Raw genomic sequence first — 72089 nt, 5'->3', positions numbered from 1 at the left:
ACAAAGAAGGCTAGAAGGCATTCCCATCATCTTCAAAGTTATAAGGCAAGTTCACTCTCATTGAATCAAGGATCCTCTCCTTCTCCTTGAAGAAGATCATCCAAGGAAGCAGCAAAACATCTTCTTCAACCATCATCAAAGTGATCAAGTTGAATATTTCCTCTTCACTTGTCAAGTAAGTATATTTCATTCTTTAATCAAATTTGGTAAAATGACTCAATACCAAATACAAGACAAATACTTTCGATCCAAGCACGTGTTCCGTCTGGACCAATAGGAAAAGGGGCTACGATTAATTTGCATTTTTTTCGTTTTATCAAAGTTGTTGTCGTGTGACTAAGAAATGGGTTAACCCCACAAACATAAACTCCATCGCCCAGTGATGGAAGGTCGGCATATCTCTAAGCGGGCAACCAACCTGATACCTTGATGAATTGGCGTCTTAATTTTGTATCAAGTGTTTGCAAGGAGATCTATAAGCTGGTTGGATCATAAAAATTCCTTGCATGGAAAAAGGAGGATAGACATAGTCCTCAAAGAAAGTGAAGTCATTGAACACATCAATAAAAATGTCTCCTATGAATACATGGAAAGAGATTCTTATGAAAGGTCCCCTTATATATAGCAGCATTGGAGACATCAAAGAGATGTATATGAGATCGTAATACTATTCTTTGAATATGTGATAAAGAAGGTCACATGACTTAGATCTGATCTACACAAAATTTAAGGTATTAAAGAATGAAGGGATATCTTCATAAGATCTCAATTGTGAGCTCTGGGAGAGATGATAAGAAGATAATAATCATTGTTCTAAATGCACTAATTGATGAACAAGGTAACAAATGTCCATGGGGATAAAAAAGTAACCTCATTCGACAAATTTTAGTTTCTATGCAAGATAGAGGAAGAAAAGTTGAGGGAAAAAGTGTTGAATGTTAGAGGACTCAAACATTTGCAGGAAGGAAAGGGAAGTTTGGAAAATTTGGTCCTCAGAAAAGAAAGAAGAGCATAGCTAAGATTCAATGCTATGGATGTAAAAAATTATGGACATTACAGGAAAGATTGTCCTAAAGGGACAATATCAAAAGAGGAAGAAAAGAAGTCAAAGAGAAGAAGTACAAGAAAACAGGAAGTAAGAGATCTCTACTATTCTGAGATAGTCTCCCTCACAAAAGGTCTTAACATAGATTTTAAATCTTATGTTATAGGATATGGCTATAATAAATAATAAGATGCATCGTGGCATCACGGAATAATTAGAAACAAGATCTCGTGACATCACCATAAGGAATCATGAAGGACAAATGGAACAAAATCCATGGTAGTCAAATATGAAGGATATAACTCTTGGGAACCTCATTGAAAACTTAAGGAAAGGGAAAATTCATCCAAGATAAGGCACATCATACATAAAGTAAAAAGGGAAACATCTGATGGATAGGGATATATAAGATCCTTAGGATTCTTTGATGGAATCCTCATCGGAGGGTTCACCAATCAAGAGAAGAAGCAAGTGTTTCATCAGGGACTCCAACTTGTGGATTTCATGGGATGATGATATGATGACATAAGAGATGTAGTAGATAAAGGGGTTGAAGATATTTTTAATCAAGGAAGCTTCTAAAAGAATCCTAGATGACCTGAAGGAAAATGAGGTATGTATGCTTATAGTTAATATTATAATGTCATGTCATATGGTTGCAAGTAACATGGATCACTACTTCTATATTGAGAAGCATGATCAAAGGAAAAGTATCTCCTCCTCTGAAAGGATGCACGGAGGCATAGGTCACACTAGATGAAATCAGCATAATATGTCATCATATGAAGTATGAGGTGGTTGAATACAATTAAGGAACTTTGATTGGAATCTCCTAGGAATGGAATATGTGAAGAAAGGAAGGAAGATATTGTGGGATATGCAACCATGATAAAGGCAATCAACATCCAAAATACCAAGAAGACTTGACTAGTAAATCTCTCGGAAAGATATGAAGACGCTGATGGAAGTCTGAAAAAGATGGAGACCCTTGACAATGGATATCTTTGGGAGATGTGTCAACATGTATGTGGGATGTTGATACCTACAGGAAGATGTCATGGTGAAAGACCATCACAAAGGTAATTTTGATTTAAGTGTTCATTTCTTATTTTTGAACAAATATCTAGATGGGCTTATGCAAGACTGCCAAAGGGAAGAACTGCGGATGACTTCCAAGAGGACCATATAGAAGGATGTAAGATCCTTCTGTAAAATATGGCATGAAGAAAAGAAGCATGACATGAAGCAATGTCAGATGAATACTGATGGATCACTTCAAGATGAAAGGAATGATGACATGATTGACTCGTACATGAAAGTGATGGATGGTCTATGTCCTATGTAGAAACCACAAAATATGAAGACTCTTGGACAAAGAAATTCATGACATCGAAGGAAGGAGCTCTTCAAGAAGCTGGTCGAGGAGCTGTTGTAGGTCCCTAATTAAGAGGGATCCTGGAAGCAAGTTTCTTACTTGGGAGAAACTTGAAAATTCCTAAGCCAAGAGGGAGCCTAGGTACATTCCTTGTGGAGGAATGATTACATTCCATTATTGGAATTGATATGCCCTCCCTAATTGAGAGGGAGTGATAGACACATAATTCTAGTATTCACTTGGGAAGACAAAATGGGGGATTGGGTAATCATCTAGCATCTGATACTCTTTGAGAATGAGATAGGGCATCAAAGATAAGAGTAGTTGCGGACCGATATTCTTTTAGGACTAGTTATCCAATATAAGAATAGTACAAAGAAGGTCATACTCTGTGAACACTTGGGTGGAGTATGTACCTTGAGAGACAATGATTATGGTGTCTATGAATCATTGGTCTCACCAGCATTATGCTTTGATCATGGGGATAGAGTTGTTATTCAAGGCCTTGCTATGTGACAATGTTGGTTACCAATCCAATTCTTCTTATGAGAAATTATTCAGATTGAGAATGACCGAGTACCATTATGAATACCTCCCTAGTTAAGAGGGAGTGTTGAAAAGTGTTACTAGGTTCGGTCTTCATAATGGCATGTAATTGTGACTTTTGTAAATGATGTAATGAAGGAAATAAAATTATTATTGTAAGCCTTGCTTCATGGGTTTCATAAGCAAGTGATTTTATTTTAGATGGTTCCCATTGAGAGCCTTAGGATTTGTCATTAAGGTCAAAGAATTAATGTCATGCATGAAGAGCTCTTCTTAAGCATGTGTAAGATGTAGATGAGTCAATTAAGTGTCTAGAAAGCCCTCCACAGACAAGCACAATCCTCTTATCTTGATGTCGGCCTACAAAATGAAGTAATAACTCATGTCGGCTCACCCAAAGTAACACACCCATTTGGATGCTAAAGTCGGCTCACCCAAAGTGACACACCCATTTGGATACTAAAGTCAGCTCACCCAAATTGACACACCCATTTGGATGCTAAAGTCGGCTCATTATATGGACGAATGACTATATATGCAAGGGTAGCATCATTGCAGAAAGCACAAAACAGACTTCACATATCTCTGATATTTTTGATGATGGAAGATAGCCAACAATTTGGTGATATCTCTGATTTTTTTCATATGGGCAAGGCATATATAAATTCAGATCTTTGACATAGTTAGAGAGTTCATATTCCTTTGATATTTTCGGAGAGTAATCACAATCAACAATTTGGATATTTTCGGATGGAGAAAATAGTGAAGGGCTCAGAACTCTAGTATAATCATCAAGAAATTTGGATCTTTTTTTTGGTGGGTGATTACAGTCAAGTAAATTCGGATGTCATTGCAGCAAGAGGAATTCAGATCCTTCTAAATTCTAGTAATCAAGAATAGAGATTACAAGGAAAAATAGGTGTCATGGAAGAGCTACAATTTAGTGAGGCAATAGATCGATGCTCTCGATATGAAGACAACAAGAAGATCTCGGTGGTTAAAAGCATATCGAAGAGGAGAAGAAGAAGAGAAGACAATGTCTTGGTCTTGGAGTGGCTAATAGATCAAGGGTCTTGGTCTTGGTATTCATCAATTGGAATTTGTATAAGAAGAATTTGTGCAGGTTTTCCTCTCAAAGAGTGAGAGGTTTTGGCCCTGGCTCATAACCTACATGTTGTGTCTCTTGTCTATTTATGTCATGCATTGCTTACTGTTTGATGAATAAGAACACTAAATAACCTAAGAACAAGAAGATCCTAATATAAAGAAGTAAATAACATACACAAACAGTCACTAATGGAAGAGAAATCACCTAATGCTAATGCCCTATATTTCGCAACATCCCTTGTTAATTTTAGGGCTAGACTATTCCCTATTGTAGATATTTGCATTTTTAAACTTTTCAACAATTTTCACATTACATTCACCCCATATCAACATAAATTATATAGAGAGAACATTAACATCAACAATGCAATTGAATAGTAAGGAAAATTATAATAAAAGAATACACAATATAGACACTTGGATTTAGGTTAGAGACTAGGGAAAAACCCCACAAGGGGGAAAACCAAAAAATCATGTTTTTCTTCTTCTTAAGATATTCATCAAATGTTCAGCTAAGATACAATGTACAATTATAATGAGACATAATTCATCCGTCATCAATCACATTAGACCACCTAGATCATACTAGATGCCCATAAGATAGACATACATTCACAAGCACTCCTTTGATAGGTCTCCTAGTGATGAATAGATGAAACCATAAGGATTTCCTTCATATCCTTGTCACAAGTATTATTGTCAATGCCATCATAAGGATATTGCCATACAATATTGTTATACTGTCATATAGGATAGAAGATGACCTTTGAACATAGTCCTTAAACTGATTATTCTTCAGCTTGACTTACAACTCATACTTCTGCCATTTTTCTCCTCAAATAGCATAGAACTAGGACTCTCTCTTGTTCAACCAATAAAATTCCATACACATTGTTCTTGGGCTACTCCAAGCATGGCTCAAAATTGGACATATCATACTACTTTACCTTGGCAAACCTTACGTAGAGAAACACTCATACATACCTCTTAAAATGTCTTCAATTAGCCTTGTTAGATCCGTCTTATGCACATGCTTTCCTGATAATTTTGACCCTATGTTAGGACATCTAAACTGCCATAGATCAACAACAATTATCTCCATGTGAACCTTATCTCTTGCATTATTAGCCAAGCAACTTTGGCATGTTGTTACAACTCTCCCTTTTATGGCCATTGTCTAGCATCCAAGCAACGGCTCAACATTCCTTCAGAGCCACAGGTCTTAGTGTGGCCTTATACACAAAGACTTTTTTCACAAATAAGCCCAACACTACTCCTTGAAAACCTGGCCAGCACATAACCAAGTCACGTCCATACCAAAGGTCTAATTAGGCCTCCTTTAGATCTTGGTCTTCCCATAGAGATTCTTGTGCATTCCTTGAGACCATGTGGCCTTACCCAGGAGTCCAACTGGGACTTGTTAGGAACTCCTTCTAGGGATCGATGTTTTACTAAGAATCCAAACATCTGTAGCCAAGATGACAGAGAGATGCAACAAAACAAAGCCCATAAATCACCTCTTAAACTTAGTTAGCTACTACTTCAATTTGTCTAGACCAAAAACCAAGAAGAGATCTAATACTTGACTTCTCCTCCAACTTGTTTAGGGCTTTATGTGACTATAAATACCTTAGAAATATTTTTCCATTAATGAGATGCTCTTGAGGTGTTTTACTGAGCTCCAAGGGCCTCAAATTTATACAAGATGTTGGGAGAGCCAAGGGGTTTCTTAATGCCAATGTAACCCTTCATTTAGTGAGTCTGACTTGAAGAAGACCTCATTAATTTTCTCTTAATAATATTTAAAAATGTTTATAACATGCCTTTTATTTCTTGCTCAAATAAATTTGTCACATTAAATAATATTGAGAGTGTCAAACACATCAACAATATTATTTCTTTTATCCAATTTGAATTCTTCCTTGGGGAAAGATGGTTTCTTCTTGGGGTAGTTGAGCTTCTTTTGGGGTAATTGGATTTCTCTTGGGGAAATTCATCCCAAAACTGTCCCAAATTTCAACATCCTTCCCTTTTTGTTCACTACTTCTAAGGGTACAAGGTCGGGTTGGCCCCTTTCACCTCTTATTTTCCTAATTATTGCTGACATTTTCTATCACCTCATGAAAAAAGCTCAGAATAGGAGGATTTTTGAGAAGTTAATATCTCAGACTTTGTATTTATATCTCATTTGATGTTTTTTGATGACTCGTTGACTTGTTCCTTCGATTTCCGCAGGAACTCACATCCTTGAAGACTTCTATTGACTTATTTTGTAAAATTTTAGGAATGGTTATAAATGGGTTGAAATCTTGCATTATGTTTAATGAATGGCCCCTGGAGTCTATGATGCAAGCTCATAAAATATTTCCCTTGCCTATCAAAGCATTGGAGGATGGCATAAATATTTAGGATTTCATTTGAAACCATTTAAATATGACAAAAACGACTTGTCTCGGCTTTCTAGGGACGTTAAGGATGAATATTGGAATTGTCGAATCAATGTCTATCTAGGGGAGGTTGATTTGTCTTGGTCAATGCAATATTGGAAATCATACATGTATATTGGATCTCTATAGTACTCTAAAAGGAATTCTCAATCAAATTCAAAGAACATGCTTAAGATTCCTCTGCCCTGGCGTTGGTGATCGTAAGGCCATCGTGTTGGTAAAGGGGTCTTGCAAACTAGCTTCAAAAGAGCTCGAAGGTTAGGGACTTAAGGAGATTCACCTCTTTGCAAAGGCTTTAGCAAGAAGAAACTTATGGCGCCTAATGAGGGGGACTTCCCTATGGTTTAAAGTCGTGTAGAGTGAATATTTCCCTAGCATGTCAATCTCATATTGGTTTAGATTGACCAATAAGCCTAGTGTAGGATCTATTGTTTGGAAATATTTGGTTAGGACTTTCCCTCCAGTGGGACATAGGATGGCTTGGCAGATTTGGAACTGTAGAGCCATCAGAATTGGTCACGGTCCTTAGATTAGAGCTGGGAATAATTATAGGCTATCAATTCCCTTTGTTTAGGAATTGAGTCAACAAAATATTGTGGTGTTCGTTGATGTTGTTACTCAAATCCTTCAAGCCAAGTGTAAGGAAGAATAAAAAACTAGGGAGTTTGAGCTTAATGATGATTTGGCATAATAAGGGGATAGATTTGTGGGCATTTTATTGGAGGCGCAGATCTGTCTAGATGACTCTTTGTGTTGGAAAAAAAAATCCATGTAACGAATAATTTATAGCAAAATTGGGATATAACACATGGCAGGAAGAACACTTCACTCGATCCATATTTTGGTGTTGGAAGGTGTTATGGAGGATTAAATCTCCATTAAAATCAAAATTATGTTTATGGTTGGCATTCAAAGGAAAACTCTTGACCTGAGACAAATTGTTAAGAAGGGGTTGTGTTAAAATTGGCACCTAGGGTCAAATTCCACCTTGGGACAACCCATATGATGAAGATGATTATTGCATTGGATTCCTCTTTTCGAGAGGTCCAAGTTTGATATAAAGATCATTTCATTCAGACAAGCACAAGTGGAATTTTGAATTTATTCTCTCTCATATCCACAAATTGTTAAGGTCGACCTCAACTTAATGTAGGCTCAAGAAGCCCAATAGATGTGTCATTTCACCCTCATCGAATTGTATAGGTAGGAGTGACCTCTCTCCTCATTTGGACATCGCTCACTTCATCATTCTTCTCTCTCCAAAACATATTGGTTCGTACAACTTGTGAATCTTCTCTCTCTCTCTCATGTGCGGCTATCAGGACAGTTTTCTAGGCTAAAGTAGGATGAAAATTTAAGGATTGTTGACCAGCGTTGACCACTGTTGTTTTGACCAAGTTTGACTGTGTTTTCCAGCACATAAATCAAGGTGTTTGGGACTATTTGACCAACATTGACTTCAGGTTGACTTATGGTTTGACTGCATAAAATCACAATAGATTTTCTCTCTCATTTAACTAGGTTTGACTGAGCTATTTTAGGTTGCGTTTGACCTCCTCTTCAGGCCGAGTTTGACCAAGGAAGACCGAGTTGCTTTGGTGAAGTTTTGTTGTTGTTTTGACTAATGTTGAATTTCTAGTTAGGGATGAAATTGACTGCAATTGACTACATAATTTTACAGGGTTGATTTGACTGTGTATTGGGCAAGTGAATTTTATATTTGTACTCTCTCTCTGCTGAACTATTAAATAGTAATAAGAAGATTTGATCAAAGGGTTTTCCCCACATTGGGGTTTTTCCTTGGCATTCGGAAAATCTGGTGTCCTCTTGTCTTGGCTTGTCTTCTGCATATGTTTTTATGGTCTATCTGCATTTACTGTCAACATGATTAAGTTAATGTGATTGCTACTGAAAATAATTGGAATTGTCATTGGGCTGCTAAAGGAGCATTGAAGTAAATTGCGCTAAGCATAGAACATACCATTGTTATCTAAAATTAACATGGCATCAGAGCTCAAGTGAAGACAAAGCCCAAGAAAGAGTGATGAAAAGCAATCACTAAGGGAAGTTGTTGGACAAGAACTTGGTACTAGTCTCAATGACAACTACATCTTACTTCAAATCTGAGGACAAGCTTAAGGACAAATCTGACTATCATGCATGGAAGATGTCTCTGGATTTGTCTTTGGAAGAAAATGATGATATGGACTACGTCAAAGGAAGAGTGGAGGAGCCTCCTTCAAGTGCACTCACTGCTGCAAAAGCAAAATACAAGAAGGGTGAGGTTAAAGCTAAGAAAATTATTGTTGATTCTATTCACAAGCCTTTGGTTGCCTATATTTCTGTTTTGGAAACATTTAAGAAGATGTATGACAAGTTAATTGGGATGTTCAAAGTAAATAATGCAAATCAATTTCTCTTTCTCAAGAACAAGTTGAAAGACATCAAGAAGGATAGAGGAGAATCCATTCAATCCTATTTCATGAGGATTACCAAAACCAAGAATGATCTCCTACCTATTGGAGAACTTGTTGGTGATAGGGAGTTCACTCTTATTGCACTTGGAGGCCTTACAAGAGAATGGGATGTGTTCAATACTACCATCCTCAACAATGACAAGATTCCTGGATTTGATGAATTATTGGCTAAATGCGCTCAAGAATAAAGTAGGATAATGGAAAGAGACAAGCCCTCAAATGGAAACAATCCTACCACCTTCTCCACTCATACAAAAAGGAAGAACAATGTTGGTCCAAGAAGACAAGGTCAAGGGTTCAAGCTGGGATTCAAAGAAGGAAGAAAAGTGAGATGTTTCAATTGTAACAGGTTTGGCCACTTTGCTAGGGAGTGTCCTCACAAGAAAGATACTCCAAGAGATGATGAAAACAATAACAACAACTACAAAGGCAATAACATGTTCAAAAACAAAGAAAAGAGGAATTCTCTCATTGAAATGGTCATCCTGCCAAGAAGTCGAGAAACTCCAGGGATGAAGAAGTTAATGTTGTAGAAAAGCAAAAAGAATTTTATCTTATTTTTGCCCTCACCACCGCCTCTCCTCTGGATACAATGGATCATTAGTTGATTGATAATGGTGCCTCAAAGAACTTCACTAGGTACAAGGAGGCCCTCTCAAACTTGAACGAAAAGAAGACTAATATGGAGATTATACTTGGGGATAATGTCACTTATCTCGTAAAAGGAATTGAGACTGTTACTCTTCACTTAAATTAAGGTCAAACCCTTCATTTACAAGAAGTGTTGTATGTACCTGATCTGAAAAACAACCTGGTCTCTATTTCTGCCATGGAAGATAAAGGTTTCAAGGTGACATTTGTCGATGGGAAGGTTCGTGTTTGGCAAAAGAACATGAAAGATGCATTTACACTTGGATTTAGGGTTGAAGGTCTCTATCAGGTTGGAGGAAGTCCGTTGGGAGCTATGACTAATGATATTTTTCTTTAGTCCGAATTATGGCACCGAAGATTTTCTCACCTTCATTATAAAGCCTTACCTAATGTAAGGAAGATGGTCACAAGTATGCCCAAATTCAACTTAGATCATGAAGGTGTGTGTCAGGGTTGTGCAGCTGGAAAACATACAAGGGGACAATTCCTCTCGAGTCAAATTCAAACTACAGATATTCTTCAATTGGTCCATTTTGATCTATCAAGTATGTTGCCTGTAACATCTTTGGGTGGATATTTGTACTATGTAATTTTTGTGGACGACTTCTCTTGCAAAACTTGGATCTATTTCTTGAAGAAGAAGGATGAAGTGTTCAAATGGTTCTACTCTTTGAAAGCCTTGGTCGAGAATCAAACCGAGAAGAAGATCAAAATATTGAAGACCGATAATGGAACCAAATATGAATCAAATGAATTCAATGACTATTGTAGAGAAGTTGGCATTAAGAGGGAGACCACTACTATACATACTCTTGAGCAAAATGGAGTTGCCGAAAGGAAGAATTGAACAATCATAGAAGCCACCCGTGCCATGCTTCATGACCAAGGCTTACTGAAGTTCTTATGGGGAGATGCTCCCAACATCGATATGTATGTTCAAAATAGATGCATGCATCAAGCATTGGACTTCATGACACCCAAAGAAGTTTTCATCAGTAAGAAACCTGATGTTTCTCATTTTAAAATTTTCTGGTTGTCCCATATATTTTCATGTGTTGAAAGAGAAAATAAACAAACTAGATGCATCTGGGAAGAAATGAATGTTAGTGGGCTACAGTGAAACTTCAAAGGCATATAGAATTTATGTGTCTGGTCAAAGAGAAGTGGAAATAAGTCATGATGTCACTTTTGATGAATATTATGCCCTTGGGAAAGCCTGAGATCTTCCTATCCCTAGGAAGGACAATGATGATGATGCAGGAAAGCAGGATGGACCTTTGACTGATGACTTGATGCTCGATGTTGAAAGTCCGATGGATCCCATTGATCCACCTCTTAGTGAGCCCTCTACTTCAAGAAAATACCATTGTGGCTCAAAGATACTCTTGAAGATGCAGAGAGACATATTGCACCAAGGGAGACATTTCGTGAAAGCAAGAAGTCGAACATGTACCAAGGGTACTTAGCTACCATGAGTACCATTGTACAATATGAGCCATATGCATTCGAAGAAGCCATGGAACACCAAGTCTATAAGGATGTGATGAACGAGGAATATGAATCGATCACGAAGAATGATGTTTGGGATGTGGTTCCCAGACCCAAGGAAAAATCAGTGGTCACTTCAAAATGGCTTTACAAAATCAAACATGGAACTGATGGGAGTGCTGAAAAGTTCAAGGTCAGGTTTGTTGCTCGAGGCTTCTCTCAAAAGGAAGGAGTTGACTATGATGAGATATTTGCACCAGTTGCCCAATATACCACCATTTGTTCGATCATAGCCCTTGTTGCTTCGCAAGGATGGAGCCTACACCAAATGGATGTCAAAATTGCTTTCTTGCATGGCTTGCTTAAAGAGGAAGTCTATGTAGAAAAACTCGAGGGGTTCGAAGTTCAAGATCATATGACACATGTATGCAGGTTGAAGAAATCCCTCTATGGGTTGAAGAAACCCCCTGCAGCTTGGTATGAGAGGATTGATCGCTATCTTATGAAGTTGGGATTTACAAGGAGCGATGTTGACCCGAACCTATACTTCAAGGTTGAGAAGGACATGCCTCTCATTCCGGTCCTTTATGTGGATGATCTCTTTCTAACAGGTAATGAACCTCTCATTCATCAATGCAAGGAGGAGTCGGCTTCCGAATTCGAGATGAAGGACCTAGGACTGATGCACTATTTCCTAGAACTAGAGGTCTGGCAAAACCCATGTAAGATTTTCCTTTCTCAAGGAAAATACATTGTGAAGCTACATGAGAGATATGGAATGGTGGATTGCAAGTTTGTATCTACTTTGATGGAACTCAACTTTAAGAAGCTAAGTGGAAGTGTTGTTGGGCCCCGATTAACGAACCCTTTTGAGTGTCGTCAACTTGTGGGGGCCCTAATGTTCTTGGTAAACTATCGTCCTGACATATGCTTCACTGTAAATAGATTGAGTCAATTTATGGTCGAGGCTCATCACATGCATTGGATTGTTGCTAAGAATCTCTTGATATATCTTCAGGGTACAATCCACTATGGACTGAGATACACTACTGGGAATTTGAGGCTACATGGATACACAGATGTTGACTGGGCAGGTAGTGTGGTGGATCGTAAGAGCATGTCTGGGTGTTGCTTCTCTTTGGGGTTTGCTTTTATATCTTGGATGAGTGCGAAACAAAAATCGGTTGCTTTAAGAATCGCTAAGGCGGAATACAGTGCTGCGAGTATGGCCTATTGTGAAGCTGTTTGGTTGAGGAAGCTCTTTAGCGAGCTATTTGAGCACATGCTAGATACCACTGTGATATTTTGTGATAACTAGAGTGGGATTCACCTTTCAGAGAATCCCGTGTTCCACGACCGCTCCAAGCACATTGATATCAAGTACCACTTTATCCGAGATATGGTACAATGGGGAGCAATAAGGCTCTAGCACATCAGGACGAATGCGCAGGTCGCAAACATTCTCATGAATCCTTTGGGGAAGGTCAAATTCTGAACCTTCTGAGAGAGACTTGGAGTTGTGAAAAGACCCTCCTATGAGGGTCTTGCATGAGTTTGACACTGAGCTCTAGGGGCTTGGGGTACTTCTTGGAGCTATGAGCGACCATAGGGTGAGTGGTTCACCTTCTCCTATGATACCCCATGATGGTTGACATGTGTGTAAAGTGAGTGGTTCACCTTCCCCTATGATTACGGACACATGTATGTAGGGTGAGTGGTTCACCTTCCCCTATGATTGACATATGCATAGGATGAGCGGTTCACCTTCTCCTATGGCATATGAGCAGGATGAGTGGTTCACCTTATCTTACCGATGCCCAACACACATCCTATCCATGGAGCCTGAGACTCATGGGAAGTACCTCTCATATGGTCAATGAGTTGGGAAAAGTGGTTAGGGACCATAGCACTACCGATGGACGCATCGTGCACTGTCGGACTTCCTATGACTAGGATGCATGGTGTTTAACAACTTGATCTAGAATCAAGCACTGACTTTTGTCAGTGGAGTGTGGTAAGGTCTTGTGACTCACTCTTGATCACTTTTTCTTCATTATTACTTCATGGTTCAGCAGAGCATAGTAGTGATGACAAAGATGGTACATGATGACAGGATGGCATGATGATGACAGATGGATTGATAGGTGAAATTCTCCCTAGTTGTGAAGGAGTATTAAAATTGGCAACTAGAGCCAAATTCCACCTTGTGACAATTCATATGATGAAGATGATTATTGCATTGGATTCCTCTTTTCGAGAGGTCCAAGTTTGATATAGAGATCATCTCATTCAGACAAAGCATAAGTGGAATTTTGAATTTATTCTCTCTCATGCACAAACTGTTAAGGTCGGCCTCAGCAGGCTCAAGAAGCCTAATAGATGTGTCATTTCATCCTCATTGAATTGTATAAATAGGAGTGACCTCTCTCCTCATTTGGACATCACACACTTCATCATTATTCTCTCTCCAACACAAATTGGTTCGAAAAACTTGTGAATCTTCTCTCTCTCTCTCATGTGCGACTAAAAGCACAGTTTTCTAGGCTAAAACAAGACAAAAATCTCTCTCTCTCACGTGCGACTAAAAGAACAATTTTCTGGGCTAAAACAAGACGCAAATTTCAGGACTATTGACCAACGTTGACCATTGCTGTTTTGACCAAGTTTGATTGCATTTTCTGGGGCAAAATTTAGCTCTTGAGGTTGCATTTATTGGCACAAAAATCGAGGTGTTTGTGACTGTTTGACCAATGTTGACTTTGGGTTGACCTCTGTTTTGACTGCTGAAAATCACAGTAGATTTTCTCTCTCCTTTGACTAGGTTTGACCAAGTTGTTTTGGGTTGTGTTTGACCTCCTCTTCGGGCCGAGTTTGACCAAGGAAGACCAAGCTGCTTTGGTGAAGTTTTGCTGTTGTTCTGACCAGCGTTGACTTTCTAGTTAGCGCTGAAATTGACTGCAGTTCATTGCAAAGGGCTGATTTGACTCTGTATTGGGCAAGTGAATTTGATAATTGTACTCTCTCTCTCTCTATTGAACTATTGAATAATAATAAAAAAATTTGATCAAGGGTTTTCCCCACATTGGGGTTTTTCCCTTACATCCACCAAATATGGTGTCCTTTTGCTTTGGCTTGTCTTCTATATGTGTTTTAATGTTCTATCTATATTTACTGTCAATATGATTAAGTTAATGTGATTGCTACTGAAAATAATTGGAATTGTCATTGGATTGTTAAAAGAACATTGAAGTAAATTGCGCTAAACATAAAACATACCATTGGTGCTAAACATAAAACATACCATTGTTATCTAAAATTAACAGATTGACATTGTTATCTAAAATTAACAGGTTTGCATGCCCCGATCAATATACTTTGAGCAAACAACAGGCAGAGTAATTGCGCTAAACATAAAACATACCATTGGTGCTAAACATAAAACATAAAATTGTTATCTAAAATTAACAGATTGACATTGTTATCTAAAATTAACAGGTTTGCATGCCCCGATCAATATACTTTGAGCAAACAACAGGCAGAGTACCATGGACACCTTTTTATAGGTTATGAGCATTCCAAGCAGATCTGCAGAACTCTGTGGTCCGATCTGAAACTAATGTGTAGTTGGGAGGACCCCTCAGTAATTGATATCTGTAGATTATTGTGGCAGGATAAATCTGTAGCGGCTTCTGCTAGTATGCCTTGCTTGCTAATAGCACATGTTTGGAGGGCAAGGAACCAAAGTATCTCCTAAGTGAAATTTGTTCCTTCGAATCTGTGTGCAACCAAGATTTTGTCATTGGCATAGGAGTTCAACTCAAAACCTAAACTGCCTTGCCCCAGGAACCCGATCATTCCACTTTTAGATTTTGGTTATACATGGTTTTTTTTTATGAGCCCAACCAAGGAACCCGATAATGCCGCTTTTATGTTTTTGTTATCAATGGGGTTTTTGACAGGCCCAACCAAGGCCACCTGCCCAGGTGTGGGGTGGGAATGGTTCTTTACTTTAGTCATAATCACCGGATCAAATGCAAATATGCGCAGGTAGAGGATCGAATAACAGGGCAGAGTTTGTAGCGATGTGGGTGATTGTTGCATTTGGCAAAAGAGAAAGGAGAAAGGTGTATCATGACTGCAAGTGTGGGTTAATCAAAGCTGGCTATAGATTGGGCAAATCAGAAGGCAGAGGTAAAATTTTTGGGCTTGGAATCGTTATTAGTTGACGTATGTGAAGTCGCAACCTCTTTTGAGTACATTGTATTCTGTCACAATCTCCGTTAGAGGCTGATAATCTGTCCAAAAAAGCTTTTGAACTGTTGGTTGGCTCAGTCAATTATCATGTCATAATGCATACGGAGGCTGATAATCTGTCCAAAGAAGAACCTTCTTTTGGACTGTCGATTGGCTCAGTCAATTATCATGTCATACTGGATCGGGAGGAGGTTGAGGAACCCACCTCTCCTTATAACCAGGAAGCTTTTTCCTTTTTATCAATTGGTTAGCCTGATATGTCTGTTTCTGTTTTTCCTTGGAGGTATTTTTTGTTGTTGAATGGAGTCCTTTTTCAGGCAAAATGGAATCTCTTTGAGGAAAGCAATCTCGGGCAAAGTCAGTTCAGACTGCTTATTTATATATTTTTGGTTAGTCAGATATGTCTGTTTCTCTTTGGAGGTATTTTTGTTGAATGGAGTCCTTTTTCATGCAAAATGGAATCTCTTTGAGGAGAGCAATCTAGGGCAAAGTCAGTACCGACTGCTTATGTACATATTTTTGGTCAGTCAGATATGTCTGTTTCTCTTTGGAGGTATTTTTGTTGAATGGAGTAATGGAATCTCTTTGGGGAGAGCAATCTCGGGCAAAGTCAGTTCAGACTGCCTATGTATATATTTTTTTCTATAAATATATATGATTTGATTCTTTTGTGAACACGCGCACAGTGTAATTAATAAATAAAATAGGGCTTTTCCGGTCATCATTTCGATCAAATTAAATCACAAACTGACTGGAAATTGTATTGCTGGATTCAGGCAAAAAATTAGAAATAGACTATGCCTCTTTCTCTATTTAAATTTAAAACAAGAATCACACATTACATTAAACGCATCTACATTTGTGTAAGAGACAAAAATCAACACATTCAAATCTCAGACCTAATCGTGGTGATGATAATGGATGATAACAGACATGCATCAGCAAACACCATTTGTCTTGTCCACAGCATGCTTCTTCCAGACCTTGAAAACATTTGAGGCATGGAGAAATTCATCAAACACTGATACATGTTGCAAGTCCTCCTTGGTTATGTCATTTCCGTCCTTCTGCATAAATTTCCCACCGCCATTTTCTTGGGTTACTTCTTCTTTGATAGGATGCGAAGTAGAAGAGTCAAGATGCTCCACAACCTGTTTAATATTGTTCACCAGCCTTTCAGCAAGTGTCCTGGTGAAATCCTCTCTAATCACTGCTCGAAGCAACGACACATTCTGAGCATCTGGTGCCATTGTGTAGGCAGGAAGTATCCACCCATGTTTTTGCATCTGGTCTGCCACTTGGTATTCATCATATTTGCTTTTATCTTTCAGTGAGAATGCAACAAGAGGAACACCTATATCCTTGGACAAGATATTGAACTTGCCTGTGTCCTTCAGTTTCAAAGCAAGAAACTCTGCATTTGCTCGACAATTGTTGATGATTTCTTTATATCCCTGTACAGCAATAATCAGATGGATCAAATTTCAATGATTATAAACTCATATTGTAAGGCTTGCCATATCAACTAATGTTCAACCCTGTACAGCAACAATCAGATCGATCAAATTTCAAGGCTTATAAACTCATACTGTAAGGCTTGCCATATCAACAAATGTTCGGAGAATTTAAGCAGGTCACCTGAAATCCAAGACGAATTAATTGGTAATACTGTGCAATTATATGACTGGCCCCTGCATTAAACAGGAACAAAATATAAGACAAACTTAGAAGTGAAACGAAATATAACAAAAAATTATGATGCAAATATAAGATATATTGTTAACAAAAAATAATGGGGCGTTCATAGGATTATGATTTATGCCAGTAAAAGGAAAAAACAATAAAAGTCCAGATCCCAAAACAGTTTGTTTTGAGAGATGCTTAAACCCACAATTTCACTTCTAGAAAAGAGAACATACTGGGTTTCATGAAATTGAATCAAATAAATTCCATATTTACATTTTCAAAACAGTGTGCTTTGAGAGACATGCTTAAACCCACAATTACTCCACACAATTTCACTTCTAGGGCTTTGTCCAGTAGTGAAGAGAACCTACTGAGATTCATGAAATTGAAATAAATCCGACATCTACTTTTTCAAAGTCATATAAAGGATTAACTGCCACAAACACAAAGGTTCAATAATATGTGGAAATTGGATACAACCTGTACCAGGCCATCGTATGTCTGCAGAATGGATGGTAAAGTAGATTTTTGTTTGGAAAAGGGGGCTGGTGAAGCCCAGAGCTTAGACAATACTCAATACTTGTTGAGAACCCGATTCCCAACGTGGTTGCAGAGGCTTGAACCAGCCACTTAGAAATGTGGAGTATGTAAATGATTCAAGAATAAAGTTCCAGAGCAATTTGGTCACCTATCGGATTTCCATGAAGTCATTTTTCCATGTCTATCAAGACAGTACTTATGTTCCAAAGATCAATTCCATCCTAGATAAGCCACAAGATTAATATTGGAGGTCAGGGACTAAAACAAGGTCACCGATTGGAATTGCATGAAGTCATTGTTACATCTGTCAAGAAGTAGTTATGTTCCAAAGATCAATTCCATACCAGCAAAACCACAAGATTAGTAATGGAGGTCAAGGGCGCCATTCTTTCGAGGTCTTAAAACAATAAGAGAAATTGCACATGCACCCACACCATGATTGCCTGCACTATTTCCACCATCTGACTTGTTAGAGATGCTGCCTCAGTAGTAAAAAAGGCTGTCGATTTAGTATTCTGATTGTTGTGAAATATTAATTTTTCTCAAACACTTAGTTGCATGTTTCTCCTTGCTTTCAACTAGATACACTACCTACATATAAAATTGAACAGGGAACGAATCATTATAATTCTGACCATTTCAGAGATAGGAAAAAATGCATAGATCAATAAGCCAATCGACAGCAGCATTGATTCATCCTCCGACAAGTCTTGGGTTCCTTGCAGATATCCTTGAGATTAGAACTAACAACTCAAAATGTGTGGTGATCTTGCCTAACTATATAACATAGAACAGCAACAATTTCAATTGAAGAAGAAAAACTCCAAAGTAAGTTGTTTCTAGAATGCAATAACAACACAGCCCTGAACAGGAGTTTGGCCCAACTGATCTTTTAGTGTAATTGAAAGAACTTGCCTTACTTCTTGAAGTTAAGGTCCATTAAGGAGGTAGTGATACCTATTTTGAATTTCTTTATTACTTCTATTTGTATGTTACTTGTCTCTGGTAAAAAAGTAGACCACCCTTGTTGGTTCCAAATGTGTTGGCCAAAAATTTCTCTTATGTGATTTCTACGGAAAGACTTTGCTTAATTCATTATGGATCACAAAAGCGTGAATACCAAAAAAGAATACCTCTTGAAAAGTTCAGAGTGAAAGTAGGTTGATCAGCTCCAAGATAATTAATGTGAAACACAAGCTCCTCTGGCAAATCCTGCTTGCTGCGCCATATTTGCCAACCAATTCCAGCATATACAAGACCATATTTATGGCCACTCACGTTGATACTTCTCACCAATGGCAATCTAAAATCCCATACCAATTCAGGGTAAATGAAAGGTGCGACAAATCCTCCACTTGCTGCATCAACATGAATGGCAGTGTCCCATCTATCCATTATAAAGCAGGGCATTAGTAATCTATGATACCATAGAATAGTGGAGACCTTGGTGATACTGTTCTCCAGTGTCACAGTCTTAGTTTGTCAATCAATTCAATACATTTAATTCCTATAAATCCTGCAGCATATTCTAATTTGAATCATCAATGGCGCACCTAAGAATATTCAACGTTGTGTTGCATGCTTACCCTGTTTCACGATTCTTCGAGAGTAGAAGATCGTTCAACAGTTTGACATCTTCAAATTCGCCATTGTATGTAGAGCCTAATATAGCACATACACATATGGTATTTTCATCAACCATTTCCACTGCTTTGTGAGGGTCCATCACATAGTAGTCCTCTCTCAATTTCACAGCTTTGAGGTCTACTTCGAAATAGCGGCCAAATTTCTCCCAACAGACCTGAAAAGCAAAGTTTTTGTCAAATTCAGAACTTTCATTTCTGCTTCAAGAAATAAAGGAAGCAAACTACTTCTAAGGAGGCCTAATACAGAAAATCCACTAGGTAAGTGCATTGTATCTTATGATCAGTGTTTGAAATAAGAACTGAAATAGGAACAAAAATAAAACAAGTTTAGATCTGTAGATCCCTCAACAAAAATATGCCCAAACCCGGTAGCTTCAGTGCCAAATAAAGCAAAACTCAAAAAAAAATTAAAAATGATTGCATTGGAACATATAAACGAGCTAAAACATGACTTGGAAAACAAGAAATACGAATAAAAATAGTAGAAGAAAAAATTACAAAACCAGTTTGATGTGTGCATAAACTATTCCACTTCGACCAAATAAATGAAATCTGTAATGTCATCATTGTTCCAATTCACTAATATATTCTGATAAACTATATCTAAAATTCAGTATAGTGTACCTTAAAATGATAAAGGAACAAGACCGGGAAGATATGGTAGGCAAACCGGCTTTATGACAATTATATTTCTTATATTGCCCTCCATTGATATTTCACTACACAGATTTATACTTTCGTATTATAATTTTAATCAATTATTTAGAACAAATTCATGAAGCGTAAAGTAGTTGGTTTATGTGGGATTTAATTTCCATTAATTTATTGATTTAAATTTTATTGAGAGACTCTATAGGTTGAGAGTGAGATCCACATCAAAGAGATAAAAACTATCAAACAAAATATCAAAACACAACATCTCACAACCTTGGTAACAATATCCATTAGATACAATCCTGACCTGATACAACATTACACAATCCTAATTTGAAAATGTTGACATCCACTAGATACCTGACTTAAACGCAAAATATCAAAACACAACATCTCACAACCTTGGTAACAATATCCATTAGATACCATCCTGACCTGATACAACATTACACAATCCTAATTTGAAAATGTTGACATCCACTAGATACCTGACTTAAACGCAACCTAATTGAAATATATATATATAAACAAACTTATATCTGCTCCTGTGTCCGTTATTGCAAGCTAGCAAGAGCCTAGAAAGGCACTTAACTGAACTACCCATTACTATGGATACACTTAATCTTGTCAGTGGTTTTTTCCAAGTGTTAAAAAACAGAACTTTTATGTACATGCATTATAAAATGTAAATTAAACTGCAGAATCATGTAACTTATACTTGCATTTATGTGCACAAATGGCGTAACCAAGGGCGTTAACGGGACTGCCAAAGAGTTCATGTTATAAATTATGATGAAAAAGTACCTAGTACAACCCATAGCCAAAGAATTGGCTTAAAAAAGAATAATCAGCAGCCAAATGTACAGAGCGCTCGCAGTGAAAACAAACCATAAAGTATTTAGTGGTTCAGTTTTTATGATTCACACCTATAAAGTAATCAGCGAGAATATGCCAGAGATCATCGGACAGTTGCACTGGTAAGGTGTCCTATTGTGTCATCCTGGATGAGGCCGTAATGGGGCTCATAAGTAACGGTGCCCCTGGTAGTTATATCCAAAGAATTACCTCACTTACCATTCATAGGTAAATATCTGTAGAAAGGAACACAGTATTTAGTAATTAGGATTATTTTAGTTTTGAAGAAGAGATTATGTCAATTTGTGTAATAGATTTGGATTACGAAATCTGTGTTCATGCTATAAATTACTAAAAATATTGTCAAATGGATTTAGATTAAATGGTTGTGAAGAAAAGTTGTTGCATTCTTTTTGAAGTTCAAATCCATGATAAATTTGCCATGTACTAGAAACATGATGTTATAGCTGAAAGAAGTAAAGGATACTATTTTCGGAAACTCTAGAATCATTAAATATGAACATAAATTATTACACGGTAGTCTATTTGTTATACATTTTATTTTTAAATCAAATTTACTCAAAATTTTATAAGAATTTGTTGGAATCACGAGTTTGAATTGTAAAATCTCACAATCACAGTGCTCTAAAAGTTTTTCAGAGTGTGAATCGATATATGTAATCAAAAGCTCATTTTAAATAACAAAATATCATAATATACAATAAAAACTCATTTTAAACAATAAAATATCCAAATTTTACCATTATATAGCCAAATTCCTTAAAAAAAAAACATATAATACTTAAGCATCCTCAATTATTACTATTACTCTTCCCAATATTCCCATTTGGGAAGTTTATAATTTACCTGGACATTAGCTCCAGTCACAATATTGGGCTTGTCAAAGGATTTTCCTTCTGCCTTGCGCCTGTTCTGCCATTTCTTCTTGAATGCAAGCCCTGCCAGCATAATTGCTTCCGAAGAACCAACGGTGCCAACTCCTATTACATTTTCACCATCCTTATGAGGCGCGTTGAACAACCGTGCAATCATATTTACACAGCGATCCTGTAATAATTCAGAAGATCATCCACAAATATCGTCAGGCACTTCTAAGATCACCTTCTGCACTAATCATTCCAATATAATTCCTAAAGATGCAAATTAGAATCAAGTAGTTCAGAGTCCAAACCTGTAACTCAGTCGTGACAGGGTATTCATCCATGTCTATGTAGTTTTTATTCAGTGACTCCAATATAAGCTTATCGCATTCAGGCTCCATCCATGTTGTGACAAATGATGCGAGGTTTAACCTAGGGTTTTTGTCCAACATCAACTCATCACTGATGAGTTGATAAGCTGCGTTGTTGGGAATGGATTTTTCTGGCATTTTGAACCTACAATAAAGCATTTGTAAACCATTACAACTTCTCAGATAGTGTGCACTTGCATTCATTCAATCCACTCAAACATAAACTGCTTCCCTACTTGAAATTTCAATGCATCAATACATGGAGGGACTTCATGAAAGTGCTGGAACTACCATGCATTTCAACACATCTATATATGGACGTGATAGAAGTGCTTATTATCATCAATACAAGGACCTGAAAATGCTCAATCTAGCTAACGATTAACAACACTTCACTAAAATATTTTTAAAATTATATATAGGAAAAAGAATTCATCCTAAATTCGTAGATATTGAAATATTGTATTTATAGATGATAATGATTTGAATATTGAAGTAATGTAATATGTAATGTTGTTATGTTGTTACTTAGTTATATTAAGTGCATGATTTAAGCACTATAACCTTGGTAGACGAGAATGAAATTGCTAATTATATTGGTACATCATAATATAGTTATAGTTGTATGAAAAAAATGGTGGGCAACAATTAAATGATTAAATTATCAAAAAATTATTATGATTAATAAAATATTAATGGAAAAATGTGAAGAAACATTGTTATTAGAAAAAATACAACAATTAATAGAAAACAAGCATGAAATGCTTATAGAAAGCAAAAAAGGAATGATTATAGGTTAATAAATATTTATGGTTAAAAATAAGTATGATAATGAATAGAAAGAAAATATTAATGATAGAAAAATTCATATTGATTTTTTTGAAAAAAAATATTAATTATGCAAAAATTAATATATTTTGAAAAAAAAATAGATAATTTATGACAACATACTTGGTGATTAGAGGTTTTTATTTTTATTTTCTTATTTTTTTAAACAAATTTTAATTTGAAAAATTGATTTTAAATCACATAAAATTACTTATCCATGAATCAAAAAATAGAAATTCAAATTTTAAAAATTGAAAAAATAATTTTCAATTTCTAAAAAATAAGTTTAATATTTAATTTTACCATTAAAAATGGTTTATAAAAATTAGCAAATTAATTAGGAATGAAAGCATTTTGATCTAACTTCATTACAATTTACTCTACGAGTATAATAAAAATAGTGTATTTATAAATAATATTATAATATTTTATTAAACATTTTAGTAATTATCAAAAAAAAATATTAATAATTTTTAAATATTATAAATCAATTTCATATTAAATATAAATAAGCATTAAATAAATTACATAGCACTCAATGTATACATGAAATTAATATACATAAAATTAATGAATTAGGTATATAAAACTCACTTTTCCTCCTCTCACTTTATTCTCTTTTTCATTCTTATACTCTCTCATATTATGATGTCCATCCTCTTTCTTATCTTTCATACATTAAAAACCTCATCCTTGTATTAAGATCTCCCTCTCCTTCATATTAAAATCCTCATATATCAAAATGTTCATATTAAAATAATGATGAGGTTACATTATCGTTATGTCCGAGAATAATGCTAAAATAAAGTGGAGAATAGAATCAATGACTTACTATCTAAGGATGCTTTAACAATAACCTTAATCACTATCTCAGTGAACAAAAAATTACCAATTCACCATAGTAAAAAAATAAAAATAAAAACAAAAATAATAATTTTACTAAAAAATATTTAGATATTCTCTATATTTAAAAAAAAAAATCAACTTTAATTTATTTGCTCATCATATCCCCATAATATTAAAATGATTTTGCTAGTACTTAAATGCATGTAAAGTATGCCTATTCATTAAACAAAATGACTTTAATTTCTCTACCAATTGAATATTTTTTACTCTCCTTACATATAAGAATATTTTAGATATTATTTATTTTAAATTATATATATATGAATATTTTAAACTCTCTTTAGTAGAAAGGTTTCTTATTTCAAGATAAGGTGGATGAAGATCTATTGATTTTTAATTTTTATTTTTTTAATTAACGACCTAGATTGATTCTCAAAGAAATATGCTCAGCTTATGCTTAGTCTTAACATCTTCCTCTCTCAAAATTCAATTATTGTTTTTTCCCACACGAATCATAAAGTATTCGAGGTACACCTGTTATCAAAATCCAAAGAATGCGGGATAATGTAGTCCCTTGTACTACCTATTTCCTTGTGAGAAACTTTATTGTCTTTACTCATGGGTGACCAAAGAAGTCTTATGATGATGCATCACATACCGCATTTGGAAGTATAATGCTTAGTCTTAATGTTTATCAATGGTTGTTTTGTGTTACAGAATTTGTTAAATTGCATTGGATTTTAATCAATTTAAAAGATCTCTCTACCCACGGATTTCCTAGGGGTTTGAGGTTATTTCAATTCTAATAAGTTAATATTTTAATTAGATGAGGAAGTTAATATATAAACAAATTTTATTTAATAAAATGGTCCATTTTACAATAAAATGTGTAATTCCTTTTTTTCTCAAATTAAATTAGATTTGTGTCACATGGTTTCCCGCCCACCAATTTCCTAGGGATTTGAAATTATTTCAATTCTAATAAATTCATATTCTAATTAGATGGGGAAATTAATATATAAGTAAATTTTATTTAACAAAATGGTCCATTTTACAATAATATGTGTAATTCTTTTTTTTTCTCAAGTTAATGTTGACTCATAACCTTTTTATACACGGTTAATCAAGTTAAAGTTTACTCATAACCTTTTTATACATGGTTAATTAGATAAATGTGTACATTAGTAAAGCACTCTTCATGTTACAATTGTTGATAAATCATTTTTCTTGTTACAATAATTTTTTATTGTAATAATTTTTATTATTATATTTAATTTTAATGTGATTAGAAGACATTGATTTTGGGGTTAATCGCTTCGCTAATGGGAAAGCTAAGGACATTGAAGGTTAGCAGGCAGAAATCTTAAAAATTGGAGGTCATGTCCTCATCCCCCACATTCACAAGCTTTTCAATCAAGCGGTCAAGCAAGGGTTCCCTAAACCATGGACTCAAAGCCTCATTATCCCTATTTTTAAAATTGGGGATACAAATAGCCCCTCTAATTATCGGACAATTATGATCAACCCTCTCCTAGCCAAGTTATATGGTATTATTTTGGAAAGGAAGTTGAGCATGTTAGCTCTGCTATAGTTTGCATCATTTGATAGATAAAATCAGGTCAGGCAGTGTTGGTTTGGGTTGCAAAGGGTTTGCAGCTGTCTATTGGATCCTTCCTCCTTCATTTTCATTATGCCCTTATAACTCCCCACACCTCCGTTTCCTCCTTCCCCTTAAATCCTCCTTATGCTCTTTAAACCCCTTTTATCCATGTTTTACACCCACTTTGCATAAAACCCTTGTTTACCTAGCTCCCAGACGTTTATGTTTTAAAACCTTATAAACCCTAATAACCTGTTTAAACCTTGTATAAACCCATTCTGCATTTAGTCCCCAAGCGCTTAAGTCTTAACACTTATAACCCACATGACCATATTCATAAACCCGCGGGGTCTTTTCACCTGTCACATCATCCAACATATATGCGCATTAATCCTCAGCCGTCTGATCATCCCGCGAAGATCCAACGGTGTACGCAACCCTCGCTCCGTGAAACCACACGTCTGTTAACCCGCGGGAAAGTGGTTTTCCCCGCCATCCTATCAGCCACGTGTCGTTGTTTCATTGCATCGCACCCGCCCTGTACGTAAACCACCTTTTGCCGTAGGTGGTGCAAGGAAACCACTTACTACCTTCCCGCCCCATCCCCCGCTCGTTAACTTGTGCGCTCCTTCCACTTGCGATCACTGTCGGATCTGCCCGCCCGCGATCCGACGGCTCTGGTTCATCCATTCTCGTTTACGACCTATAGCCCCCTAGATCCAATCTCCGTCGTCTAAATTTCCAGATCCGATGGCTAATACTCACTCTCAGGCCCTTGTTCATTTGCCATGCGGTTTCGGTGTTTTTGGCCTATTTTGTGTGTGCGAAGAAGGAAGAGATGATCCGGAAATCTGCACATGAATTCCTCAGCTACCACATTTAAAGAACAGCACGGTCAAGGACGAGAAGGACGATCATTTTCAGCTCAATGACTGCAGCAGTTATGGAAATTCATTCAGATAATACTTCACCTGTTCAGGAAGGACAACAAAGTACCTGCAAATGTCAAATTGATCCATTAAAGCAATCAAATTGTATCAGAAGCCCATATCTGATTGTAAATGCGATTGGTGGTTAAATATGACTCCTCCACGCATGGGTCTGCAGAGTTTTTTGTGAAAAAACTCTATATATTTCAAAAAGCAAGAGGTAATGAGGTGGATGAGTGTTATTTTGTTGTAAGCTTCAACTTCTGGAGACTGTAACTACTGTGAGACCTGCAGCTTCTGGTCTTCATTTCCAACTAATACAAGCTTCTTTTGCTGTCAATTGCTCATTTTTCACTTCTTCTATGTTCCAGGTTGTGCCTGTCATGCATTTATTCATGTGTTGTTGATGTTTAGCATTGGAGGGGTTGTCATCCCACCTCAGTGTTAGAATCTAGTTGGTATTATTGAATTTGTATGCAGGTTTTTGTTGTTTTAATGCCAGAGAGCTGTCATCCTATCTGTGCATTAGGAAATAGAATTACAGACCTCTTTACTAGTTGCAACTGGCCATCACAGGGTCCTGTGAATCTGTTGGTGTGATCAGTGTTCTCCATCATCACATTTTCCTTAAACTGTGAGTAATTGGTGGTCTAAAGCCTTGTAGTTTGGGGGTGTTCACCCATGTCTGGGGTTAAGCATAGTAGAAGTGGTTATCTGGCTCGAATAAGCAGCATTTCTTTCATTCATCCACCACTTTCCAACATTTTTGTTGAGTTTGTAATGTTCCTGAGCATCTCTGATATACAACCTAGGAGAGTTTCTTGGGGTGATAACAATAATTGGTGATGTTTCCGGGGAGAGGAGAATTGAAGCTCGGCTTCCTTGGGAGAACGACACAGCTTCAAACTTTGATGATAGACAAGGTTTGAACACAGTTTCTGGTTGTAATCATCTATCTGGCGACTCCACATCGAAGTTTTGGCTCAGTTTGTGAGACACACTCGAAGAAAACCTCAGAAATATCCAGCTGAATCATTGCCTGGCCCTGAGAGGACTGTCAAATCGAAGAAATCTTCACAGAAAGGGGCATCAGGATCAGGTAAGCCTAAAAGATCTCATTCATCTTTGAAAGATAAAGTTGTAGCTGAAGATGTACAGTTTGAAGATTTAGAAATCAACACTGTTAATAAGGAAATTCGTTCAGATATTAGTTCAGCCCCTTGTGCAGTTAGTTCCCCTTTGAATCTCAGTCCAAAGAAAGCTTCTCTTTCAGTCCAAAACATCCATTTGTCTCTGCCATCCATCACATTACTTCCTGTTATTCAATCTGCTAGTGTTCTTCCACAAACCCCAATCATGGCAGGACAACAAGCACCTACGAAGATAGAAAGAATTGTTGCTGCTAGATATGGACCTTTAGTCTTACCTGTTCCTTTAAATCCTATGCCTGTGGGAGAATATCAAAAATATATGCCTAAATTCACTGGCACAGAAGGAGTAATAGCAGAAGAACACCTTGAAGCTTTTTACAGTTATGCTCATAATTTAGATATAAGTGAAAATGATGTGTGGATGAGAGTTTTTGTCCAGAGCCTTGATGGAGAGGCTAGGAAGTGGTTTAGAGAATTACCCCAGAGATCTATCACTGATATTAAAGCATTAGATGATGCATTTTTGAAGCACTGGGAGAGAAGAAAGACTTGTTGTATTACCATATTGAGTTTGGTAACCTGAAGAGGGAAAATGGTGAATCTTTACCTTATTTCAATAAAAGATTTAATCGAATGTATAGTAAAATACCATATGAGGTAAAGCCTACTCCTACATATGCCAAACTCACTTATGCCAATGCTTTTGACTCTGATTTCTACCTGTTATTGAGAGAAATGAGATGTGCCACTCTAGCTGATATGCAGGATGCAGCCTTAGAAGTAGAATCTAATATCATGGCTGCAGAGAAACTAAAAGGTCAAGCTGATAGAAGGAGGCAGAGAGGTCAGGCTTCTACTTCTTCTACATCATCTTCAGAGCCTAAATTAGATAAAATGACCAAGATGATAGAGTCATTGGCTGCTGAAATTTCTAAGCTAAAGACTGAGCAGAACTCGGGGAAAACAAGGCAGCAAAACACATTTGCTCCAAGAAGTCCAAATCCTTTCAGAAGAGAAAATGAGCAGTTACAAATTATGCAGAGGGGTGAAGAATCAAAAGAAGATCAGAAAGTTAAAGCTCCTTTCCAAAATGTAGTCATGGAGGAGGAACAATTTGAAGAACATGGGGATGAAATTCATTGCATGGAAGACAAAGGCAGTGCTGCATTTTTGACTTTGGTTGCTTATGAAGAATCATTACTGCAAGAAAAAAACAGTCAAGAATGGGATACAGAAGTTGTCCTGTAAACTGAACAGCAACAGAGATATAATCTGAGGTCCAATGAAAAAATTGTCAAAGAGAATCCTGTACAAAAAGCTGTTGTCCAAACAGAACCACAGAATATCAAGCAGAGAAGACCAGCAGCTGATCCAGTCATCCTCAAAGCTCCAGTTCAAGAGGTAAAAAGTTCTGATAAATCATCTTCTTCTTTCAGCTTTGAGTCAAAAGTTCAGAAATTGAAAATATCTGTGCCTCTGGTTGAGTTGGTGAAGAGTGAAGTATTTAGGAAGCCTATCCTTGAAGCCCTTGAGCTAGAAACCAAACAAACCTCCACTGACTCTGTTAATTTGCAAGATGACAAGCCTACCATTGTGCTCAGCCCTATGATTGAACCTGCTGATAATAATTCTCCATCTTTTTATGTCTCATTGACCATTCATGAAAAAATCCTCCACAATTTCCTGCTAGACACAGGGGCCAGCCACAATTTAATGCCTAAAGCTGTCATGGAAGAGTTAGGCCTTGATATCACTAGAACCTATCATGATTTATTTTCTTTTGATTCAAGGAAGGTGAAATGTCTTGGATTGATTAAAGATCTTGCTATTACCTTAACTCAGCTGCCCATGAAGAGTATGATGATGGATATTGTGGTAGCAAATGTCCCTCCTAAGTTTGGTATGTTGTTGTCCAAAGGGTGGATTAAGAGACTATGTGGGACATTACAGAATGATCTATCTTATGCCACAATCCCAGTTTTTGGAGGAGAAAGTAGGAGATTGTACAGAGAAGCACAGTTGGCATACATTATTAGTGATGAGAAGAATCCTACAAATCATCCAATTTATGTAGTAGACACTGATTTTGGAGCATGTATTCTCCAAATAGAAGAATCTCAGAAGGCCTCAATGCAGATCAGGAAACCAACAGTTCAGGCCGAGGAAGAGCAAGGAAGTCAGGTCTGGGAAATACAACAATTAATAGAAAACAAGCATGAAATGCTTATAGAAAGCAAACAAGGAATGATTATAGGTTAATAAATATTTATGGTTAAAAATAAGTAGGATAATGAATAGAAAGAAAATATTAATGATAGAAAAATTCATATTGATTTTTTTGAAAAAAATATTAATTATGCAAAAATTCATATATTTTGAAAAAAAAAATTGGATAATTTATGACAACACACTTGGTGATTAGAGGTTTTTATTTTTATTTTCTTATTTTTTAAAACAAATTTTAATTTGAAAAATTGATTTTAAATCACATAAAATTACTCATCCACAAATCAAAAAATAGAAATTCAAATTTTAAAAATTGAAAAAATAATTTTCAATTTCTAAAAAATAAGTTTAATATTTAATTTTACCATTAGAAATGGTTTATAAAAATTAGCAAATTAATTAAATGCCAAAGAATTTTGATCTAAATTCATTACAATTTACTCTACCAGTATAATAAAAATAGTGTATTTATAAATAATATTATAATATTTTATTAAACATTTTAGTAATTATCAAAAAAAATTATTAATAATTTTTAAATATTATAAATCAATTTCATATTAAATATAAATAAGCATTAAATAAATTACATAGCACTCAATGTATACATGAAATTAATATACATAAAATTAATGAATTAGGTATATAAAACTTACTTTTCCTCCTCTCACTTTATTCTCTTTTTCATTCTTATACTCTCTCATATTATGATGTCCATCCTCTTTCCTATCTTTCATACATTAAAAACCTCATCCTTGTATTAAGATCTCCCTCTCCTTCATAATAAAATCCTCATATATCAAAATGTTCATATTAAAATAATGATGAGGTTACATTATCGTTATGTCCAAAAATAATGCTAAAATAAAGTGGAGAATAGAATCAATGACTTACTATCTAAAGATGCTTTAACAATAACCCCAATCAGTATCTCAGTGGACAAAAAATTACCAATTCACCATAGTAAAAAAATAAAAATAAAAACAAAAATAATAATTTTACTAAAAAATATTTAGATATTCTCTATATTTTAAAAAAAAAATCAACTTTGATTTATTTGCTCATCATATCCCCATAATATTAAAATGATTTTGCTAGTACTTAAATGCATGTAAAGTATGCCTATTCATTAAACAAAATGACTTTAATTTCTCTACCAATTGAATATTTTTTACTCTCCTTACATATAAGAATATTTTAGATATTATTTATTTTAAATTATATATATATGAATATTTTAAACTCTCTTTAGTAGAAAGGTTTCTTATTTCAAGATAAGGTGGATGAAGATCTATTGATTTTTTATTTTTATTTTTTTAATTAACGACCTAGATTGATTCTCAAAGAAATATGCTCGGCTTATGATTAGTCTTAATATCTTCCTCTCTCAAAATTCAATTATTGTTTTTTCCCACACGAATCATAAAGTATTCGAGGTACACCTGTTATCAAAATCCAAAGAATGCGTGATAATGTAGTCCCTTGTACTACCTATTTCCTTGTGAGAAACTTTATTGTCTTTACTCATGGGTGACCAAAGAAGTCTTATGATGATGCATCACATACCGCATTTGGAAGTATAATGCTTAGTCTTAATGTTTATCAATGGTTGTTTTGTGTTACAAAATTTGTTAAATTGCATTGGATTTTAATCAATTTAAAAGATCTCTCTACCCACCGATTTCCTAGGGGTTTGAGGTTATTTCAATTCTAATAAGTTAATATTTTAATTAGATGAGGAAGTTAATATATAAACAAATTTTGTTTAATAAAATGGTCCATTTTACAATAAAATGTGTAATTCCTTTTTTTCTCAAATTAAATTAGATTTGTGCCACATGGTTTCCCGCCCACCAATTTCCTAGGGATTTGGAATTATTTCAATTCTAATAAGTTTATATTCTAATTAGATGGGGAAATTAATATATAAGTAAATTTTATTTAACAAAATGGTCCATTTTACAATAATATGTGTAATTCTTTTTTTTTCTCAAGTTAATGTTGACTCATAACCTTTTTATACACGGTTAATCAAGTTAAAGTTGACTCATAACCTTTTTATACATGGTTAATTAGATAAATGTGTACATTAGTAAAGCACTCTTCATGTTACAATTGTTGATAAATCATTTTTCTTGCTACAATAATTTTTTATTGTAATAATTTTTATTATTATATTTAATTTTAATGTGATTAGAAGACATTAGAAGATATTGATTTTGGGGTTAATCGCTTGGCTAATGGGAAAGCTAAGGACATTGAAGGTTAGCAGGCGGAAATCTTAAAAATTGGAGGTCCTGTCCTCATCTCCCACATTCACAAGCTTTTCAATCATGCGGTCAAGCAAGGGTTCCCTAAACCATGGACTCAAAGCCTCATTATCCCTATTTTGAAAAGTGGGGATACAAATAGCCCCTCTAATTATCGGACAATTATGATCAACCCTCTCCTAGCCAAGTTATATGGTATTATTTTGGAAAGGAAGTTGAGCATGTTAGCTCTGCTACAGTTTGCATCATTTGATGGATAAAATCAGGTCAGGCAGTGCTGGTTTGGGTTGCAAAGGGTTTGCAACTGTCTATTGGATCCTTCCTCCTTCATTTTCATTATGCCCTTATAACTCCCCACACCTTTGTTTCCTCCTTCCCCTTAAATCCTCCTTATGCTCTTTAAACCCCTTTTATCCATGTTTTACACCCACTTTGCATAAAACCCTTGTTTACCTAGCTCCCGGGCGTTTATGTTTAAAAACCTTATAAACCCTGATAACCTATTTAAACCTCGTATAAACCCATTCTGCATTTAGTCCCCAAGTGCTTAAGTCTTAACACTTATAACCCACATGACCATATTCATAAACCCGCGGGGTCTTTTCACCTGTCACATCATCCAACATATATGCGCATTAATCCTCAGCCGTCTAATCATCCCGCGAAGATCCAACGATGTACGCAACCCTCGCTCCGTGAAACCACACATCTGTTAACCCGCGGGAAAGTGGTTTTCCCCGCCATCCTATCAGCCACGTGTCGTTGTTTCATTGCATCGCACCCGCCTTGTACGTAAACCACCTTTTGCCGTAGGTGGTGCAGGGAAACCGCTTACTACCTTCCCGCCACATCCCTCGCTCGTTAACTTGTGCGCTCCTTCCACTTGCGATCACTGTCGGATCTGCCTGCCCGCGATCCGACGGCTCTGGTTCATCCATTCTCGTTTACGACCTATAGCCCCCTAGATCCAATCTCCACCGTCCAAATTTCCAGATCCGGCGGCTAATACTCACTCTCAGGCCCTTGTTCATTTGCCATGCGGTTTCGGTGTTTTTGTCCTGTTTTGTGCGCGCGAAGAAGGAAGAGATGATCCGGCAATCTGCACATGAATTCCTCAACTACCACATTTAAAGAACAGCACGGTCAAGGACGAGAAGGACGATCATTTTCAGCTCAATGACTGCAGCGGTTATGGAAATTCATTCAGATAATACTTCACCTATTCAGGAAGGACAACAAAGTACCTGCAAATGTCAAATTGATCCTTTAAAGCAATCAAATTGTATCAGAAGCCCATATCTGATTTTAAATGCAGTTGGTGGTTAATTATGACCCCTCCACGCATGGGTCTGCAGAGTTTTTTGTGAAAAAACTCTATATATTTCAAAAAGCAAGAGGTAAGGAGGTGGATGAGTGTTATTTTGTTGTAAGCTTCAACTTCTGGAGACTGTAACTATTGTGAGACCTGCAGCTTCTGGTTTTCATTTCCAACTAATACAAGCTTCTTTTTCTATCAATTGATCATTTTTCACTTCTTCTATGTTCCAGGTTGTGCCTGTCATGCATTTATTCATGTGCTGTTGATGTTTAGCATTGGAGGGGTTGTCATCCCACCTTAGTGTTAGAATCTAGTTGGTATTATTGAATTTGTATGCAGGTTTTTGCTGTTTTAATGCCAGAGAGCTGTCATCCTATCTGTGCATTAGGAAATAGAATTACAGACCTCTTTACTGGTTGCAACTGGCCATCACAAGGTCCTGTGAATCTGTTGGTGTGATCAGTGTTCTCCATCATCACATTTTCCTTAAACTGTGAGTAATTGGTGGTCTAAAGCCTTGTAGTTTGGGGGTGTTCACCCATGTCTGGGGTTAAGCATAGTAGAAGTGGTTATCTGGCTTGAATAAGCATTTCTTTCATTCATCCACCATTTTCCAACATTTTTGTTGAGTTTTTAATGTTCCCGAGCATCTCTGATATACAACCTAGGAGAGTTTCTTGGGGTGATAACATTAATTGGCGATGTTTTCGGGGAGAGGAGAATTGAAGCTCGGCTTCCTTGGGAGAACGACACAGCTTCAAGCTTTGATGATAGACAAGGTTTGAACATAGTTTCTGGTTGTAATCATCTATCTGGCGACTCCACATCGAAGTTTTGGCTCAGTTTGTGAGACACACTCGAAGAAATCCTCAAAAATATCCAGCTGAATCATTGCCTGGCCCTGAGAGGACTGTCAAATCGAAGAAATCTTCACAGAAAGGGGCATCAGGATCAGGTAAGCCTAAAAGATCTCATTCATTTCTGAAAGATAAAGTTGTAGCTGAAGATGTACATTTTGAAGATTTAGAAATCAACAATGTTAATAAGGAAATTCATTCAGATATTAGTTCAGCCCCTTGTGCAGTTAGTTCCCCTTTGAATCTCAGTCCAAAGAAAGCTTCTCATTCAGTCCAAAACATCCATTTGTCTCTGCCATCCATCACATTACTTCCTGCTATTCAATCTGCTAGTGTTCTTCCACAAACCCCAATCATGGCAGGACAACAAGCACCTACGAAGATAGAAAGAATCGTTGCTGCTAGATATGGACCTTTAGTCTTACTAGTTCCTTTAAATCCTATGCCTGTGGGAGAATATCAAAAATATATGCCTAAATTCACTGGCACAGAGGGAGTAATAGCAGAAGAACACCTTGAAGCTTTTTACAGTTATGCTCATAATTTAGATATAAGTGAAAATGATGTGTGGATGAGAGTTTTTGTTCAGAGCCTTGATGGAGAGGCTAGGAAGTGGTTTAGAGAATTACCCCAGAGATCTATCACTGATATTGAAGCATTAGATGATGCATTTTTGAAGCACTGGGAGAGAAGAAAGACTTGTTGTATTACCATATTGAGTTTGGTAACCTGAAGAGGGAAATGGTGAATCTTTGCCTGATTTCAATAAAAGATTTAATCGAATGTATAGTAAAATACCAGCTGAGGTAAAGCCTACTCCTACCTCTGCCAAACTCACCTATGCCAATGCTTTTGACTTTGATTTCTACCTGTTATTGAGAGAAATGAGATGTGCCACTCTAGCTGATATGCAGGATGCAGCCTTAGAAGTAGAATCTAATATCATGGTTGCAGAGAAACTAAAAGGTCAAGCTGACAGAAGGAGGCAGAGAGGTCAGGCTTCTACTTCTTCTACATCATCTTCAGAGCCTAAATTAGATAAAATGACCAAGATGATAGAGTCATTGGCTGCTGAAATTTCTAAGCTAAAGGTTGAGCAGAACTCAGGGAAAACAAGGCAGCAAAACACATTTGCTCCAAGAAATCCAAATCCTTTCAGAAGAGAAAATGAGCAGTTACAAATTATGCAGAGGGGTGAAGAATCAAAAGAAGATCAGAAAGTTAAAGCTCCTTTCCAAAATGTAGTCATGGAGGAGGAACAATTTGAAGAACATGGGGATGAAATTCATTGCATGGAAGACAAAGGCAGCGCTGCATTTTTTACTTTGGCTGCTTATGAAGAATCATTACTGCAAGAAAAAAACAGTCAAGAATGGGATACAGAAGTTGTCCTATAAACTGAATAGCAACAGAGATATAATATGAGGTCCAATGCAAAAATTGTCAAAGAGAATCCTGTACAAAAAGTTGTTGTCCAAACAGAACCACAAAATATCAAGCAGAGAAGACCAGCAGCTGATCCAGTCATCCTCAAAGCTCCAGTTCAAGAGGTAAAAAGTTCTGATAAATCTTCTTCTTCTTTCAGCTTTGAGTCAGAAGTTCAGAAATTGAAAGTATTTGTGCCTCTGGTTGAGTTGGTGAAGAGTGAAGTATTTAGGAAGCCTATCCTTGAAGCCCTTGAGCTAGAAACCAAACAAACCTCCACAGACTCTGTTAATTTGCAAGATGACAAGCCTACCATTGTGCTCAACCCTATGATTGAACCTGCTAATAATAATTCTCCATCTTTTTATGTCTCATTGACCATTCATGAAAAAACCCTCCACAATTTCCTGCTAGACACAGGGGCCAGCCACAATTTAATGCCTAAAGCTGTCATGGATGAGTTAGGCCTTGATATCACTAGACCCTATCATGATTTATTTTCTTTTGATTCAAGGAAGGTGAAATGTCTTGGATTGATTGAAGATCTTGCTATTACCTTAACTCATCTGCCCATGAAGAGTATGATGATGGATATTGTGGTAGCAAATGTCCCTCCTAAGTTTGGCATGCTGTTGCCCAAAGGGTGGATTAAGAGACTATGTGGGACATTATAGAATGATCTATCTTATGCCACAGTCCCATTTTTTGGAGGAGAAAGTAGGAGATTGTACAGAGAAGCACAGTTGGCATACATTATTAGTGATGAGAAGAATCCTACAAATCATCCAATTTATGTAGTAAACACTGATTTTGGAGCATGTATTCTCCAAATAGAAGAATCTCAGAAGGCCTCAATGCAGATCAGGAAACCAACAGTTCAGGCCGAGGAAGAGCAAGGAAGTCAGGTCTGGGAGATGTTCTTTGATGGAGCATGTTCCAAGGAGACTGCAGGAGCAGGGGTGGTGCTAGTATCTCCACAACAAGAAAGCATTCAGCTGTCTTTTAAGTTGGTTTTCCAAGTCACAAACAACATAGCAGAATATGAAGCTCTATTATTAGGCCTTAATGCAGCAAAAGACAGAAGAATCAAGAATCTGAAGGTGTTTGGAGATGCTGATTTGATAATTCAGCAAGTAAATAAAACATTTCAGGCAAAGCACCCAAGGTTAAAGGAATACAGAGATGAGGTATGGACAATCAGAGATTCTTTTGATTATTTCTATATTTCATACATTTCTAGAGCCCAAAATCAGCTTGTTGATTCCCTTGCTGTGTCTGCTAGTCTATTTATACCTCCCATGCCTCCCAGACTAGTTTATGAAGTGCAAATGAAGTATAGGCCATCCTTGCCTAACAATGTTCACCATTGGAAAGTTTTTAATGATGATGATGAGATACATAGGTTCTTGCAAGTTATTGATGAGTTTTCCGAAATCCGAATTGACCAAGAAAATGAAGCCTTGTTAGAAAACCCCCAATCCCAGCTTAGAAACAAAATTGGTAAAGACAACATTGTTCAGCTTCCCAGCAATCATATTCCTAAGGGTCTAATTCCTCTTGAAAGACTGTTTGATCAAAATGATGTGCCTTACAAAGCTGCCCAAAAAGAAGACCAATCTGCAGTCTGTAAGCATGATATAGGAAGTCCAGGTCGGCCTAAACATGTAAATTTGTCCACTCATTTGTCTGCTGATCAAAGTGTTGAATACTACAATTTAATGAGGCAATTTGCTGATGTGTTTTCCTGGGAGTATAGTGACCTGAAAACATATGATAAGAACATAATTCAGCACAAAATCCCTCTGGAGAAAGGCATTGTTCCTTTCAAACAGAAGCCGAAACCAATAAATCCTATGCTTCTTCCACTGATTGAAAAAGAAATTAAAAAGTTGTTGGCTGCCAAAATCATAGTTCCTCTTAGATATTATAAATGGGTAGCCAATCTAGTGGTGGTGAGGAAAAAGAGTGGAGAAATCAGACTGTGTGTTGATTTCAGAAATTTGAACAAATGCTCGAAGAAAGACAACTATCCTCTACCAAAGATGGAGCATTTGCTGCAAAAGGTTTTAGGAGCCAAAGTAATATCTTTCTTGGATTGTTTTTCAGGCTTTAATCAGATTGTTGTGCACCCAGATAATCAAGAAAAGACTGCATTCACCACTCCTTGGGGCACTTTTATGTATGCTAAAATGCCTTTTGGGTTTATGAATGCTGGAGCCACCTTTCAGAGAGCTATGGATATAAAATTTGTGGGAGAGAAGGACAAATTTGTGCTTATCTACCTGGATGATATAACAGTTTACTCCAGCAGCCATCAAAATCATTTACAGCATTTGAAAAAAGTGTTTCTAAAGTGTAGAAGGTTTGGATTTCAGTCAATCCCAAAAAATGTCAATTTTCTTTAAATGAAGGCAAGCTGTTAGGACATATTGTGTCTGCTGCAGGTGTTCAGATTGACCCAGAAAGAGTCAAAGCAATACAAACTTTGTCTGTCCCTAGATCAAAGAAGGATATTCAGTCTTTTTTGGGCAAAATAAATTTTGTAAGGAGGTTTATCCCAAATTTTGCTAAAGATGTGAAGCACATTACCTCCATGTTAAAGAAAGGGGCAGAAATCAAGTGGACTGATATAGCAAGAAAATCATTTTAGTCTATCAAGAAATCCATTATGGAAGCTCCCACACTAAGCAGCCCAGATTACAACAAGGAGTTCCATATTTTCTCATTTGCCTCTGAAGATACTATTGCCGTTGTTTTATTGCAGGTAGATGAAGAAGGTTCAGAGCATCAAGTGGCATTTTTCAACAAGAATTTGAGGGATGCTGAATTGAGGTATGATATTATTGAGAAACATGCATATGCTCTTATCAGATCCTTAAAAGCTTTCAGAGTTTATATCTTGCATTCAAAGATAGTTGCATATGTACCCTCTGCTGCAATTAAAGATGTCTTGACACAACCTGATGTTGACGGAAGAAGGGAAAAATGGATTGCAAAGATGATAGAATTTAACATAGAGCTAAATCCCACTAAACTGATCAGAGGTCAGGGTCTTGCCAAATCATTGGTGGAAGAAAATTGCAGGTCTTTAGATATTGATTTCTTGTGCACAATTGAAAAAGTGGGCAGACAAATGAAGAGGAGGAAACAACTGAAACAGAGAGAAAGAAATCAGTGGCCGAGAATCTAGCTTCTTGTAATTGGTATGCTGGAATAATTAATTTCTTGTTGAAGTTAGAAATCCCTTCAGGCTTAAGCACAAGTCAAGCCAGAACTTTAAAACTCAGGGCAGCTAAATATTGCATCAATAAAAATCTACTCTACTAGAGGGATCCATCTAGAATATTTTTGAGGTGTCTAGACAAAGAACAGTCAAAAGAAGTTATGCAGCAATTTCATAACAGCATGTGTGGAGGGCACCATTATTGGAAAACTATAGCCCATAAAATTCTCAAAGCTGGGTACTATTGGCCCACTTTATTTTCTAATGTATTTTCTTTTGTTAAATCTTGTGATAGGTGCCAAAGATTTGAAGGAAAACAACAGTTGAAATCCCTGCCCCTAAAACCAATAATTGCAAAAGGACCTTTTCAGCAGTGGGGTTTGGATTTCATTGGAGAAATCAATCCACATTCCAGTGGCCAGCACAGATGGATATTAGTAGCCACTGATTATTTCACTAAGTGGATTGAAGCAGTCCCTACCAGGAAGGCTGATCATAATGTGGTCATGAAGTTTTTGACAGAAAATATCTTCAGCAGATTTGGTTGTCCACACAAATTGGTCATAGACAATGCAACAACTTTCAGGGCAAAAGAATTGGTGGAAATGTGTGATTCAATGGGCATTAAACTTGTTCATTCCACCCCATACTATCCTCAAGGGAATGGTCTGGAAGAATCCTCTAATAAAAGTCTGATCAGGATAATTAAAAAATTGTTAGAGGACAATAAAAAGAATTGGGATTCAAAGCTCAAGTATGCACTATGGGCTGACAGGGTGACCATTAAAAAATCCACAGGCAATTCTCCTTTCAAGCTGGTATATGGCACTGATGTTGTGTTCCCAATTCAGTTAATTCTCCCTGTGGCAAAATTCCTTCAAACATAACAAAATCGGGAAGAAAACATGGCAAATAGGATCACTGATTTAGCAGAGTTGCATCAGATTAGAGAACAGCTGGTTGAACAAGCTGCAGCACATCAAAAAAGGATCAAGGAAGTCTTTGAAAAAAAGGCAAAAACAAGTAATTTTCAGATTGGTGACTTGGTTTTGAAATGGGATGCACTAAAGGAAAAGAAAGGCAATCATGGGAAATTTGATATTTTTTGGACAGGGCCTTTCATCATTTCACAGGTTCAAGGGAACAACACCTTCATACTGAAAAGTATGGGAGGAGAGAGAGTATTTGATGGCCCAGTTAATGGGAAGTTTTTGAAAGTTTATGTGATTTAAGGTCTCTGGCCTTAAAAAGTTGTAAATATTGTGTTTTTATCAGTTTTTGTACAAGCAAAGTAGACTCCATGCCTAGTAGAACACTAGGAATTTTGGCTAATTTGTTTTCAGCTAGAGAGGCATTGATCTGCAGGTTCTTGAGACCTCATAGGGAGGATCTCATCCTCAGAAGAAGCCAGTGTTAGCTCTGCTATAGTTTGCATCATTTTATGGATAAAATCAGGTCAAGCAGTGCTGGTTTGGGTTGCAAAGGGTTTGCAACTGTCTATTGGATCCTTCCTCCTTCATTTTCATTATGCCCTTATAACTCCCCACACCTCTGTTTCCTCCTTCCCCTTAAATCCTCCTTATGCTCTTTAAACCCCTTTTATCCATGTTTTACACCCACTTTTGGCATAAAACCCTTGTTTACCTAGCTCTCGGGCATTTACGTTTAAAAACCTTATAAACCCTGATAACCTATTTAAACCTCATATAAACCCATTCTATGTTTAGTCCATGGGCGCTTAAGTCTTAACACTTATAACCCACATGACCATATTCATAAACCCGCGGGGTCTTTTCACCTGTCACATCATCCAACATATATGCGTGTTAATCCTCAGTCGTCCGATCATCCCGTGAAGATCCAACGGTGTACGCAACCCCCGCTCCGTGAAACCGCACGCCTGTTAACCCGCGGGAAAGTGGTTTTCCCCGCCGTCCTATCAGCCACGTGTCGTTGTTTCATTGCATCGCACTCGCCCTGTACGTAAACCACCTTTTGCCGTAGGCGGTGCAGGGAACCGCTTACCGCCTTCCCACCCCGTCCCCCGCTTGTTAACTTGTGTGCTCCTTTCGCTTGCGATCACCGTCGGATCTGCCCGCCCGCAATCCGACAGCTCTCGTTCATCCATTCTCGTTTACGCCTTATAGCCTCCTAGATCCAATCTTCGCCGTACAAATTGCCAGATCCGACAGCTAATACTCACTCTCAAGCCCTTGTTCATTTGCCATGCGGTTTCGATGTTTTTGGCCTGTTTTGTGCACGCGAAGAAGGAAGAGATGATCCGACAATCTGCACATGAATTCCTCAGCTACCACATTTAAAGAATAACACGGTCAAGGATGAGAAGGACGATCATTTTCAGCTCAATGACTGTAGCAGTTATGGAAATTCATTCAGATAATACTTCACTTGTTCAGGAAGGACAACAAAGTACCTGCAAATGTCAAATTGATCCATTAAAGCAATCAAATTGTATCAGAAGCCCATATCTGATTGTAAATGCGATTGATGGTCAATTATGACCCCTCCACGCATGGGTCTGCAGAGTTTTTTGTGAACAAACTCTATATATTCCAAAAAGCAAGAGGTAATGAGGTGGATGAGTGTTATTCTGTTGTAAGCTTCAACTTCTGGAGACTGTAACTACTGTGAGACCTGCAGCTTCTGGTCTTCATTTCCAACTAATACAAGCTTCTTTTGCTGTCAATTACTCATTTTTCACTTTTTCTATGTTCCAAGTTGTGCCTGTCATGCATTTATTCATGTGTTGTTGATGTTTAGCATTGGAGGGGCTGTCATCCCACCTTAGTGTTAGAATCTAGTTGGTATTATTGAATTTATATGTAGGTTTCTGTTGTTTTAATGCTAGAGAGTTGTCATCCTGTCTGTGCATTAGGAAATAGAATTACAGACCTCTTTACTGGTTGCAGCTAGCCATCACAGGGTCCTATGAATCTGCTGGTGTGATCAGTGTTCTCCATCATCACATTTTCCTTAAATTGTGAGTAATTGGTGGTCTAAACCCTTGTAGTTTGGGGGTGTTCACCCATGTGTGGGGTTAAGCATAGTAGAAGTGGTTATCTGGCTTGAATATGCAGCATTTCTTTCATTCATCCACCATTTTCCAACATTTTGTTGAGTTTGTAATGTTCCCGAGCATCTCTGATATACAACCTAGGAGAGTTTCTTGGGGTGATAACAGAGCATATGACTTGAAAGTGAAGGTAAAAGGGCTAAAGGCCAAGCAGGTTTTAGAAAGCAACACTCAATAACAGACCACCTCGTTACGCTTAGGACCATTGTGGAGGAATGCCACAATGATAAATCTAATCTCTTTTGTTGCTTTGTGGACTTTAGAAAGGCTTTCGATACGGTTCCTAGAAACAACCTTTGGAATAGATTAGAAGAGCTAAAGGTTCCTTTTGAGTTGAGAGCTGCCGCTATAAGGTTATACGAGAATGTAATTGCCAAGTTAAAGAGCAATGAGGGGTGGTCGAAAGATATTAAGTGTAATATCGGAGTTAAACAAGATTGCCCCCCCCCCCCCTACCCTATTTGGCATTTACATCGACAAGCTAGAAGGTTGTTTAGAGGAAGCAGGATGTGCTGGCACGATCTTAGCTGGGATAGTCATCATCCTTCTTCTCTACGCTAACGATATTGTTCTTCTTGCAAGGTGTCCATCTGATCTTGATAAGCAACTTAGACTTCTTAAGGATTTATGCTCTACCATGGGTATGATTGGTAACACTGACAAAACAAAAGTTATGGTTATCAAATCCAAGAAGGACACTTACGCTAATTTTATGTATGACAATAGTAACTTGGAGGAAGTGTCTTCCTACAACTACCTAGGAATTGATATTCATCACAAGCTCAATTGGAACTATAGCATTGAGAAAAGGATTAATGGGGATGGAAAACTTATTTTGGTCTTGAAAATAATTGTAAAACGACAAACCTTGTAATGTGGGATAGAAAGAAGTTCCTCTTTGAAACTTTAGTCACTCCGGTTATCTTATATGGATGTGAGGTTCGGGGTTGTAGCATCTATAGAGAATCTTGGAGAAAGATCGAGCAAATCTAGAAGCGTATTATAATGTATAACCTCAAAATTAAAAGCAACACACCCTATCCTATTCTCCTTATAGAAGTGGGTCTTTCCCCTATCAAGAGCCTAGCTATGACTAGGCTTCTGTTGTACAAGCACAAACTCAATAACATAGGAGACCATGTACTTCCTAAGCTAGCTATAAATTCCAGCCAAAACCACCTAAGGCTCAAATGAGGTTGGTATAAGGACACCAGGGCCTGGTTAAACCATTGGGAGATCGACGAGAATGTTGCATTGCAAAACATTAATAACATTAAAATATTGTTACTTCTAAGTTCAAAGAAAAAATGCAGTGTGAGAAAGATTTAGCAGATAAAAGAAAATTAAGATATTATAAGGAGGTCATCAATCCCACCCTCGAAGATCAAAAGTATCTCTCTGTTTTAACTAGCTCAAAGAAGAAAATTAATATAGCCAAGATTAGAACGAACTCTCATGAGCTCCATAGTGAAACGGGTCGTTAGGCAGTTCCTAAAACACCATGGATGGAAAGGTTCTGCCATCTCTATGAGAATGCGAACATCGAGGATGAAAATCACGGGCAGTTCCTAAAACACCATGGATGGAAAGGTTTTGCCATCTCTATGAGAATACGAACATCGAGGATGAAAATCACTTCCTCTTGAGTGTTCCGTGTACAACCACATTAGATCTCAGTTTCAAAATCTTGGTTGCAATACTCACCTTCCTAGTCTTTTAAGATATCAAAATTATAGTGAGCTCAGGAGGTTTCTCTCCAAGATTTTTGAGCATAGGAATAAAATCTTAAATCAAACTAAATAATTCGTTTCTTTAGGTCTGATAGACTGAAGTTTGGTCTCAGTGGAGGTTAACCACCATCATCATCATTAAAATATTTTAAACTTCTTTTATTTCAAACTCCAATATTTTAAACTTTTATACATATTTTTTTTAATGGTTTTTTAAACTTGATTTTATGGATGATTTTTTTAATGGTTTTTTAAACTTGATTTTATGGTTGGATTTTTAAAAATATTTTTAGATTCTCTTTATATAAGGATATTTTAGACTCTAATTCAGACACTTTTTATACTTGATTTTTTTATTATATTTTTAAATGGTAAGTGTCATCTCCTGCCCCGTATTCTCGGCAGTATTCTTTGCAGTGTAAAAAGTGTAAAGAACGCTTTTCAGCCCAGCACCAATTATTTTATTTTATCTTTATGTAATATTTTGTATATATAATATTTTTATTTATAAATTAGGTTTTGAAAGAATAACGGCGTATCACATGTAGACAGATATTTGTCAATATGTGAAATCTATATAGAGTTTTATATTCTCTTTATGTAATTTTATATATAGAATATTTTATAAATAAAAATAAAATATTTTTCTTATCATTGAGTTTTCTATTAATTTTTTCTAATTATAGCATGAAAAAATTATAGATCTTCATATACATTTACAGATTTTTATATGCATTTCTTTTTCTAAAACTTTTTTTATGTAATATTTTATATAAATATTTTATTTATAATTGAGTTTCTGTTAATATTTTATCTTCATATACATTTCTTACACATTTTTATATAAAAAAAATTTAAAAACCTTTTTTAATTTAATATTTTATATATAAAATATTTTATTTATGTTTTATAAATAAAAATAAATTTTTTTATTTATAATCAAATTTTTAAATTTTTATTTTTTAATCTATAAAAAAAATTACACATCTCCATATAAGTTACTCTCTCTCTTTTTAAGAGTAAGAAAGAAATCACACATATCCATACACATTACCCTCTTTTTAAAACTCTCTTATGTTTTATATATATATATATAATATTACATAAATAAAAACTCCATATATGCATTACCCTCTAATATTAAATAAATAAAAATAGAAATACTTTATTTGTAATTGAATTTCTGTCGAGATATTTTATTAAGAATTACACATCGCTTCATCTCCATTTCTAGGAAAAATACAAATATAGATGGAGAGTAGAGAAAACCTATTTTCCAGGAAAAATACAAATATAGATGGAGAGTAGAGAAAACCTAAAGAAAGAGTGATGTATAAGTATATAGAATAGAATATGAATATTCTATATATAGATGGAGAGTAGAGAAAACCTAAAGAAAGAGTGATGTATAAGTATATAGAATAGAATATGAATATTCTATGATATATAGAATAGAAATAAATAGAATGGAATACGGAAAGAAATACAATTTAAAAATATATATATATTAAAAATAATAATAATATTTATTTTGAATATATATATATAATAAAAATAATAATAATATTTTTTTTCAAAAGAATATCTAAGTATAAGAAAATATATAAGTATTTAGGTAGATTTATTTAAAGGGATCATATATTGTGAGTTTATTAGCAATATCTAGAGATCTAGTCAAATTTATTCGAAGAGATCATTTCTAACATTAGCAACAGCTTATTAGTAGAGCATTAGCAGAATTGAACTAACTCTTGAGACTTGATTATTACTATTATTATAAAAACACAACACAAACTATTCCAAATTTATAGATCCACTGTCAATCTAAATAAATCAATCTAAGTCAATCAATGTGGAGTAAGACACCCCTACCATATAACAAAGGCAAACATTTTTTCTACCAACACAGAGGAGAAGAAGATTTCAAAATTATAAAAACAATTTCAAAATTATAGATATATATCCATTTTATTATAGATATGCATCCCACAACATGTCAGAGTTAAAAAGTGTAAGAATTCCACTAAAAAGTGTAAGAATTCCACACAACACTTTAGACCTATAAAGTATAAGAATTCCACACACCAGGTTAGATTTATAAAGTATAAGAATTCCACACAACACCTATGACTTATAAAGCCTCATATGCATCCCCATAACATCCCAGACTTAAAAAGTGTAAGAATTCCTCACAACAGGTTAGACTTATAAAGTATAAGAATTCCACACGACTTATAAAGTAACAGATTACATTTATAAAGTATAAGAATTCCACACAACACCTCAGACTTATAAAGCCTCCTCAGACTTATAAAGTATGTATTGCTTCGTAGACTTAAAAGTTAAATTGCTAAATCTTGCTAAATCGCTACCTGATCTCTTGTCCTATGAGAAGGAGTCTTGTGGCACAAGGAGGAGGGTCTCATACATAATTTGGTGAGCCAAATCGCTAAATTGCTACCGAATTTCTTGTCCTTGTCCCACAAAGAAGAGTTTTGTCCAACAAGAGGAAGGTCTCATACATCAGTTTGGTGTCCCGTCTACGGTAGGATCTCTTATCCCTCTTCTTTGAGGAGGGTCTCATACACCAATTTGGTGTCTAGTGTCTGGTCTTGTCCCAGAAAAAAGAGCTTGTCCCACAAAAAAGAAGGTCTCGTATATAAATTTGGTGAGGAGTATCAATTGTCCCACAAAGAGGGGGTCCCATACATCAATTTGGAGTCTGGCTTCCGGCTTGGCTGTGACTTTAAAATTGATTAATAATAATAATAATAATATTAAAATTGAATAATAATAATAATAATATTAAAATTGAATAATAATAATAATAACTGTCAGAGATGAGGATCTCTATCTCTGGGGCAGGAAAGCCTATGCCCACCCACTGAGATTCCTCACCCATATGAAAAAGACTGAGCTCAGCTCCCTTGGCGGAGGTTTTGGATATGAAAAAGACTGAGCTCAGCTCCCTTGGCGGAGGTTTTGGACATTCTCCCTTGCCCGATGCGGACAAGCGACTACGTCCCTACTAATTTGGCCATTTTTACGTTAAAATTCAATCATAATAATAATAATCAAATGGCTAATATTGTTATCTCAAAATGGGTTTTTGGGTCTGTGGTCTCTCTCGGTCTCTCTCTCGTTGTAATACGAAAATCTCAACATTAATTTCGTACATTAAATTAATTTGGTGTCTGACTTTTAACTTGGCTAAAAACAAGGACCTTGAAATTGAACAACATCAACGAGATGTAACAATTCCACATATAAATGTGTAAACCCGTTCACTCAAACCGTGCTCTATATGAAAACAGAAAAACAAAACATCTGCGCAGGTTGCGGAGCACCTTCATGATACGGTTTCATAAAAACAAAACATATGCACAGGTTGCAGAGCACCTTCATGATACATAAACCCATCAAATGGTAACAGACAACTATACAAGAAAAACTTGGGAAGCCCTTAAGTGACAATTATGGTAAAAAAAAAAAAACAGGGGAGGAGCATTGAACCTGGGTGGAGCAGACTGAACATAGCGAGATGCAAACATTGAATGCACTGTTTCCTCTGTTTCCTCTTTATCTGTGCCATCGCCCCGCCCCAAGATCCGGCTGAGAACCATTCTGCTCCTCCTTCCCTCGTTTCTAAGTTCGTTAAAAGTTCAGGCCAAACTACAGTCCTGAAGATTCAAAGTGGGGAATCGAGTAGATATGGAAAAATTCCATAGTTTGGCCTCCAGGGAGAGAGGTGGCAATATAGATGATACGTGGCAATTCAAACTTTAAACGTGTCTGCAAATAACAAGATGATGAAAACCGCTAATGAACATGATTTTATTTTCAATTATAAGACAGCTAACGAACATGTTACATGCAGGTTCATGTTTCCTTTTAGATCGGAAACTATAGCAAGTTCTAATACTTATATAATGGTTAGGTTGGGATATAATCATTGTACTTTCGTTTTGTTTTGGAGTGAGGAATTGCCGGTACAGTTAAAAGTGGCTGGAATTTGGGCAAAAAAATTCAAAAAATCTTGTTGTAGCAGTATTTGACTTGTGTTTTTGATGGTGGAAATGGATTCAGCACCATCAAAAACGTCTAGGACACCTAAAATTTTGAAGTTTAACAACTATAACTTGGATTTACAAAAATTTACAAAAATCCTTGCTGGATTTTCTCTAAATATGACAGGGATTTCCATAACTTTCCGGGCAATTCCTTTGTTTAGTTAGACTAGGGCTTTTGGTTTTAATTTTATTAACTATGAAAATATTAGTTTTACTTGATAAAATGGTTTAACCAGGGTAATATGAATTTATAAATAATAATATTAATTGTTGCGGTTAGAGGTGTTTTATAATTTACTCTGGGGTGAAGTTGTGGTGTAAATGTTTATTTGTATGGGAGAAATGTTGTAGCGTCCATAAATGAGTGTAAACATTTAAAAATTGGTTCAACTAATAATAATCTGTCTAGATCCATCTTAACTTGTTTTACAATTTAGTATGGGGTGAGGTTGTAGTGGTGTAAATGTTTATTTGTATGGGAGAGATGTTGTAGTGTCCATAAATGATTATAAACATTTAAAAATTGGTTCAACTAGAAATAACCAGCCTAGATCCATCTTAACTCTGAATCTACCAAGAGTCGCGAAAAAACAAATCTCTTTTTACTCTAAAAGGGGTTTGCATATCAAGATATTGACGAGAATAGAGAAAAACAAATCTCTTTTTACTCTGAAAGAGGTTTGCATATCAAGATATTTGATTCCCCTCAACCCTTGGTAGATGAGAGTTAAGATGGATCTAGGTTGGTTTAATTGCCCCCTTTAAATACGCTACATTCCACATGAATTCCATGGGCCATTTATATTTATATTTATATTTTATTTTTATAAAGTTATTTTGTTATTTTGTTATTTTTTTTTTACCAAGTTAAAATATTTACAATACATTAATTTTTTTATTTAATTTAATTTTTAAGTAATTTGACTTAGTCAAAATGTTAAACATTACATTACAAAATCTCTACCATATTCAATTTGTTATATTGTAAGTTTATTTTTATTAATAAAATTACTTAAATTTTTTACATAAAAGAAAACCATAACAGGCATATCACATTAAAATATATAACATATAAATAGTAGCGATAAATTAAGATCCATTTTATCATAAAAATTGAAATGATATTTCGTTAACCATATTTAAATTTAATTAATAAGCACATCAAAACTTAATACTTACAATATACTAAGATTCTTAACCATGAAAATTCATGACCATGGAAATTTATTAATTTGTAAATAGACTTTGTTATAATACCATGGCCTATCAATAGCACATGCCCAAAAACCATAGCCCATTTCACAATCAAAATATTTTATAGTTGTTTTAATTAAATTTAATTGATAACATTTTTTAATTAAATTTAAAAGCAAAAATGTTGTAATTACTTTTAAGATATATTTTAACCTTCTATCTTCACTCGTACTAAAAATATTGTGGATATTCCATTGAGATTAAACCAAAGTTTTAATAAAATTAAAAATGAGAATACTTTGATATATGTAGATGTGAAATTTACATATTATAATAATATTTTTAAAAACCAGCATAAATCCATCTTAATTAAGGATCTATGGAGGGATGAGAAGAATCAAATATCTAGATGTGCAACATTTCCTCAATTTTTGCTCTCAAACAAAAGTTTGCATCTTGAGAGATTTGATCTTTCTTGAATCTGAAGTTAAGATGGATCTATATTGGCCTATTTTTAAGGTCATGATTAACCTAAACATCTCTCTTAGATTGGAATATGACTTCTAGAAAGAGGCACATGTCTTTAATCATTAACCCAGTTAAAATAATTAAATAATTAATATTAATGACTTGTATTAACTATTATATATGTTAATTTATTTTATTTCTATTATATTAAAATTTTGTTATTTTAAGTATCTTATTTAAATGAATTATAAATTGTGTTTATATGTTATTCAATATTTTTGTTTCAATATGACCTCATTATTTATAGTGACAAAATGAAACTCATGGCAATTAAATCCATGAGATCTAAAAAGATCATTTATGATACTTTCATACATAATAATAACAATTTGGAGGAAGTGCCTTCATCTTAATATTTCAAAATTGATATCCATCACAAGCCAAATTGAAATTATAGCACTAAGAAAAAGATAAATGGTGGCTAGAAAGCTCATTATGGACTTGAAAACATTTGTAAATCAACAAATCTTTGGATGTGGATGTGATATTTGTAGATCCAATATCTCTAGAGAGTTGTGAACAAAGATAGAACATATCGAAAAACAAGTGATAGCCTATAATCTCAAAATTAAAGAAAATACACTACATTTTATCCTTCTCATTGAAGCATAAATTTCCTCCATTGAGAGGACGGCTATGACCAAGCATCTAATGTATAAGAAGAGGTTAAAGAACGTGGATTACAATAGGCTTCCTAAAATTGCTTCAAACTCTAGCCAAAACCACCTTCAATGCAAGCAATGATGGCATAAAAATGCCCAATGTTGATTGGGGGACAAAGAAAGATATCATTTTGCAAAGTAAGCATAATATTAAAAATATTATTACATTAAAATTTTAGGAGAAATTGTAATGTGATGAGTTAGAAGGAAAAAATAAATTAAGATATTATAAGGAGGTGATCGACCCAAATCTTAAAAATCAAAAGTATTTCTCTATCTTGACTAGTGTAAAGAATAAAATAAACATTGCTAAATTAAAAACAAGTTTTTGTGAACTCCATAGTGAAACTCAATGTTGGTCAATTCCCAAAATACCATGGGATGAAAGAGCCAATCACCTTTGTGACACTAAAAGGGTTGAAGCCAAAAAACACTTTCTTTTATAGTATCTAGCACATACTCAAACTAAATCTAAATTTCAAAATATTTGTCACACTACCAACCTTCTTGACCTTTTAAACTAGCAACACTTTGGTGATCTTGAAATGTTTCTATTAACATTTTCGAGCATAGAAATAAAATTCTAAAAATTCCAAGTATTCTCTTAACTTCTTAAAGTTTGATCTAGACCATATTTAGTCTCGGTGGACATTAATAATAATAATCAACATTAACTGGACATAAACATTTTTTTTTTTATATGCCGCATGATTGTTACATTATGCATATCCTTGATACTAGACCATAGAAAGTCACTTTATCGCCTCCCCATGCAACTAACATACAATTGAAACAGGTTGGGGGGAGGGAGGGTGGGTGGTGTGTGTTGAAGGGAAAATGAGGCAAGTAGATTTTCGCAATTTTTAGCTCTATAGGAAAGAGGGCTAAAGAGTTATAACTAAGGTAAGAATCTTTCAACAAACCATTGGGTGTAGAAATTTTGAATAATATGAAACTTATTCACAGAGATTATCCTAATTATACATTATTTGCGAAATGCATGCATAATACATAACCTCCTCTACTATTGATCATCAATTTGCAGTATTCAAAAACAATCGCATGCGCACATTGAAGCATCAATCACACATATCAACACAATATATCACGGGGAAAGCATACAGCTGAAAACCCCCAACTATCTGTATATTATATTGATTGAGAACATGTAACAATACATCATATAATACTCCTCGCAAGTACTCAGTACCATCTCCAACTGTTACACACAAACTAGATCAGATCTGAATCAATCACAGGTTCAAATCTCCTCTGCTGCTTGCCTGCCTCCACTGCGCAATCCTGCATGAGAATAGATGAGAATGGCTGGTCCAAACTCATATTTCCCTTGGCTGAACCACGCAATCCTCATTGGCAATACTCAATCCATTGATTGTGAAAATCTCATGCACAACTATAGTCACAACTGACAGTTGTCTTGCCCTTTCACCCACCTCTAACTCTTGTCTCCACTGAACTGTCCATGCACTGAGTTAACTGATGTATTCTTTAGTTGATTTATGAGTTAATAATTAGTGAATTAATTAATAATTAATTCACATCACTCATCACTAGTGTATTCTACAGTTAGACTAAATACAACTAGTTCAACTAAGTCAAACTGAACACAACTCCATCAACTCCTCAATCAACTCCACCAAACTCAATCTCTTAAGTTCTAACTGAAGTCCATCATGCAATAGCTCAACTGACTCATAAGAAAAGCGTATTTCCTTTTGACAGTTGCATGTGCCACGTCCGTAGCTCGAACTGAAGTGCTCCAAGAGGCTAAGATAATGTTTATAGTCCAAATATTATTAAGAGCTAATAATATTCGACTGTTCTATTTTTAGCCCGGCAATCTAAAAATAGACTCCGCCCATATGTCTAAAAATAGAAGTCGATCTATTTTTACCAATATGACCAATCATCCACAAATAGCATCCTGCAACTCATAGACCATGATCCATATGTCTAAAAATAGACTTTGCGCCAAAAATAGCCTGCGGGCCCACTTAGTGAAGGCGACTCCTTTCACTAAGCTCCATCATCTTGTTGCATTTTCAACACTCCCTCTCAACAAGATATGGATTATCTGCAACCCCTATCCTGCAACTCTGGAATGTTCTGCATGCAACACATTTGCCCGGTCCACTTGCTCCAACAACACTTGGAACAAAAACACTCCCAACTGACCACTTTGTTGGGCTAGGAACATACTCTGATGCTGAAGCTCTACCTGCAGCTGACAAGTGCTCCCTCTCTAACATCTGCGCTACTGCAACATCTCCATGCATCTCGCACCATTGCACACCTCTCTGTGCCACCTAGCACTATGCAAAACACTTGTGCCTCTCACATTGCTGCAGCCTGCTAGCTATACGCTGTCCTGGGATTCCCTACACTGTCACTCTCTCTGCCGCTCCATCCGCATCTATCTCTACCCAATCAGTCAGTTCCTGCTACTCCACATTGGGGCTCCCGTAGCAAGGTCTCATCCAAGAGGTTGGGTACCTCAAGGATCCTGCCCCTCCTCCTTGGGACGATCACTCTATATCGCCCCACCTCCTACTTGGAGGTATGGCTGCATGTGATCCCTCAGCCCACCTGGCTCAAAGTTTCCCCCTACTGGAGGTCTTTGCATGAGTAGATGTCTCTATTCGATCTCCTCTCAGCTTCCCTTGTTGTCGCTGCTCCACAACCTCCTGAAGTTGTTGCACCAATCGTGGCTCCTCCACAATCGTCTGAGACTTCTTTTGGCTCTGCATGTTGAGAGGTAATATACGCTCCCTCTCAACCACCCAGTCTCCATCAGTTGCCTCGCTGCTCAAGGCTTTGCATGCATCTTGAACCTCAAGAGCATACAGGTTCTTGACCCGTGAACCAATCTGCTTCACCTGTCTAGTGATGATGTGTCTAAGGAAAACCTTTCCCTTACTGAAGACTACATCATAGCCTCCATCTTCCAGCATCGTGATCGACACCAAGTTTCTCTTCGATCCTGGTACATACTTGACATCGGTCAAGGTAAGGCGAAATCCATGCTCCCTTTGAAAAATAATCGTGCCTACACCTAAGACACTATACTTCTCATCATTACCCATCGCTATGAGTATCTGGAGATCTTTCTCCTCCAAAGTATTGAACAAACTCTTGTCACCGGTCATGTGGAAAGAAGCTCCACTATCAAGAAACCAGTCACTTCCCACCATGGATGAAACCATGCATGCAAAGATTGTGAAATCCAACTCAAATTGTGAAGCAAGTGCCTCACCTTCATATCCTTCCCCGAATCCCTTCTTGGATTTCCTCCATGGACAATTTGCAGCATAATGGCCCACCTCATGACAACGAAAGCATCGCACTTTCGATTTGTCAACCTTCTTCCCATCATTGGAAGAACTGGATTCGGAAAGAGAACCCTTCTCCTTCCCCTTCTTTGCTTTGGCATCCAAAGTGCAATTTTCTTCATCAGATGCCTTTGATGAAGATCCGTCCATGGTATTCTGCCTGATCTCCTCTTTCACAAGATCCGACCAAAGTCTCTCCCATCCTGGCAAATTCTCCCGACCATTGACAGAGTCCTAATAGGAATTCCAACTCTTCGGAAGACCAAGGAGAGCCAAGCTCACCAAGTCCTCATCATCGACAGTCACCCCCACACTTCCCATCTCATCCCGGCATTGGGTGAACTTCGTGAGATACTTGGGCATACTGTCTCCATCCTCACACTTAATGTTTCTGAGTTTATCCTTGAGTGCCAACTTCCTCTGGTCACTCTTGCTTTGGAATAAATCTGTCAATGCTTTCCACATCAAGTATGGAGAAGCCTTTCCATGTAGGCTGGATACAATGTGATCCTTCACGCCCTCCAACAGAATCCTTCGACACTTTGTTGTCTTCTTTTGCCAAACCTCAACGTGAGCAGCATTAGTAGGCTTTGGGACCTCAGCCTTTATGAACTCCTTCAGCCCATTGTCATCTAACACCGCCTCCATCCTGTCTTTCCATGCAATATAATTCGAGCTGCCTTCAAGGGCATACTCCAATCGCAATCCGTTGAAAGACATTTCAACTTTGACACCAAGAAAACACTGCTGCAAATTCGAATTCCACCAGCTCAAAACTCAACCGCTTCTGATCTAAAATTTTTGAGAACAAAGTATTTCTCGTACAGAGATTGACTGTATGGACATTCATCGGATATCTCACCTTCCAAAAGAAGGATGAATCCAAAGGCTACCTAGCCCGATTATAGACTCTGCCTGAAGAAATAAAATGTAATCACTTTCTAAATAATAGATCTAATGATCAACTCTACTCTGATACCATGTAGAAATTTTGAATAATATGACACTTATTCACAGAGATTATCCTGATTATACACTATTTGCGGAATGCATGCATAATACATAACCTCCTCTACTATTGATCATCAATTTGCAGTGTTCAGAAACAATCGCATGCGCACATTGAAGCATCAATCACACATATCAACACAGTATATCACGGGGAAAGCATACAGCTGAAAACCCCCAACTATTTGTATATTATATTGATTGAGAACATGTAACAATACATAGTACAATACTCCTCGCAAGTACTCAGTACTATCTCCACCTGTTACACACAAACTAGCTCAGATCAGAATCAATCACAGGTTCAAATATCCTCTGTTGCTTGCCTGCCTCCACTGCGCAATCCTGCATGAGAATAGATGAGAATGGCTGATCCAAACTCGTATTTCCCTTGGCTGAACCACACAATCCTCATTGGAAATACTCAATCCATTGATTGTGCAAATCTCATGCACAACTATAGTCACAACTGACAGCTGTCTTGCCCTTTCACTCACCTCTAACACTTGTCTCCACTGAACTGTCCATGCACTGAGTTAACTGATGTATTCTTTAGTTGATTTATGAGTTAATAATTAGTGAATTAATTAATAATTAATTCATATCACTCATCACTAGTGTATTCTGTAGTTAGACTAAATACAACTAGTTCAACTAAGTCAAATTGAACACAACTCCATCAACTCCTCAATCAACTCCACCAAACTCAATCTCTTGAGTTCTAACTGAAGTCCATCATGCAATAGCTCAACTGACTCATAAGAAAAGCGTATTTCCTTCTGACAGTTGCATGTGCCACATCCGTAGCTCGAACTGGAGTGCTCCAAGAGGCTAAGATAATGTTTATAGTCCAAATATTATTAAGAGCTAATAATATTCGACTGTTCTATTTTTAGCCTGGCAGTCTAAAAATAGACTCCACCCATATGTCTAAAAATAGAAGTCCATCTATTTTTACCAACATGACCAATCATCCACAAATAGCATCCTGCAACTCATAGACCATGATCCATATGTCTAAAAATAGACTTTACGCCAAAAATAGCCTACGGGCCCACTTAGTGAAGGTGACTCCTTTTCACTAAGCTCCATCATCTTGTTGCATTTTCAACACTGGGCTCATCCTCAAGTGTCTATGATGGCTTGTAACTAAAATTGCACAAATCTCTAAGATTCACAATGTTTCTTATGTTTACTAAATCACATCCACATTTGCATGTTCATGGTGTTGTGTCTATATTTGAATGATTAACCAGGACCCATGTTATTGTAAACACTTACGAATTTATGGTGTGAATAGTTCAAGGAAATTACTATTATCTTTGTCATAAGTATCTCTCTTGCCTTACAACTCTACCTATTTTTCTTTCAAAGCCAATGGTTGGGATGTTGATTCAAATCATGGCAGCAAAATAAAATTAACATGGGTTGTGAGCTTCAACAATCTAATTTCATGAAGTACAAAGGCCTTTGTGTTAGTGTCAGCCTACTGTTAATAATAAAGGGCATGTAATCACAATTTCCAATGAATGGAATTTTCTTTGCTTTAATTCTAAATACCATGACCACGTGGTGTAAAAAGCTGGTTCCACCATCCTCAATCGACCACACATAGAAATTTTCTAGCCACAGTTGTCAATTGTATTACTATTGAGAGGAGGCATAATTGCGTATGAATTACACTTCTATGCTTTAAATGTAACACCCCAATTTTGATCATTAGATTAGTTTTAAAATTGGAAACTAGGGCCAAACTCCACATGGGTCATCTTATTTATGACAACTGATATTTTTCTTGGATTCCTCTCTCCGAGAGGTGTAGGAGTGATCTAAAGATCATCCCATTCTGACATGCAAAAATGAAGTTATGAATTTATTTTGATTAAGGACAAATTGTCAAGGTCAGCTAGCAAACTCATGTAGGCTTAGAAGTCCAACAATGACGTCTATTCATCCTCAACGTTTGCCTATAAATAAATGATGTCTCCTCCTCATTTGGACAAACTTCACTACTCACACATCTCTCTCTACTCACATGATTGGGTATGGATTTCTGGGTAGCCTCTCCAACGTGCGAACAAGAAGATAGTCATTTTCTATTTTGGGCGTTGACTGAATTTCAGGAAGGGTTTTGACCAGCGTTGACCAACCATTGTTGACCAACCAACATTGACCTATTTGACTGCATTTTTATGAGGGAAATCTCTGTTTGGGTAGACCGCATTTTTGGGCACAGAAATCGAGGCATTTGTACTGTTTGACCAGCGTTGACTGCAAAGAATCGACCACAGGTTTGAATTTTGTGTTGACCAAGTTTGATTGTGATTTTCAGGACTGTTTTTGGGTTGATTCAGAGGATTGTTAAAGGTTGAGTTGACTGAGCTGTTTTGGAGGTCAAATCTGTCATGTTGACCAATGTTGACTTTTTTGTTAGGGATCTTTTGCTACTGTTATAAATTATCAGAATTTGTAAATTGTACTATCTCTCTTTGTTGAACTATTGAAGGCTAAAAGAATATTTTATCAAGGGTTTCCCCACATTAGGGTTTGTCCCTCGCTTGTGCCACATCCTGTGTCCTCTTAAGGGAGGAGGAGTAAGTAATGGAAGAACGATTTTGGGGTAAGGAGTTCTAAGTGTTCTCGAGTCTTAGCATAGGTAGAGGCTCTGCAGTTGAGTGCACAGAGGCCTAGGGTGGAAGTTCGCAGTTGAGTGCGGGGACCCTTGCAACTGTGTGCGCAGGCTGGATAGAGACTATACTGAACTTGAGATATCATTAAAGAGAATTACTCTGCAATCACTGTGTATTTTGTCTCTGTTTAATGCATCTGATTATATTATGTTATGGTCTAGGTTTACATTATAATGCTTATTTAATGCACGAATACATTTGATTATATCTATTAATTGAATGCAATCAAGAGTAAAGGATTACGTGAAGGTAACTGTAAATGCATGGTAGATTAGGTAACACTTAAGTTAACTTGGGAACTTATATAGTAACGTAGTCGCAGAGGTGTGTAAGTGCCTAGACCTTGGTTTAGGGTTGCACGAAGATCAGTCGAGTACCTTTGCAAAGGTACTGAAGGACGAGAGAGAAGGAACATCGATAAGCCCTAAAGGTTTATCTCTCTGCATGAAAGCAGGATCAAGAAGTATATATCGACATCACAACCATCTCAGGGTGTGGAAACTTGGTTCCTGCATCCCCCCATACTGCTTTGAGTGAGACTTCAATCCACGCTCCACGGGCTGATGCCGAAAGGGCTAGTAGTGTAGGGATTTTCTTTGCTGACTAACGTTGAACCTGGGTCAGGGCCCATCAAGCCAACAAACGAGACCATCCTTTAGTACCTCCACGAAGATACTCGACTGATCTTCACATAGCCCTAAACCAAAGTGAAAGCACTTACACACCTCTCCGACTATGTTACTGTATAAGTTCCCAAGTTATCTTAAGTGTTACCTAATCTACCATGCATTTACTGTTACCTTCATGTAATCCTTTACTCTTGATTGCATTAAATTAACAGATATAATCAAATATATTTGGCATTAAATAAGCATTATAATGTAAACCCAGGTCGTAACATAATATAATCAGATGCATTAAACAGGGACAAAATACACAGTGATTGTAGAGTAATTCTCTTTATTGATATCTCAAGTTCAGTACAAACTCTATCCGCCCTGCACACATAGCTGCAGAGGTCCTTGCACTCAGCTGCAGACTTCCACCCTAGGCCTCTGTGCACTTAGCTGTCGAGCCTCTACTTATGCTAAGACTCAAGAACACTTAGAGCTTCTTACCCCAAAATACTTCTTCCATTACTTACTACTCCTCCCTTAAACTCTTCTAAGACTCCCTTTTTATACAATCCCATGGTCCGTGGACCATGGGTAGATATTTACATCCGACATGAGACTTCACAAAACAAGGGCAGAAAACCCTTTGACCTCTTCGCGCTCCGCGACCACAATATGCAGAGGCTTTAAATTTTTATTACAAAATTTGGGCCTTCTACCCCACAACGTGGGCTTTTAACCCCAAAACTAGCTCTTGGGGGAACCCGTTCCCAACAATTACTATCATAAGTATCCCTTCCATACATCATTTTCATAAGAACATTGCCCATTCACAGAATATGACCTGCATAACTCAATGAAAAAGGACTTGGTTATAATCCCTCTTGACTTCTTATTGTACCCTCAAATATTCAACCCTTAGGGCATCATAGGTATTCCCACAGACAGTGACAAATATGCCCTTTTTTCCATTGTTCTAGGGCTCACGAAATTAGCCACTAACTACCCTCCAAGTCATTGTTCTTAGGCTAATTCAAATTGTTGTTTAATACACTAAACAACCTTCTACATCCCTATAATAAATTCAACATAGAAATACCAACCATACCTCTATGAAATGACTTGATTCTATCCTCAAATACTCCTTGGCTTCTATGTGTGGACCTAAGTTTTTTTTCCCTCATTGGGGCTTCCTGTCTATTCCACGTCAACCCTAACACTGGCCTCAAAACCTCTTCAAAACATGTGTCATTTTCTCTTCTCAAGCCTCATCCTCCTATTCTTATTCTTCAAAATTCTCGGCCCCTTGTCACCTATCATATGACCTCAATCCACTCGAAAACAAGAACTCGACCATCCTGAAAACAAAGAGATATATTAACTGCATGTACACAGAGAAAATAGCACCATATACTTGCACAAATATCTGCCTTCAAGTCTCATCTAACATCTTCCTTTATGTCCTAAATCGGTCACAAGAGATTTTCCACCAAACCATGCACGGAAAATATCGAATCCATAGAAGGATGATCATAAACTTCGGAAGCTTCACATGTCACAAAGAAAAGGGATAACATAGAAGCTCGCATCATCCTAGAAGTGTTGTGCCAATAGACTTGCGTATCATAGAAAATGTAGTGTTTCAGGAGGTTTGTATACCATAGAGAAAGATGCCTTAGATTTCCGAAATATGTCGTAGATGAAGTCTGAGTTGAATGCCAAATGGTGGAGGATAGGTGCCAATTTATAGTTGTTTCTTCATGCGAAGGGTCGCGACGTTTGGCCAGACAGACTTGAGCAGGGAGGGCCAACTTGAGTAAATTATTTTCTCATTTATTTATTTTCCACATAATTTCTTGAGATGACTTGAGGATTTTCCCAGCATTGATTTTGAGTCACATTATTTAAAGAAAGAAATATTAAGACAAGTTGAACACATCAATAATAATAATTTTTCCTTTAACCAATTTGAATTCTTTCTTGGAGCAATAGGGTTTCTCTTTAGAGTAGTTGAGCTTCTCCTTAGGGTAATTGGATTTCTCTTGGGGAAATTCATCTCGAAGCTACCCAAATTTCAAAAATGTGTACATCCACTCTTCCATTGATTAAAGAAGATAATTGTTGACAATATCCCAATCCAAACTATTCTACCAAATGGGAAAATAATACTAGAACCAAAAACAATCTTGAAAACAAGGACTATGCAGTTAATAAATCAAGCAATTACTAAGTACCTCATCAAATGGAACAACCTACCGATAGAAGAATCAAAATGGAAAGATGAGTTGTTAATGCATAAACACCCACAGATAGTCAAGTGTCGAGGAAAGCACTTCTTTACAAGGGAGGGGCATGTTAAGCCCTATATAATCCAAACATTAACCATAAAACCCATTATTAAGCCCTATATATTGAGTTATCACATTTCTATTGTTGTATTGTTATGTAGGCTAAAACCCCTCATCGTCCCATTTTATTATAATTGTACACCTTGTCTCCTATATATACTAAGAAGACGTAGTCTTAGAATCATGAATATTGTCTTGTACATTGTATTCATTAAAAGGAGGTTTCCCCCTTGAAGAGCACTGCAATTATTGGTTTCTTACCATTTTTAAGGTGCAAGGTTCATAACATTACTCTTCTTAGTCTAAATGATATTCATCTTAGATCAAGAAAATTACTATGTAAATATCCTCATGTTATCAATTAAGAACAAATTAAAGAGGAAAATCCTAATCAAATAAATGACAATTCAATTAAAAAAAATTCTTCTTTTCTCCAATAGATTAATCATCAACTTTTCAAATTCCTCCTTTTCTAAAAGGATTGAATATAGATAACCATTTTTTTTTATTTCGAAAAAGGCTCTATTGACAGTGCTGGACCCCCCAAAATTCAAGGGGTCTCCCCGATATGAAGTCCCACTTATACCTCACACCATTTGGAGTAGGAGTTCCATCCAAAATACGAACCAGTTTCCAAATCAGAGGGTTTTAATGATGTTCCTTGGTCACAATAACGCATAGAATGGTGTATTCGTGACTTTGGTGAAACAAGTGTGCGACTCCGTGAAGGGTAAAGGGTGATGCATGAAAGTTTCTTGTTAGTGTCATTCTTTCCAGCCTTCCTCCAGTGATCAAACATGCTCTTACAAAGTGATTTTAAGGTGTCAAGGTAAAATTTTATCATTTCAGTGAGTCTTCAAGTAAAATTTGATCACTAGGCATTAGGTCTAGGGTTTGCTTTCACTCCTTCCAAAGTCACCCAAATGTCGGTCTATGTCACTATTCAGCTTAGTGTACCATCATTCAAAAGTTTTTCATTATCATGCCAAGTTCCATTGGTTCATTTTACACCTTGTTCATGCTTCAGTTGCACCTAGGTAAGGTCATTTCCCTCTCCTAGGGTTTTGAAGGCAATTTTTCTTGGGCGGTCAAATCATCGGAAAAACTAGTATCCTGATGTTAATACACCTTCCGCTATCCTTAAAGTTCCTTATCAAACACTTCCCATCACTGATATCCCCCAAATTCCTCATTTTCGCACAAACCCTAGTTTCTTGCTATAACCTGGCAATTTTCTAGGTTGGACCTGTGTTTTGCCTTTTTGGACCGCTTCCCCTCACTCAATCTCTAAGATTTCACTTTCCCCTACTTTATAACATCCCTCCCTACTTCCCAAAATTTCCTCAAGAATTTAGAAGCTCCCTATCCCCTTCATTTCACTTCATTTCGACAAATCCCTTGTTCCACACATCGGGATAGGTGTCACTCAAATGATGTTTCCGAGCAATAAAAGATGAATTTGGGAAAAATGAGAGAGTTTTTGTCCACAACATTCCAAGGAAGAAAAATATCCTTCACTTTTTACACAGGTGTCATGGTTTTAGAGAAATGTCAAAAATACAATTGCCTCAGGAGATTTGATGCACCTCTGAAGTGACCTTGGAAAATCAAGTTTTATCCTAGCTAAGTTGGCCAAATGACTTTCTTGATGAGTCAAATGATAACTAGACACAAATATATTTCTAATGAGCTATCATAAGCTCAATTTGGAGTTTAGGAAGGCATTCAAAAGTTGATTGTAACAGCGCTCTGCCTTTAGGCAGCCTCATTTGGCACATTTTGACCAGTCCTGGGAGATTTGATTTTTGACAGGGAAAATGAACTCCAAATTGAAAAATTCTAGTTGTTTTGGAAATTAAACTCAAAGACCTTTCCAACGAGCTATCCTATGCCTAATTTGGGCACCGGGAAGGCCTCTAAAAGTCTCCTGCAAAAACCGCTACGCACAGGCTATATGCGCCGCGCCTCAAGCCCAGTGCGCCGCGCACTGGCGCGACGCTAAAAATTGGGAGCTCCAAATGAAGAAAGGTTTACATTTTTGGATTCAGCATGAAAAATCATGACTACTGGTGCATGGGAAAGAAATTTGGAGCATTTTTGGGGCATTTTGGGTCATTTGACAAATTTTTGGGCAAAAAACAGGGATTTTCTCCCTGTGCGCCGCGCCACTAGCGCGACGCTAAAAATATAGGACTCTAATCGAGGAACGGCTTGCATATTTGTATTCAGCATCGAAAAATACTACTACTGGTGTCCGGGCAAGAAATTTTGACAAGATCTGGGTCTCCTAAAGGTAAAAAAAACACCCAAAAATGGCCTCTCTGCCACTTTTTTGACACACAGAAAGCAGTCTTGGGAGAATGAAGATTTGGAGAGTAAAATGAGCACCAAATTGGGAAATTCCAGTGGGTTTAGAAAGTAAATAGGACAGGATTTCCAAAAAGCCTACTTGGGCACATTTTGGACACCTGCAAGTGCCCCAAAACAGGCTCCAAAGTGGCGCGCGCACAGAGAATTTGGCGCGACGCACAGGGGAAAAAACTGCCATTTTGCTCCCATTTCGCGAAATTTCGGGTCGCGACTTCTCTAATTGGGCCCGGTCATCTACACTTCGGTTTTTTTGTAACAAAGGTGGCATTTAAGGAGTTTTCTCTCCAGATGGGCATCTATCGAAGTGGCAAAGGAATGCAAAGCGTCATCCCAGCCAAATGTCATGCTTGAGAACGTTGCACCTGTAGCTGATGGTTAGCTCTCCATCTCCTGTTCGTAATGATTTGAGTAACTTACCAACCCCTGGGCATTCTATCTCTTCCTCACACATTTTATATATTGTATGCAAGTTATTTGCAAAAGGTTGGATGGCTTGTAACTTCTGGGAGACTGTGGGAAAGAAACTTTGTTTCTGCACTGTGTATTTTTTACAGAGAATTAATGAAAGGCAGCGGCTTTGTTTCATGAGATTCTTGTGGTTGTGAGTGTAGCAAATGTGCTCTTATGTTCCATATGTATCTTGTTATGTTTCATAATTCATTTCATGTTTCATTTCAGTGAAATTTTCTAAGTGAGATTACGTACAATTCAATTTATATTGCTCTGCCTGTGGGAAAATTTCATATGTAGTGTTACTCTTCTATTGAAAAGGATTCATGCGACCATGCCCTTTTCACTCTCTTCAACAATCCTTCCATTCCGCGTTACCCTAAGCCAAAATTGTTGCGCTTTCCACCTACCTTGCCTCACGGAATAATCCGTGCCTTCATATTCGATTCTATGTTCTTTGCTGAGCGCCGGTCCCATAACATCGCAGAAGCTTGGTCATTCATAAATTTGTTTCTAGAATCCCTATTCACTTACTAGCCTAAGGTAAATATTGCATTGTAAGTCATCTCAGACCATTTTGCCTACCCATTTGCTGAGCGTGACTCGGAGAGAGCCCTCTCCTGCTCTGGTAGGGCTAGCTACCAGACTGAGCGTGGTTTGTGGTTACCCTAATTTTGCCTTCCTTCAGCCTAAGGCAGATTTAGGTGCTAACATAGTGGTGACTCCACTGGGGACGAAGTTTACTTGTAGATTGTCTTGCCCCAGTTCATATCTCAAGTTCCGATCTGATTGTTGATGGTGGACGACGATCAGACACTGGAAAGGCTGAAAGCATTCACCTGGCGACTCCATTCACTGAAGAATCCAGCAATCGGTGCTTCATGGTGACTCCACTGCAGAGAGATCAATAGCTTTGACATTTTAAAAATGGAGCGGATTGCAAGAAGATACTCTCCCATGAGCCGAGATCACATTCTAGGCTTTCCAAATAAGATTCCAAAAGTAGATTGGTCAAAGAATTTGCCTACGTTTAAAGATGATGGTAAGAAGGACGTTGCTTTACATCTAGTTCGGTTTCACATGCATATTCGCAAGTTGAAGGTTGATTTTCCTGAAGATTGCTTAATGAAGATATTCATGGCCACTCTAGAAGGTGAAGCCCAATCTTGGTATGAAATTTTACCGCCTGCTTGTATTTACTGTTTAAAGGATTTTCATGCCATGTTCATTGAAAGATATAAAGACTCTTATCCATCATTAAATCTAGTTCATGATTGTTGCAAACATGCTTCTACTTTTATTGAAAGCCTTGAAAAATACTATGAGGATGATAATTTTATGGATGATGAGATCATGGAAGCCCTGGATGAAAATCCCTTTCAGCAGCGTAAAGACGATCATGAAAATTTGCAGCATGATCAAGATTGTAGTACGGTGGAAGAGGAAGGAATTTTGCATCTTGACAGTCAACATGAATTACATGAAATAGATCAGCAGGTTGAAGAGTTCCATATGGCTGAAAGTGATGAAAGAAAAAGTGTCGGTTCAGATTTGTCCATAGAAGAAGACAGCATGCAAGGAAGTCCAGTTCTAATTCCAGAATGTGATAATGTCAAGTCACCCATTTTAGATTCAGATTCAGATTGTGATGACCAAGAAAACCTTGTACTAAGTCCCATGACAGAGAACTCTGCTGTTAAAATCATCTAGGATGAAGAAGGTAGGGTTATGGATCTAAATGTTCTCATGTCATCAGAACACAGTCTTCATGAAGAAATAATCCAGTCAGCTCAGATCTTTGCTCAAGTAAGTGAAAACATTCCTCTAGATGAATTTGTGGTAGATGATATAAAGGATTGTGTTGGGTTTCAAGAATCATCTGAAGTTTCTTTTCTCTTGAGTGATGAATGTAATGAGGAACATGATAATCTGGTTGTCATATCATATGAAGAAGACCTAGAGTATATTCAGACCACAGAAAATCAGATCATTCGGGATTCCCTTTCAGATTCTTCTTCTATGTCTCATGTTTTGAAATGTTCTTTGAAACGGAGAGCTGCTCATCTACTTGTTTCGAATTTTTTAAGGACCAGGAACATACCCTTATTTGTGAAAAGTGATCAGCATCACAAGAAATAGACACCTTGTTTCTTCAGCAGGAGGATAATCTTCATGTTTTTCAGGAGGAGAATGTTAAGTGACCAATAACAATCCTTTGTTTGAAATCAATGGAATGAAAAGGTTTTTTGATTCCTAGAGAAGCACTTTCACTCTTCAGTACTCAATGTCGATTTTTTGTAGGGGTTTTTCAAACTTGCAATTGAAAGATAAAATTCAAAATAACATGAATTAGAAAACTACAAAGGATTTTATTGGATCACTATGCTTATGTTTATTACAATACTTTACTAAATCTAATCATTTTATTTTATTTGGCATATTTTGAATAAAATAGTTTTGTGATTCCTTGACATGTGCTTTCATTCTTCAACATTCAACACCTAACCTCTGTATGTGGATCCACACTTCACACTCAAAAGGTAAAACTCAATCAAGCAGAAAGTAAATTTTATAGTGATATACTGGATCACTAGGCTTATATTTATAGGGGCACTTTACAGCACTAGCCACAGTCATTTGTTTAGAACTAAGGGAGAAAAACAGTTATGTGAGTACTAGAGAAGCACCCTTGTTCTACTGAAAATGCAGCAAGAAAATCTAGTTTTGACTTTGCCTTAGTCAAACTAGATTAAAATTTGAATTTCTATTTCAGGAGAATACTTGGAGGTAGTTAACTAAGGTGACATGGATCTTATCACTCAGTTAACTAAGTAAATTCGAGTTAGGGAAGACTGAGTTTAGTTCTGCATGATTGATTTCTAATTTGTAGAAATCTATTTCAGTTAATTTGAGTTATTCACAATTTAACTAGTTCTAATTGTCAGAAGAACTAGTGGAGGTCAAGTTGTGGAAGTGGAACTTCAACCAAACTAAGTGATCAATCAATTAACTGATCAATCAACCCAAAATAATTGTTGCATGCAGAGAATTCGAGTTACCGAGTTGAGATGGAGATTCCATGGCAGTGTACTATCAATTGTAGCATATTTCCATGTGTACAGGTGGTGCATGCAGTTAGATATTGACCTAAGGCTATTGTGAAATTCCTTGGTGTGAAATTACTAAAAAATGGGGAAATTTCCCAAGGAAATAGCACAATAAATAGTAGCTTAGGAAGACTTGAAATTGGCTAAGTGTTTCACCAAGTTCAGTTACACGGGCAGGGGGATAGACTATACACTTGTAGGGTGTGCTCAGGCTTGAGAAAGCATTATATTTCTTCTCCATTCTTTGATTAATGCAATATAGATAGTAAGGGGTTTTGAGCAATTTATTTCCCCTAGATAAATATTTGTGCATGTGTGATGTTTCCTTTTTCATGTCGATGATTCTTGTTTTAGATGGTGAATTAACTTCTGCAGATCAGTAGAGTAGCTTCAAGTCTTGTGATTTAGAAATTTTCATGAGCAGTATTGAATATACAAATTAATTTCTACATGGTATTAAAGTTGGAATCATTGTAGAGCATAGATTTCGAAGTTTTCATTGACGGAGGTTTGAGGTTGCATATCAGGTTGTAGGTTTTCTTTAGGACTGAGAAGACGGCCTTAAATGGACTAAAACTCGAGTATGCCTTTGAGGGAATCTCGAATTATATTGCATGAAAGGACTGCATGGAGGAAGTACTGGAGGATAATGGGTTGAAGGAATTCATTAATAATGATATTCTGAAACCAGCAGCAGTTGATGCTCAGAATCTAGCAGATTGGAAGAAGTGTGTTTCCAAGGTGAGGAGGATCATATTGGAGGGAGTACGAGACCATATTGTCTCCAATATCCATGGGAAAGAGACTCTGTATGAAATGTGGCAAGAATTGACAAATTTGTTCCAAAATAGTAGTGACCACAGGAAATTGGCACTCAAGGACAAGCTTCGAAATATCAAGATGCAGAGGAACGAGACCATTCCACAATACCTGAGCAAGTTCACATAGTGTCATGATGAACTTGGTCAATTTGGTGTTACTATAATAGAGGATGATTTTGTGAGCCTAGGACTTCTAGGCCTTCCCAAGAGCTGGCACAGCCACTAAGATTCGATGAATGAGAGGGAGAAGCTACCGAATTGGGAACGCTTGTGTTCTGATTAGGTATTGGAGGAGATAAGGCAGAACACCATAGAAGGGACCTCATCCAAAGGTCAAGATGAGAAGAATTGTGCCTTGGATGAAAAGGAAAATAAAGGGAAAGGGAAGAAATCCAAATCCAAAGCATATTAGAGTCAATGGGGCAAGAAGAAATACTTGTCCAGGATCAAGTGTTTTCACTGTCATGAATTTGGGCACTATGCAACAAAGTTTCCACACAAGAAGGAAATCAAGAATATTGTAGGAGGAGTAGTGGGTGAAGCCTTGGACTTACAGTTTGAACTTGATTTTACCATCATTGCATGCATGACAAGCACAGTGATGGGTAGTGTGTGGTATATGGATAGTGGTGCCTCATTCCACATGACGGGGAAAAAAGAATTTTTCAGTGACTTGGAGGAGAAGAATCTCCAGATGCACATCGATATGGGAGATGATGGAAGGTATAACATGACCAGGTTTTGGTACAGCTACTTTTCAAAGGGATTATGGCTCCCCTCTCAGGCTCAAGGATGTGATGTTTGTATCGGGTATGAAGAAGAATATAGTTTTCGTAGTTGTGTTAGAAGTTTGTGGCTACAATGTGATATTCAGCAAAGGGAAGGCTTTCCTGAGACACATCGCCACGGGACAAGTGAAGCAGATCGGGGTTCAATTAAAGAACCTATACAAATTAGATGTGGAAGATGTGCAGCATTGGGCACAAATGTAGAGAAGGTGAAGAGCCAAGATGTCTCCAAATTATGGCATATAAGACTTGGTCATTTGCATCATAATGCTTTGAAGATCATGCAGCAGATTTCTATAGGCCACCCAAAAGGTGCATTAGAGCAACAGGATATATATAGTGGGTGTACGTTGGGGAAGTACACAAAATCCACCTTCAATGATCGGGACAGCAAGGCGCATGCAATCCTTGAAAGGATCCATTCTGATGTTGTGGACCTTTCTCGACAACCTTGTAATGTCCTCGTCCCCATATGAAGCTTATGATAGAGTCTGCTAGCCTAAAGTGGTTCACATAGGCGAAAGTGGTGAAATAATTAATAATGGGACTTAAATTTGCCTAAGGAAACTTTATTAAAGAAGGAGAAAGGATTATATTTCCTAGGCAAGTTGGATGTCACTTTAACTTTATAAAGTGGAGTATCATAAAGTAACTTTATAAAAGTGAATTTAATAATAAAAAAGAGAGAGAAAAAAAGGGAAGGTGAAGATGAAAATACAAAAGGGAAGGCGGAGATGAAAAGACAATCCTAAACTCATTAAAGAAGGGAATTAAGAAGAATCTAATGCATTCATGTATTGTGTGAGTTTAAAGAGAGAGCTCTTGGAGAGGGCGGGAAGAGGAAGTTGATGGCTTTGGAGCCCTAGTTGCCATAGAAGAATTTGATGTTGCAAAGAGACCTCCTAGTCTGGATATGAGAGTGAATTCATTTAGATTTCACCATTGAGCTTCAATGAAGAACGATATTTCCAAGAAATATGGAGTTATTCATGTGTTATCAGTTGATTTTAGAGGTTTATTTGGCATTCTCTATAATATTTTTGCAAATGGATGATCTTCTTGAAGTTTGAGCCTTAGGAAATGAGTTTCAACATCAAATAAAGGTTGAGTTAGTGGTTTATAGTGGTTTCCTTTATCCGAGTAGCAAATAGAGGGTATCAGTGGCTCGATTTACAACTTTTGGAAGGCAACTCGAACTCCCAGTCAGAGCCAACCTTTTATCTTCAAGTTGGACGAGTACCCATGTACCTGGGTTGTGTATTGGTAGCAAAATGCAGTGTAATGACTGTGGGATTAATTTGATGGCATAACCAGGCCAACTAGTGATTTTATGGGTTGTGTATTTCCTATCTAGCTTGTGCGTGGTACTGTGGGGAACTCAAGAAGCGAGTTTCCTCTTTCTATGCTTGACTGTGACTCCCAGAATTTTACCAGGAGGACGAGAGATTATCTGGTGTGCCCATACTATTGTAATATCACTTCCAGAGCTGCATGCCATCTCAAAAATAAAAGTGTTGTTTGGGTTTTTGAAGCACAAACTGAGATTTGGAGTGAAGAGGGGCATGTCCAGTCCCGTTGGGGAAGTACAGTCAACGCTTTTCCCTTCCTGTAGCTGAACAAAGTTGGCTGGAACGTGGTACTCCTGTAGCACCATATGTCCTCACCTATATACCAGGTTCTATCTATTCATGTTCTGCATTTTCTAATCAGATTTGAAGAATAGTGGCAGAGGATTGATTTACATGAAAATTTTGGGTCTGTAATGTAATGAATTTGAAGCTTTAAACCAGCCAGCCTATCATGTGTTGATGTATACCTCTGGTTATTTATTTTCTTAAGTCTAATATATGGAGCAGTGACTAATTTGATGCCTGGTTTGAGTTCCATCATCTTTTTACTGTGGTATTGTGATAATAATATGGCCAAAATTATGTATAACGGTTGTGAGTAATTTTCTGAGTAATGAAGATATCATATTTGACTCTTTATAGGCCTCATTTGGATGTTATTTGTCCACTGTATATATTTTCTGAAGTGAAAATTATTAAGAAAACACCTACAACAGTTTTCACACAAACTGTTTGAGGAAAGGTCTCACAGAAGAACTTATACAAACTCATAAATTTTTAAAGAAAAATATGAAGTTTGTCAAAGAGGAACCTTACAAGCCTCCACTTCAAAGCACATGTATTAGGTTATATTTGTAGATAATTTCTCACGGAAGTGTTGGATCTACTTCATGAAGAAGAGAGACCATACATGCTCCAAATTTGTTGAATTTAAAGCACTTGGTGAGAAAGAAACTGGAAATAAAGTGAAGGCTCTCAGGAGCGATAACGGAGGTGATTATGTGTCGAATGAGTTTATAAAAAAATTTGAAAAGGAATAAATTTGACGGGAGTTGAAAGCACCCCATGACCCACAATAGAATGGGGTGGCTGAGAGGAAGAACAGAAGTATTGTGGCAGAAGCAAAGTCAATGTCGCATGACCAAGACCTACCACTCACTTGTGGGCTGAAGCATGCAACACAACGGTCTATTTTCATAACAGGAGTCCTCATAGGGTTTTTGGCATGAGTACACCAAAGGAAGATTTTTCAAGGAGGAAACCAGATGTGTCACACTTCAAGATCTTTGGATCGTCAGTTTAATGTCATGTTTCCAAGGAAGCAAGGAACGAGCTAGAGTTGACAGTAGAGTTGGGCATATTTTTTGGGTACACAGAAACACCTCACAAATATCGTGTGTACTTGTCATCCCTCAAGATGAAAATGGTTAGAAGGGATGTGAAATTTTATGAGGAGAAGGCAATGAGATTTTATCTTGAGAGGGAGCTCCAATTGTAGCCTGATCAGGGTCTTTTGGCTCCAAGGGAAGAACTTCAAGAAGTTGTGGAGCAGCCACAAGATAGAGGAGTAGAGAGTGGAGACATCCACTCAAGCATAAACATCCAGATAAGGAAGCAAGCGAACTAAGGAAGTTGACATATTATTACATGATGCTAGAGAGAATGTGGGAGAACCCACATATCATTGCAGGAAAAGGTCATTGGATCGGTACACTAGCCACATGGATTTGATTAGTGACCTTGTAGAGACTGAGCCATCCTAATTCGAGGAAGATGTAGAGAAACCAATATGGGTTGATTTTATGGTATAGGAATATGTTTCCATCGTCAGAAATAGTGTTTGGGAAGTGGTCTCAGACTAGTAGACAAATCATTGGTTGGTTTGAGATGGCTTTACAAGGTAAAGCATGCAACAAGCAGAAGCATAGAGAAACACAAGGCCATATTTGTGGCCAAGGGGTTCTCTCAAGTTGAGGGAATTGACTATGAGGAGACCTTTGCTCCAATAGAAAAGTACTCATCCTTTAGGTCAATTCTAGCACTATTAGTGTAGATGGGGTGGAAGATCCACTAGATGGACGTGAAGAAAACATTCCTCAATGGATTTATTAATGAGGAGGTGTATATTGAGTATCTAAATGGGTTTGAAACATTTGAAAGAGAGTCGCATGTGTGCAAACTCAAGCGAGCATTGTATGGACTCAAGCAACCACCCCATGCTTGGTACGTTAGGATCGATAGCTATCTCACCAGTTTGGGCTTCACCAAAAGTGAAGAAGATGAAAACCTCTATCATATTTACATAGAAGGTAAATTATTGGTTATTGTTTTTATATGTTGATGACTTGATCCTTACTAGTGATGAGCAGTTTATCAGATCTTGCAAGGAGGACCTTGCAAGAGAGTTTGAGATGAAGGACATGGGTCTCATGCACTAATTCCTTGGATTGGAAGTATGGTGAGGTGATGGGGAATTTTTTGTCTCTCAGGGAAAGTATGCCAACAAGACACCTCATATGTTCCACATGGACAGGTGCAAACCCATGGAGACTCCTTTAGTAGGAAACTAGAGGGTAGAGGATGCTACTTCGGGTGAAGTAGTGGAGGCTACCATTTACAGGAATATTTTGGGTTCACTTATGTATTTGGTGGACACATGACTAGACATGTGTTATGCAGTTAAACATCTTACTCAAGCAACGGTTAATCCAACCAAATCATATTAGAAGGCAGCAAAGAATGTGTTGAGATACCTCAAATGCACAACTCAGTTTGGTCTTTGGTACAGACAGATAGAGGGATTGAAGTTGTAAGGATTCACATATGCAAATTTCACAGGGAGTCCTTCAGAAAGGAAGAGCACATTGAGAGGAATTTTCAATGTTGGGTCAGCAGCAGTTTCTTGGTACAATAGGAAGCAGAGATCTGTGGCACTTAGCTCACAGAAGCATAGTACATGGCTACAAGTCAAGAAGCATGTGAGGCAATATGGATGAGAAACATTCTTGTTGGGTTATTTGGTCAGATGATGGATCCTACTATGATTTACTATGATAATCAGAGTTTATCAAACTATCTGAGAATCATGTATTTCATGATCGATCCAAGCATATTGATATTCGGTATCATCATCTATGTTATTATGTGCAGAGGTGGATTATGTTGTTGTAGTACATTCCGACAAAGGAACAAGATGTTGATATTTTGATAGAGGCTTTGT

The 72089-nt window shown here is 36.8% G+C and overlaps 1 protein-coding gene across 1 annotated transcript; it reads right to left on the bottom strand.

Annotated features, from left to right (window-relative positions):
- Nucleotides 1-16174: 16174 nt before the first annotated feature.
- On the bottom strand, nt 16175-47221 carry LOC149139894 (glutamate decarboxylase 1-like). Its single transcript, XM_089446459.1, has 7 exons — nt 47034-47221; nt 21964-22168; nt 21639-21839; nt 19203-19417; nt 18750-19003; nt 17029-17081; nt 16175-16844 (listed from the first exon to the last, which is right to left on the bottom strand). Exons 1-7 carry the CDS (start codon nt 47141-47143, stop codon nt 16329-16331), a joined length of 1554 nt encoding a protein of 517 aa, XP_089302585.1. The 5' UTR covers nt 47144-47221; the 3' UTR covers nt 16175-16328.
- Nucleotides 47222-72089: the final 24868 nt, after the last annotated feature.

The sequence above is a fragment of the Pinus tabuliformis genome, chromosome X (genome assembly GCF_031772625.1).
Source record: "Pinus tabuliformis cultivar Carrire ecotype Pingquan chromosome X, CPIR1, whole genome shotgun sequence".
In the NCBI taxonomy this organism is placed as follows: domain Eukaryota; kingdom Viridiplantae; phylum Streptophyta; class Pinopsida; order Pinales; family Pinaceae; genus Pinus; species Pinus tabuliformis.
Note: the sequence above shows the minus strand (reverse complement) of the source record. Positions and strands in the feature narration are given on the sequence as shown.

Coding starts and splice junctions, on each gene's coding strand:
- LOC149139894 (XM_089446459.1), bottom strand. CDS start 47,143: ATGGTTCTCAGCCGGATCTTGGGGCGGGGCGATGGCACAGATAAAGAG. Junction 22,169..47,033: donor GTTCAGTCTGCTCCACCCAG/GTTCAATGCTCC, acceptor GCTTTATTGTAG/GTTCAAAATGCCAGAAAAAT. Junction 19,418..21,638: donor TGACTGGAGCTAATGTCCAG/GTAAATTATAAA, acceptor TTTGCTTTTCAG/GTCTGTTGGGAGAAATTTGG.